Here is a 60,948-nt window from a genome sequence, read left to right on the forward strand (position 1 = left end):
AAGGTTAGCCACCCCTGCCCTAAAGTTGCAAAGGGTTGAGGCAGACAGACCTTCCCTCATTGCCCCTCAGTGACATGGGCTAAGATCTCTTTTATTTCCTATTCTTCATGGGGGGGAGGATACAACATTACAAGTGCTTGGTGTAAGATAAGACATGAAAAAGAAACAGGAAATAGTACCCATGCAGAAAACAAAACAGATCCAAAAAAAGAAGAAAAATGGGTGGGAAATTTGTTATTGTAGTTAACCGGACCTTAATCTAATAGGGAGTTTATAAAAATGAATTCCAAATATCGTTACATTTGTCCATGGCAAGTCCACGTCTGTACACGACTTGATCATGTGTAGCAAGTTTGTACATATCTTCAATCCAATCTTTAAAGGGAACTGCATTTTTATTTTTCCAGTTCATCAATAACAGTCTTTTTTGCCGTAGTAAGGTTGCGGAGAATCCATTCATATTGTCCCTTTGTTAGATTCCATGTGTTGGGTATATAATTCAAAAGGGTATTTTCCTCTGCAAATTTAAGATGGTTCCAAACAGTCTTGTTGATTGTCTCTATTGCCTTCTGCCAGATTTTTTAAATCTAGGACATTGTACAAACATATGTTTTAGGGAGCCATTAGCCTTATCACATCTCCAGCAGCTAGATGTCTTACATAGTATTTTCATAAACAAGCGTACTGGAGTCCAGTAAGTTCTAAATATTTTTTTGTTGTTGTATGGGTCTTAATTTGAGGCCCAGAAGCACCCTGGACATGAGCTAAGATCTTATGATCCTACTAGGGGCTGCTACCCCTGCTTGCTTCTCTCACCATCCCCAACTACCCACAAACTCCTTTGCCCCTTCCCCCACCTACCTTTACACCTGTCCAAACTCCCCTCCCCTTACCCCTCACCCAGCTCCTTGCCTATCCCCTCACAGCTCACCCCACGCCTCTCCACATAGTTGCCCCAGGCACCTCCACTCACAGCTCACCCCAGACCCCCACCTTCTTCAGAAGGAGGAACAGGCACTTCAGAAAGCATTTTTCTGAAGCATGTCTCCCTGCCCCCCCCCATTAAACCTCCCTGCAGCCACATTTAATGAAGTGGGGAAGGTGCTTCACAAAGCAGTTTGCCTGGGTCACCTACCACCCTGTTATCATGCTGGAATTGCCATTGCCACCTGCTGGCAGCCACACACACTGCAGCATGACAACAGGCTTAGATTTTTATGTGTATAAGAAGATAAGGCAGGGGTAAGAGAACACTTTGGGGGCTGAGGGCCAACGTTACCACAGTTCCCAGGGCCACATTCCAGTACTGGGTGGTGGGAAGGTCTAAAACTGTGTGTTTCAAACCCACATACCATCACAGACGCATATATTTAATTGTTAGTATCCACACTCAGGTTACTGCCACCATTTCCTTCATAGACTTTTTAGTAGTGTGGGAGGGTGAGACACACCTTTCTCTGGATCAAAGAAACTGATGACTGACAGCCTGACCCTTGCATAGACTTGACATGTGGGATGACAACTGGCTTTCCTGTAGAGTTTCTGTTCATTTTCTTGGAGGGCAAGGTATAAATCCTTCAAATAATAAGAAACCCCTGCCAAAAAAAAAAAATAATCCAAGCCAATAAAGTGAGTTCTCTCTGCCCTCTGCTCAAGACCCAACTCCAAACAAACTGACAGGGAAGAAGATGCCGAGCAATTGAATGTCAAAAGAAATTACTCTGATTGTTCAACAATTTTGCCTTGAAATTGCTAGCTGCTGCAACTGAAGTTGGGCATGGAAAAAATGAAGAGAGAGAGTGTGTTTTTCAGTTGTAGATGGCTACAGTCACCTTAATCTTCTGCTTATGAGTCCAAAACTCATATAGGGACATGTCATCAATCATGTCTGGGTCAAAGCAGACCCGCTTCTAGTAGAGGCATGGAGATAGTTCCATCACACTCACCTTATTTGGTGCAAACCCCTTCATAAGAGCTTAAGAAGATCAGGCCAATGGTCCATCTGCTCCAGCATTCTGTGCTTGCAGGGTCTGACCAGATGCCTGTGGGAAACCCACAAGCAGGAACTGAGCACAAGAAACTCTCCCCTCCTGTGGTTCCCAGAAACTGGTTCTCAGAAGGATTGCTGCGTCCAACTGTGAGGGCAGAGCCATGGACAGCCTTGTCCTCCATTAATTGGTCTAATCCTGTATCAAAGCCATCCAAGTTGGTGGCCATCCATGCCTTGTGTGGGAGCAAGTTCTATAGTTTTAACTACGCTCTATGTGGGAAAGTATTTTATTTGTCCTGACTCTTCCAACATTCAGCCTTGTTGGATGTCCACAAGTTCTAGTCTTATATGAGAGAGAGAGAGGTTGGGAAGATGGCAAGCAAGACATTCTCCATCACCAACATTCAGAGGCTTATTGCCTCAAACAGTAGAGGTAGAGCATAGCCATTATGGCTCATAACTATTGATAGCCTTCTGTCTTGGAGGAGAACTATGAGAGTGGTGGGCTCAGCCCCATTGCTTTAAAAGTAAGGTGGGAGGGGTGTATCAAGTGTTGGGACATCTTCTCTGCTTATATCTAGCCATGGGTCCTAGTCTCTGCCACTGTATCTTGTGAGTCATGTCACCTGTGCTCTGAGCTGATGCTGATGATGTATGTGTATTGTTTCATTTAATAGAAGTTTTGGGATTTCCCGAGCCAAGAGTCTGGGCCTTTTGTCAGAGGGTGGGAGCCAGGACAATGTTCTTCCTAATGTTCAATCAGAATCCCCTTTCCTTTCATTTGAATTCATTGCTTCGGGTCATACCCTCTGGAGCAGCAGAAAACAAGCTTCCTCCATCTTCCATGTGGCAGCCCATCAGATATTTGAAGATGGCTCTCGCATCACCTCTCAGTCTGCTCCTCTCCAGGCTAAACTTCCCCAACTCCCTCAACCACCTGGAGGCATCTGTAAGGTGTTAAATGGGCAAAGGTGAATGCCGAGGCTGGATAGCCCACCAAAAATGCCTGATAGCCTGATGCACTTGGCAGTGGCTGGCATACACTTTTGAACTGTGATCACAGGTTGTCTCATCAGACATTTGTGTTTATTGGTCCTTCTAGCACTGAACTTAGGTGGTGAGTGCCAAGCTGGGCCACTGAGAGGAAGCCACTTGCATAATGAAAACCTGAGGTTTGGAGAAGTGCAAAGGTGAGAGTCAGCTAGAGAAGGAAATCAAAAAACTGAGGCAGAGGGGAGTGATGCTCAGATCAGCAAGATGCTGTTACAAAAGTTGGGCTCCATCCCCACTCTCTGCTGAGCAGCAGCGAGATTCCAGGGGGTTCCAGGAGAATTGAAGGCACAGCAAAGACTGTCATTGCTTTAAGAAATATGATTTATTCACATATTTGCACCTTCAGTCTGCATAGAGGGAGTCTAGATCTTGCAGTATAGTCATTTCAAGAGGGGCTTGCTTGTCCCTTACAGAAGTGCAGTGCTGGAGTCCAAGGCTTCTCTCCCAGCCAGCCTCCAGCCTAAGATGAATCTCTGTCTCTGCTCTTTTCCCCTTCCTCCCAGCACACTTGACTAAAGACCCTCTTTTCCTGTCACCTCACACCCAGTTAGCCTGCCAACCTTCCAAACCACCAGTCTCTGATTACACCTTAGGGCAAAGTGGGAAGACAGCTCTCTTGCATTGCCAATGGCCCTCAATGATCCCACAAGTGACATTCGCCTATTGCATGGGTAGGCAAACTAAGGCCCGGGGGCCAGATCCGGCCCAATCACCTTCTAAATCCAGCCTGTGGACAATCCAGGAATCAGCATGTTTTTACATGAGTAGAATGTGTCCTTTTATTTAAAACGCACCTCTGGGTTATTTGTGGGGCCGGCCTGGTGTTTTTACATGAGTAGAATGTGTGCTTTTATTTAAAATGCATCTCTGGGTTATTTGTGGGGCATAGGAATTTGTTCATTTCCCCACAAAAAAATCTAGTCCGGCCCCTACAAGATCTGAGGGACAGTGGACCGGCCCCCTGCTGAAAAAGTTTGCTTACCCCTGGCCTATTGAGTCCCATTATATGGGAATGGAGTGGGCACAACTTCAGCAAGGCAAATGGGGCTGCACTTTAGACAGAGAAAGCAAACTGGACCTCGTTCTGCAGGGCTGGACCTGAGCTACCTGTTCATACCTATGCTGGCATATCCATGACCTGAGCAACAGAGGAGGCAGAAGCAATGACTCTGAACCAGACTGAGCAGCAGGCTCTTTCTGGGAGGATGAGCTGGGGACATTGTGAATAATTTTGCAATAGGTTAACTTTTTTTCTGTGCAGAGTTTTCCCCACACTTTTGACAGCACTGATTTCATTCCTTGTTGTTGTATTTCACACGCTAGCAAGGTTATGCTTAAAATTCTACAAGGCAGGCTTAAGCAGTATGTGGACCAAGAACTCCCAGAATTGCAAGCTGGATTTCAAAGGGGCAGAGGAACCAGAGATCAAATTGCAAACATGCGCTGGATTATGGAGAAAGCTAGAGAGTTCCAGATTTCATTCCTAGAGAGGTACAAATGTCACTTGTTTTATTTTGAAGCATTTTTCCTTCACAGACTCCTAGAATTGTAGAGTTGGAGGGCACCCCAAGGGTCATCTAGTCCAACCCCCCACCACCACAACGCAGGAATCACAGGACAACCAGCAGTAATTTTTTAGGAAACTCTACTATGCCTATGTGTTGAACATGCTTTTTTTTTAACCTGCAACTTCGTTTAAAACACTGTATCATTTCAATTGATGGATTGCCTTATGGATTCTTGCCTGAACCGCTTGCTGGAGGGGGGCGGCGCCTGTGGCAAAAAAACAGTCTATAAACATTGGAAATGAATGAAACAAATGAGGCGGGGGAGTGGATTCCTTTCTACTGCCTCTTTCTTGCCATACCTTCCTCCCCCCGCCCACCCACCCACATTACTGGAAGGAACTGATGCTTCCAAGGTTTGTCTCTCTGAAGCTGATGGGGACATGCATCCGAGAGGCAGGAGGCAAGCGCTGGGGAGAAAGTAATTAATCTCAGGAGATTCGCCTCGGGGATCAGATTGGATGGATTCATTTTTAACTAATTAAGAAGACAAGCGCGCCCCTCCCCCAGGAGTTGGCTGCGGTTGCACAGAATGGCCAGCATGAGACTGTCGAGCTACTGACAGGGCGCCCCAGGGGAACCTGAGCCTTCATTTTGCCGAATGAAAGGGGCTCAGAGGTCCTCCATCCCTGGATTAGCTTCTGGTTGAAGCTAATGAAGGGGGTGGACTTAGCAAACTGTTTACCAGGCACTCCACAAGAGATGAGCCAGAGGACTATGGGAAATAAGGTTGCTGGGTTTTTGTTTTTGTTTTTTAATGTTCTCATGTGCTCACAGTATACAGGAGGCTGCCTGCTGCAGCATCTTTGCATAATTTCTGCTCCTGCCTTTGGTCCCCTCTCCTACCAAATACCTTTTCGCCAGGAGTGGGCGATTCGGCCCCGATTTTGCATTGGATGAAATGGAAGCATTCACTCACCTGTGATAGAGACGCCTCAAAGGAGTGTGCTCAGTGTGTCTCTGTGTGGTCAGAGCCAGTAAATGCTTCTGACTACCAGTTGCTGGAAGCCACAGGAGGTGGGGGGGCTCTTATTGATGGGTCCTGCTTGTGGGTTTCCTATAATGGGCATCTGCTTGGCCAGTTGTGAGGACAGATGAGCCATTGGCCTGATCCAGCAGGCTCTTCTTGTGTTCTAAGAATCAGGTAATCCGAAAAGAGTCTCCACTCTTCCACAAGTATTTCATCTTTTGGGTCTCAATTTCGCCATCTCCATACAATACAGTGGTACCTCTGGTTGTGAACGGGATCCGTTCCAGAGGCCCATTCGCAACATGAAAAGAACGCAACCTGCAGCGGCGCGTCTGCACACGTGCAGGTTGCGATTCGCCGCTTCTGTGCATGCACATGACGTCATTTTGCGCGTCTGCGCATGCGCAAGCGGCTAAACCCGGAAGTAACCATTTCCAGTACTTCCAGTTCGCCGTAGGACGTAACCTGAAAGAACGTAACATGAAGCGGACGTAACATGAGGTATGACTGTATTCTAGCTGCAGTGGTCACATACTTAAACATTTTAACCAACTTTTTTTTTGGACGTCTATTCCTATTGTTCCCCAAAGAAATGCTTCAGGCTTTGGGAGGATGACTATTTTAAACATCTTTTTTCAATTTATTGTGTATCATTTCCCAAAAGTCTTGATTTTTTTACAAGTCCACCACATATGAAAAAACAACCCTTCGGACTAGCCTCACCTCCGCCCTGAAAAGGATCACCAGAAATAGTGGCAGATGATCAAGGGAAGTCATAGTACTACGCTGTACTACCTTGGTCAGACCCTACCTGGAGTCCTGTGTCTAGTTCAGGGCACCCCAGAAGAAGTCTGACAAAACCCAGCCGTAATGGCACTATCTTCTGAAGGCAGAATGTTAGTCTCTAAAAGTAAACTTTTTTTGGAGGGGGGAAGTGTGATTCAGTGATAAAGAGTTCATATTTTAAGGTGGATTTGCCAAATTTACATTTTCTGAGACAATATTAATTGAAATTGAAATTAATTGAATTGAAATTGAAATACATTATTGTCACTTGTACAACTTGTATACAGTGAGATTACACGAGCAACCCCCACTCAGCTCTCTTAGTCTTAATTCCCCTCATTTACTGACACACACACACCAAACCCGAAAGTCAGTTGCCCTGTTGTTATCTTTTCATTCAGCAGCCTAACAGCCCATGGATAGAAGCTGTTCTTTACCCTGTTGGTGCGACTAATCATGCTTCTATATCTTCTGTCTGAGGGCAGGAGATCAAGAAAGTACTGGCCCAGGGTGTGAATCATCCCTAAGAAGTTTCCTCACTCACCTGAGGCAACGTTCTTCCGCTATTTCATCCAGCGGATTCATGGGACAGCCCATAATATTTTGTGCACCACCCTCTGTAGGCACTTCCTATCTGTTGATGTCAAACCAGCGTACCACACCGTGATGCAGTATGAAAGGACACTTTCTATTGTTGACCGGTAGAAGGAGATCATCAAATGTTGATTGACATCATTCTTTCGCAATATTCTCAGGAGATGGAGTCTGTTGGGCTTCCTTAACCACCTGGGTTGTATTGATTTTCCAAGTAAGGTATTTGCTGAGATAAACTCCTAGGAATTTAAAGGAAGAGACTCTTTCCACACAGCCCTCCCCAATGTACAGCGGGGCTAGTTCTCCTCTCCTCCTCCGAAAGTCCAACACCATCTCCTTTGTCTTGCTGATATTAAGGTGCAAGTTGTTCCCTAGGCACCATGCAGATATCTTTTGGACCTCCCCTCTATACGCTGATTCGTCTCCACCTGTTATTAAACCCATTATGGTGGTGTCATCTGCAAACTTAATAATTGCAGATAATAACTGAAATGCAGTCACATGTCTCTGAATTTTGCGACACCAAGTAATGTATCCAAAAATGCATATCCTGGAGTATACTGCGCATATAAATACTTATATTAGTGAAAATAACATATAAGATTGCATTATATTAGGGAAAATGCTTCTTACGTATATTAGGAGGAAATTTCACTCAAATGTGGATGAATCTGCAGAAGATAAAAACAATAACTGATGTGGAAATGAGGAAATGCAGAGATGCGAACTTAAGACTGGAATAACAAGAAATTGATGGGACGCGGGTGGCGCTGTGGGTAAAACCTTAGCGCCTAGGACTTGCCGATCGCATAGTCGGCGGTTCGAATCCCCGCGGCGGGGTGCGCTCCCGTCATTCGGTCCCAGCGCCTGCCAACCTAGCAGTTCGAAAGCACCTCCGGGTGCAAGTAGATAAATAGGGACCGCTTACCAGCGGGAAGGTAAACGGCGTTCCGTGTGTTGCGCTGGCTCGCCAGATGCAGCTTGTCACGCTGGCCACGTGACCCGGAAGTGTCTGCGGACAGCGCTGACTCCCGGCCTATAGAGTGAGATGAGCGCACAACCCTAGAGTCTGGCAAGACTGGCCCATACGGGCAGGGGTACCTTTACCTTTACCTTTACCTTAACAAGAAATTGATAGAAGCCAAAATTTAGTCGGGAGACATCTGCCTGACCTAACAGACAACTGTGTGCCTACTCTACTTACAAGCTTGAGTACCGCTGACACCCATTGCTCTTCACACACACACACACACCAAGCTTCTGTCCTGTGCCCAGGCTTCATCCTGAAATCGCAGGATCCTGGCAACAATCTCCCTTCTGGTTTGGCAGCCGAGGCAACCACCATCCTCTGGCTACGCTTGGCACATTCTGATTCCATCATCCTAACAACTCAATGGGAGGTTTAGGGATGGGGGGGTGGCACAATGCAAATAGCAGCGAGCTGATGGTATCGTGCATAAATAAAGGGATGTCGCGGCCGCATTCTGGTCTAGGGCCTGTCAGAGGAATCCACTGGAGAGGTATTAACATTGAAATATCGGCACATGTTCTCCTGGAACATTTATTGGGTGACTCCAGGCTCCAATAAAGCTTTTATATAAATTATTCATTACAGGATTCAGACAAAATGCCAGAACCAAAACAAAGAAGCACAACGCCACACCCACCCAGGGACTTCCCCCCCCCCTTTTATTACCTCTGAATTTTGCACTACGCTGTTAAGCTGGTGTGCAGTTAATTAGGGATGGGGAGTGGGAAGGAAGGAAGGAAGGAAGGAAGGAAGGGGCAAGTTAGGAAAGTTGGGAAACATTCTGACAATTCTCCTATTGGCAAGGCTGCATTGGCCAGGAAGAGCTCTTCTGGATAAAGCAATTGTCCCATTAATAGTGGTAGTAGAAGAAGATTGTGCTGATCAAGGGTTTGGTTATTGAATGCTTTATTAAGCATTCAAACATCATAGGCAATAAAAACATACAGTGGTACCTCAGATTATGAACTTAATTCGTTCCGGAGGTCCGTTCTGAACCTGAAGCCGTTCTTAACCTGAGGCGCGCTTTCGCTAATGGGGTCTCCCGCTGCTGCCGCACCGCCGGCACATGATTTTCGTTCTCATTCTGGGGCAAAGTTCTCAACCCGAGGTACTACTTCCAGGTTAGCGGAGTTTATAACCTGAAGTGTCTTTAACCCGAGGTACCATTGTACCTCAAAAAATACATTCAAAACCACACACAGTGCCACCAAGTCACACACACATTCCACCTGCTCTATTCGTGCCACCCCCTCTATACAATTCACAGCGTTACCCCCCCCCCAAGTGTCCCTATTTTCCAGGGCCAGTCCTGGCTTCTGGTTTAATCCCGGAATGTCCCTATTTCCCAAGCCAGTGCCACCAACCTCAGGAAGGAGAGGGTGAGCTGGCGCTTGTCCCAAGGGGCGGAAGAGGTGACTGTAAGGAAACATCCCATTGCCTCTCCATGGCTGCCGCTGCTGGCCTCCTCCCTTGGGCAACTTGTAACGGCTGCTGGAGAGCAAGCAGGGAGGAGGAGAGGCTGCTGTTGAGGCCCAGCCTTGCGCGATGCACCGGCTCTGAGGAGCAGGCAGGAAGAGGAGGCATCTGCTTCCTGATCCCACCTATCCTAAAACTATTTATGCAGCCACCATCCACCAATGGTGCTGTGGAAGACCCACATATCCTTGGCCTCCCTCCATCTACCGCTGCAGGGACCTGTTTTTCCATGAGGAGCTTGGTTTCCAGGCACCAGAAGCCCCTTTCCCTTCACCACTGGACCTCTTCCCTTAGTACTACTAACACTGACACCACCTTATAATCAGAGACAGCTGGTGTCTGGACCTCCATGTTAAGCCTATTGATTTAATTGACACAGAAACAGAAAATGTATGTGTATTGATGAAGGTTGGAAATGGGAAATGGCTAAATGTGCATTGCTAACATTGGGGTTTTTCCATGGTAGTTTTTTCCATAGGACTCTGAGCTCCTTAATGGATTAGTGATTACCTGTTGATGGTTTTCTACTCTGTGCTGAGAGTGAACCTTTGATCATATGATGACGGTGTAGAGTTGCAAATCACCATTTTGAAGGGAGTTGCCTTTGAGTCTTTGTTTCCCAAACTCCATGGATGTAAATGAAGCTCTTCTGAAGGGACAGTAAACAGCCTAAGGCCAATGAAGGCTGTGGGGAGAGACAGACCTCTGCTTCTAAATCTGTTTGAGTTATTTCAGATTTTCTAAGATGCTGAGCCTGTGCTGGGCAGCACAAGACATGGTATGGATATTTTGGGATGTATCTTTGGTGCTTATGTTCTGTTTCTGAAGAGTTCTGCCTAGTAAAAGTTTGAATAATATTTTTATGGGCCTGGGCAATGATTTCTTCCAAAAGGAGTCAGTTCTTCAGCTTCCAGTCTCTTCAAACTGCGCAATATTAATATCTGCAACCAGTGCTTTTTTTCTAGGGGGACGCAGGGGGATGCATAACCCTAAACATTTTGTGAATATAAGTTTGACCTCATTGAGGGGCAGTATTTCAATATGAGTAGAAAAATGAGACTACCCCTAAACATTTGGGAGGGGGAGCACTGTCTGCAACAGTCCACCCTGCCAGAGATGCTTAGGCCCTCTGACACTTAGATCCAATCAATTCGGCTCCCATAGCAACCCCTGAAAAATGTTCACTGTGCTGCTGTTTCTGAAGGGGGCGAGCGAGCAACCCTGGGCTGGAAGAAGTGGTGGCCCATCCCAGCCCTCCAGTTGTAAGAACTGGGCTGTTGCAAGCAGCACCTGCCTGGTTTCATCTGTTAAACATTGGCGGGCACACGAAAGCCGCGCTGCTACAGTATCATGAGTAGATGTTGCAGTGATAATTGGACATCTGTAGGCAAGATTTCCTCAGCTAGCCTAAGGCAGGCAAGCCCGTCGCATTGGAGAACACACTTGAAATGTCAAAAGCCTCCCCCTGGCGTTTTCACACCAAACAGGAGGTGACACCAGGGAGGAAATCTCGGAGACTTGCCAGTTCCTGCTGGTGTTTTCCATTCCCTGCCTCTTTAGATAGCAGGAAGGACCCCGGGCAGCCTGTCAATAACCGTCAGGGTGAGGCCCAAAGTAGCATTTGGAGAACTGCAGGTGGAATGACACCCCCGTAAAGAAAACGTTGCCGCCTTTGGGGCTTTTTAAGTTTAGAGAAAAGGTGAGTAAGAGGCAACATCGTAGACGTTTAGAAAATTACGCATGGCATCGAGAGAGTGGAGAGAGAGAAATTTATCTCCGCCGCTCATCACACTAGAACTCGCATACATCCAATAAATCTGAATGTTTCAGGAGGTCAGACAAAATAAAGTACTTCCCCCTAGGAGACCATGCATAGTTAAACTGTGGAACTCCCTCCCACAAGAGGCCGTGATGGCCACCAACTTGGACGGCTTTAAAAGAGGATTAGAGAAATTCATGAAGGAGAAGGCTATAGACAGCTACTAGCCATGAGGATTATGCTCTGTTTTCACAGTTGGAGGCAGCAGTGCTTCTGAATCCCAGGAAACCGCAGGAGGGGAGAGTGTTGCTCCTGTGCTTGGATCCTTCTTGGAGCTTTCTCAGAAGAGGCATCTGGTTGGCTGGGGTGTGAGGGAGTTCCAAAGTTGAACTATGCGCTGCACAAAAAAGTACTTTTCTCTTTTCTGTCCCACATCTTCCATTGGATGTCCACAAGTACTAGTGTTTTGAGAAACTTTTCTCTGTCCACTTTCTCGATGCCATGGAGAAAGCCACTTCCGAACTAGAGAGGAGATGGGGTTGCGGGCTTCAAGCCCCTCCCCCACGCACGCGGGGGCTGGCTCTCAGCCCCCGCGATACTAGGGGAATCCTCGGCCGTGTCATTCCCCCAGCCAGCCAATCGGCTGGTCAGGGGGGCGTGGCCCGCCCTATTTAGGGCTGGTGCAGCCGAGGACTGCCCTCTTTGCAGTGCCGCGCTCCCGCTGACCGGGTTTTCCCACCCTGCCCAAGGTTCTCCGACCTTGCTATGGGCTTTGGTTGGTCACCATTAAGGGGCCTGATAGGAATTTTTCCATTTGGCAAATTGGCACCAGCTAACTGGTTTTTTCGCCTACCTCGTAGCAATCGTCATGACTTCCCGGGCATTGGCGGTTAGGCATTGGTAGGGGTATTGTTATGCAGATAAAAGGGTGGGGAGGAAGCGCCATCACCTTCCCCCAAATCGAAGGGTAGTCCGGTAAAGGATTCCGGGGGGCGTGACCTCATCCTAAGCCTATAGAGGTGTGGGCATCAGCAGGACTCCCCCTACTGGAGGTTAACCGTTGCCGGTCTTCATCCAAGCGGGCTGAAGCCGGTTAGCTGATAGGACCAATGCCTAAGCCAATACCTCTCAATTCCTGTAATCAATAAAGTTGTGGCCTAATTCGACCCATTAACCTTAAACTCTGGTGTCTTGTGTCTTTATTTTCCGGGGGGGGCAGGAACTCGCCACGCAAATACATAAACTTCTACCACATGGCCTCTGACTCGCCTTCTCTCTAAAATAAAAAGCCCTAAAGGCTGCAAACTTTCTGCATAGGGAAGTCCCTGTCTATCCCCTTGATCTTGCTGCTCTGCTTCAGTCATTGGCTCTGGTTTCTTGCACTTGGAGAGAGAGACTGAGAGACAGAGGAGGAAAAAACTTATCTTCATCCACTTCCTGTGCTTATAAACTTCACCACTCATGCCACCCTTTTATCATCCTTTTCGTCACCTTTAAATAATCTCCTAGCAGACCCCATCGCCTTACTCTCTTCTGCCTACCCCAACCTTGGCTTGGAAAAGATCCATACGCATTTCGTGTCAATTTGATGTTGGGGGGCGGGGGTGGAATTTAATAAATGTGAGCATCAAATATTCATTCCGGTACAGGGGCTTAAGTAGTTTTAAACTTGCCAAAATCAACATCGCCCATCTATCTTTAATGAGACTCCTGTAAAAAAAATGACTTCAGTCATCGTCATGTTGTGTACACCAGACAGATACATTTACACAAAGCCAGAGTACTATATATATATATATATATATATATATATATATATATATATATTCAACTCCCCAAAGAAATCACACTAAATAATGCAACGTGTTTATGAAGAGACTTTCGGTTTATGGAAGTAGTTTACTCTCTAGGTCAGCATTTGTGAATTTTGTAGAAGTTTCAGGCATGGGGCTTTATTCTGTTTGCAAGGAATTTGAAGCACTTGAGTGGCCAAAAAACCCAAAAAACAGATGTCACTCCTTTAAGCGCCATGCAAATACCTCTACTGCAGCTTCAGTTAACGAAGGAGTCAACTTTTCAGGAGACTCTTTTTAAACTTCCACAAATATTCTTAATTATAGAGCTGGATCAGTGGGTCAGAGCATGGTGCTGATAACACCAAGGTTGCATGTTCAGTCTCCATATGGGACAGCTGCATATTCTTGCATTGCAGGGAATTGGAGCAGCTGACCCTCATGGTCGCTTCCAACTCTATGATTCTAGGACTGTGTAATATTGTTATTTTTTTAAATCTCTAGAGGGGTAGCTGCCTTAGTCTGTTGCAGCAAAGACAGCAAAATCTTGCAGCATCTAAAAGACAGAGGGTGATTCCTAGATGTTTAGCAGGGAAACAATTGGAGGAAGATAGAGTTGTGAAATCTCTCACCACCAACCTATTCTACAATGCCCTGCCCTGGCTGATCTTACTCCTTGTAAAGCATGATTTAAACCTAAACTTGAATTCCAAGTTTAGAAGCAACTGCCTTTTTTTTCTTAAAACAACAAGAACAACCATACCAGTCACAGCTGTCAACTTTTCCCTTTTCTTGCGAGGAATCCTATTCGGAATAAGGGAATTTCCCTTAAAAAAAGGGAAATGTTGACAGCTATGATACCAGCTTGTGGTGTGTCCTAGTTCCACAAGGAAACAAAAGAGTGCTGGTCCTTCTCTTATTTTTTCCCCCCTAAGAATGAAGGTGGCAGATTTGACAATGCTGTAAATGTGACACAGTTATGGGCCTGGGAGCACATGAGACCCGGAAGAGATCTCGGCAGAAGACAACCACTGCCTGTGCAATTCCTGGATGGTTTAAAAAGAGGATTAGACAACTTCGTGGTGGAGAGAGCTATTGATGGTTGCTAGTCAGGATGGCTAGGCTCTGTCTCCACCTTTAGAGACAACAATGCTTTTGAATACCAGTTCCTGGAAACCGCAGGAGGCAAGAGGACTCTTGTGCTCAAATACAGCTTGCTGGTTTCACACTGGAGCATCAGGTTCAGCCACTGTGAGAACAAGATGATAGATTAGATGGGCCATTGGCCTGATCCAGCAGGCTCTTCTTGCATTCTTGCTCAGATCTCTATTCCCAGATAGCATAAGGAGCAGCTGTGTCCATCAGCCACAAGATCATGGTGGAGCACAAAGAGTCTCCCACTTTGCTGTAGATGGATATTGGGTTGCATCCTGTTTACAACTCCCTGATGCTCGCACTTTCTATGGACGTCGAGGCAAGATGCCATTTTGGATTTAGCCTCTGGGAACAAAGGGCCGGTCATGGTTGCATTCCTGCATTGCAGGGGATTGGACTAGAGCAAACCTTTTCAGGAGGGGGCCGGTCCACTGTCCCTCAGACCTTGTGGGGGGCCGGACCCACCCTCTCCCAAAAGCAACCCCTCCTGAAAGGACCCCCCCCGAAAGGACCCCCTCTCCCAAAAGGAACCCCCCGCCCCCGTCGCCACTCACACCACAGCCGCCAACGCCGCCTCGTCTTCAGCAGTGTCATCATCGTCCTTTGCCTTGGCCAGGGGTCCACAGATCACAGAGCCCATACCGCTGACCTGGGCAGTGGACACAGCCTCCCCACCACCACCGCTTCCTCCCGCTCAGCTCTTGGCCATATGTGGCCACCTTGGCAGGAAGGAAGGGGAGTTGCCCAGAGGTGTCCGTGGCTTTGGATTGGCTGCAGGAGCTTCCTGCAGCCAATCCGAAGCCACGCCAGTGTCATGAAAGTCAGTCCCTGTGTGGCGAGGCCTCCATGCCGCGCCGGTTTAGCATGGGGACTGATTGAGCGGGCAGCAGGGTCCGCAAGGTTTGCGGGCCGGATTAACGAGCCCAGTGGGCCACATCCGGCCCCCGGGCCTTAGTTTGCCGACCCCTGGACTAGAAGGCCCTTGGTTACCCCTTCCAGCACTTCAGTTCTACGATTCTATGCCGCTAGATAGTTATCTAGGACTACAGATCTCTTTCCTATCAGGGAATGGTCTTCCCTTAATAAACACATGCTTTCTGACTTCATACCAAGTCTCCGTCTGAATGCCTTTCAACCAAAGGCATGCTCCAAGCAAGGATTCGTTTAACTAAAGTTAACTTTCCCTGCCGCATTTAAACTCTACATGCGAACAGGCCGGACCTTGTATAACCTCTGTGTCAGCTTTCTGCGAGCAGATCGGGATGAATGCTTAACAAACAGCTTGCCCGGAGGAGCCCCTAGGAGACCATGCAGGAAGCGCACAGCCGCCTTTGAACAATAGGTAATGTATTGTGGGGTGTTTTCCTGCTCTGCCTTTAACTGCATGAAAGCCACGTTGGCTTTTTGACCAGCAGAGGATGGGCTGCTGCAGAGCAAACGAAGATGGCAGACAGATAAGATGCTTCAGCAATATGTAATAACAGAGGGAAGAGGCAGGCGCCGACAGTTATCCTTCTTCTAAAAATAGCAGTGGTGCAAGTGGATCCCCTTTTTGCACATTGTGCCCCATGCACATGCATCTAAATGCATTGTGCATGCGCAGCAAGGACCCATGTGATGCTTCATCCTTCCATTTGCACCCTGCCAAGGTTTGCTTTGAACTGTGGGTGTGGCGCCAGATGATTATTATTTTCCAGGAGGCCTTAAAATGAAGACCACACAGCCTACAGCAGTCTTGGCATGTGAACATAAAAAACATCAGAAAGAGCCTGCTGGATCAGGCCAAAGGGAGCCCATGCAATCCAGCAACCTGTTCTCACAATGGCCAACTAGATGCCTCAATGGGAAAACTGCAAATAGGATTTGAGCACAAGAGCTCTCTCCTCTGTTCTGTGGCTTCCAGCAACTGGTATTCAGAAGCATTGCTGCTTCTGACCCTAGAGGCAGAGCAGAACCATCATGGCTAGTAGCCATGAATAGCTTTATCCTCCATGAATTTGTCTAACCCTCTTTTAAAGTTAGCTGAGTTGTTGGCCATCACTGCTTCCTGTGGGAGAGAGTTCCAGAGTTTGGCTATGCGCTGCATGAAGAAGGACCTTTTTTGCTTGTGTCGGGCCTTGGCCAAATCCAATGGAAGAGCCTAGTCGATACAAGACTTGCTTCTCCCTCTCTCACCTCGAAAAAGCTTGCGATTTGGGTTACTAACCCTGCTGAATTTCACTTGTCTAACTAGTATAAATCGACCCTTTCAGTCAAGCAGTGTTTGGGCAAAACTCCACCCAAGAACCGCCGGATTCTGCCTGGCTCCACCCACAATGTGACCCATTGGTACCTTGGCTCCTCCTTCTCCCTGGATTCCATCCTGGCTCTACCCCTCACCCAGCTCCTTGTGTCTTGGCTCCAGCTGACCTGGGTCCACCTCTTGGAGGTTTATCTTTCAAAACCCAGTTAGAAAAGCCCTGCTTGATAAGGGCCAGTGGCCGATTTAGTCCACTATCCCATTCTCACAGTGGCACGGAGGATGCTTCAACCGCCTTCTGTCATTGCCACACACTGTATTGCTGTGAGTTTGTTGGAGGCTAGTCTGGATGATGCCAAGTGCCTTCCGATTCTTGGGATCAAGGATCTGTTGGGGTAGAAGGCATGAGAGCAAGCTTGCCAAACCAGTCCCCTTGTCGAGGCAATAGTGCCTGAGTAGTCAAGTACTGTGATTAGCATAACCGGGGGGGGGGGGGTGTCAGCTGAGCTGCAAGAAGGCTGGAAGCTGGAGACACCTTGAACATGCTTGCTTCGTGCTGGATCCAAAGCTGCGATTAGTAGAGAAGCAAGATCTGATGGTGCGCTACTGCTGCGAACCCCGCCAACTTATGCTCAGGTTGTGCAGATGCGTAAATAAAACCATATACAGTGGTGCCTCGCAAGACGAAATTAATTCGTTCCGCAATTCTCTTCGTCTTGCGAGTTTTTCGTCTTGCGATGCACGGTTTCCCATAGGAATGCATTGAAAATCAATTAATGCGTTCCTAGGGAAACCGCCTTCAGACCAGGTCCGGGGACAGTCTGTCCCCCGACCTCTTCTGAAGGCTGGGGGGGGGGGACAAGGGCTTTTTTCCCACTGCCAGCCTTCAGAAGGCTGTTCTGAAGGCTGGCGGTGGGAAGAAAAGCCCTTCTTCCCACCTCCCGCCCTGCAAGCTCCGGGGACAGGAGGTCTTTGCTGCCGACCGCCAGCATTTTAAAAGCCCCTGCTGTCCCGGGGCGATTTTAAAATGCTGGCGGGCGGGAGCGAAGTCTCCGCTGCCCCGGGGAGATTTTAAAATGCTGGGGGTCGGCAGCGAACGCTTCGCTCCCGCCCGCCAGCATTTTAAGATCGCCCGGGGCAGCGGAGAAGTCTCCGCTGTCCCGGGAAGGCAGGCGGGGGGAGCAAAGACTTTTGCCACCGCCTGCCTTCAGAAGAGGTCCAGGACCTCGTTCCGATGCCCGGCGGCAGGGTGCGAGGTTCCCGCCCCACCGCCCGGCATCGGGGCATCGTTCCGATGCCCGGCGGCGGGGGGAGAGGTTCCCGCCCCACAGCCCCGCTTCGGAGCAGCGTTCCGAAGCGGGGCGGCTGGGGCAGGTGTTCCCTGGACCTCTTTTGAAGCAAGCGGCTGCGGAGAGAAGCGATCTCCCCGCAGCCGCTTGCTTCAAAAGGGGTCTGGGACCTCTTTTGAAGGAAGCGGCTGCGGAGAGAAGCGATCTCCCCGCAGCCGCTTGCTTCAAAAGGGGTCCGGGACCTCTTTTGAAGCAAGCGGCTGCGGAGAAAAGCGATCTCCCCGCAGCCGCTTGCTTCAAAAGGGGTCCGGGACCTCTTTTGAAGGAAGCGGCTGCGGAGAAAAGCGATCTCCCCGCAGCCGCTTGCTTCAAAAGGGGTCCGGGACCTCTTTTGAAGGAAGCGGCTGCGGAGAAAAGCGATCTCCCCGCAGCCGCTTGCTTCAAAAGAGGTCCGGGACCTCTTTTGAAGCAAGCGGCTGCGTAGAGAAGCGATCTCCCCGCAGCCGCTTGCTTCAAAAGGGGTCCGGGACCTCTTTTGAAGCAAGCGGCTGCGGAGAAAAGCGATCTCCCCGCAGCCGCTTGCTTCAAAAGGGGTCCGGGACCTCTTTTGAAGCAAGAGGCTGCGGAGAAAAGCGATCTCCCCGCAGCCGCTTGCTTCAAAAGGGGTCCGGGACCTCTTTTGAAGCAAGCGGCTGCGGAGAAAAGCGATCTCCCCGCAGCCGCTTGCTTCAAAAGGGGTCCCGGACCTCTTTTGAAGCAAGCGGCTGCGGAGAAAAGCGATCTCCCCGCAGCCGCTTGCTTCAAAAGGGGTCCGGGACCTCTTTTGAAGCAAGCGGCTGCGGAGAAAAGCGATCTCCCCGCAGCCGCTTGCTTCAAAAGGGGTCCGGGACCTCTTTTGAAGCAAGCGGCTGCGGAGAAAAGCGATCTCCCCGCAGCCGCTTGCTTCAAAAGGGGTCCGGGACCTCTTTTGAAGCAAGCGGCTGCGGAGAAAAGCGATCTCCCCGCAGCCGCTTGCTTCAAAAGGGGTCCGGGACCTCTTTTGAAGCAAGCGGCTGCGGAGAAAAGCGATCTCCCCGCAGCCGCTTGCTTCAAAAGAGGTCCGGGACCTCTTTTGAAGCAAGCGGCTGCGTAGAGAAGCGCAGCCGCTTGCTTCAAAAGAGGTCCGGGGGCAGCGGGAAGCGCTTCCCGCTGCCCCCGGACCTCTTTTGAAGCAAGGGGCGGTGGGGAGAAGCGATCTCCCCGCCGCCCCTTGCTTCAAAAGAGAAGACCCGCTGTCCCCGGGGCAAGCTTCGTTTTGCGAAGCAAGCCCATAGGGAAATTCGTCTTGCGAGGCAACTCGAAAACGAAAAAACCTTTCGTTTTGCGAGTTTTTCGTCTCGCGAGGCGTTCGTCTTGCGGGGTACCACTGTACACTAAAGACACCACAGTCTCCACTGACCTTCATTCCAAGAAAACCAAAACTGCGACCCCTGGAGTCTCTCACCTCACGGAGATTTTAGGGCTGCACGCATTCTTCTTTTCCATTTCAACTGGGGTGCAGGCTTCTTCATCCTGGTACAGCACGCTCCCACAACACACAATTGCTGCCTTTTATACTCCCGTAATTAGAAGATAATGGAAACTATTTTAAAGCCTACTGCATCAAGACGTCTCTTGAGGGCCATGCTAGATGTAACGTCATGACATCATTGATTGAATCTCCCGTGTTTAAAAATAAGATAAGAAACCGAAAGCAGTTGGTGGGAGGTCAACTCAAGATGACGGTGCTGCGGGAACAGGAGTGAAATCTCTCCCCCCCCCCCTCTTAACCCACTCCCACCCACTGTGGAGCTGTTATTTGGCCTACAGCAGAGGTTTTCAACCTTTTTGAGTCCCTGGGTCCCTTGACCAACTACATTCTTTCTGCAGCACCGCTGTGGGGCTCAGGAGCCCAGTTATGTCTCCCCTTGCCTGCAGAGCTGGCAGCCTCTCACCCTTTTTTGAACACCCTCACTTGTGGAATATTCCCTCAGCTTCCTCTCCCTTCTCCTTGGGAGTCCTCCAGGCAGCTGCTGCTGCCATCCCTGGTCTCTCCCCCCTCGCCCCAAAGAGAGGTGCCTCTCAGAGGCACCATTCACCTGCGGAGCTTATAGCCAGGGCTGCTGCAATAAACAGCTTTGCAAGCCTTTGGGAAGCAGAGATGCGAGTCACCATGGGGGGGGGGATAGGGACAGAGGCCAGTGTCGCCCATGGCACCCTGACCACCATTCAAGGCACCCCACTGGTTGAAAACCTCTGGCCTACAGGGATGTACTCAGGAGCAGGAGAAGTTGCCTTATAATGAGTCAACTGTTGGTCCATCTAGTTCACTATTGGATGAACTTGCAGCCATGGCTCTCCAGGATGACAGACTGGGTACGTTCCCAGATCAAATGTACGAATCCCCTATGAAAGGTTGCAGTGTTTGGGAATTCTTAGAGGAGATTAAGAGGTGATGTGATAGAAGCTTATATAGCTATGCATGGTATGAGAAAGAGGATAGAGAAAGTTTCTGTCCCTCTCTCATACAACCAGAATTTGGGGCCATCCAACTGAAGCTGGATGTTGGACAATTCAGGGCAAATAGGAGAAAGTATTCATTCACGCAAGCACAAAGGTAAACCATGGAACTCGCTCCCACAGGAGGCAGTGATGGCTCCCCAACTTAGATGGCTTTAGAAGAGCATTGGACAAATCCATTAAGGAGAAGACTATCTATCCATGGCTACTAGCCATGATGGCCATGCTCAGCCTCCACTGTTGGAGGCAGCAATGCTTCTCTGTGCTAGAAACCACAGGAGAAAAGAGTGCCCTTGCTGGTTTCTCTCTGGGGCATCTGACTGGCCACTGTGAGAAAAGGATGCTGGATAACATGAGCCCTCTTTTGGCCCGACCGAGCAAGCTCTTCTTAGGTTGTCAGCCCTTTTCAGAGCAGACCTATTGAAATTAACAGACATGGCTAATGTAGGTCCATTCATTCCAATGGGTCCACTCTGAGTAAAGCTTTGCAGGCTACAGCCCATTATTATTTAAAATGTTTTTTAAATAAAACCAGAAGGGAGAGCTGATCACAGACATCTGGGTGTCACACCTTCATCAGTCCTAATTCTGGGACCTTTGGGATCTGACAAGCACCTTGTGCAATCCATCCTGCAAGCCACTCATGACTACAATATATCCACAAGCTGACCTAGTTTGGCCAAAACTAGACACAGGCTTTTCCTGAATTGAGAGGGGTCCTGCATAGACAGAAGCAGGTACGGAAATTTGACTCTCTGCCGTTTTTTATCAATTGGAACTACATCATTCCCTGGCGAAGGTTGCCACCAAGTGGCTGAGAGTTTGGAAAACACTGGGGGTTTTTTCAGGTTAGAGATGCACAAACACATTTCTTAAATTACTGTAGTCAAATTGCTGTTTCTGAAACTTCAGAGAGCCAAACTGGAGGCACATTTTCTTGTTCCATTTGAAGAAGTTTTGCTCAGAGTAGAAGGTGGGAAACATCCAGCCCAGAGTTTTCTCAACCCCTTCTCCACAGCCCTGCTCCATGGCCTGTTAAGTATAATTGGTTTAACTCACACTGAAATGAGAATGGCTAAAAGAGTTTTGCTAACATGGTGTGTGTTTTCCCCCCACAGCAGTTTCCTGCGTGTTACAAATTCACCATGTTTGAAGGGTTGTGGCTGGTTCTTTGGTTTCTCTGAAACTCTGTGAAGGTGTAAATGAAGCTCTCCAGGAAAACAGCTCCAGGCAAAATGGATGCTGAAAGAGAGAGACCTTTTCTTATAGGTCTGTTCGGATTATTTCATATTTAACAACAACAATTTTATTATTTGTACACCGCCCATCTGGCTGGGTTGCCCCAGCCATTTTTGGCGGCTTCCAGCATATATAAAAACATAAAAAATATTACCCATTCTATGATGCTGTGCCTGTGCTAGACAGCACAAGAGACTGTATGGATATTTTGGGTGTATCTTTGATGCTTGTGGTTTTTCAAGAAAGTTCTGTGTGTCAAAGTTAAATATTTTTATGGGTCTGGACAATGTTTATTTCCAAGAGGGGTGAGTTTTTATGCATCCAGTCTCTTCAACCTGCACAATATTGATATCTCCAAACTGGCCTATTTGAATGTTTTTGCCTAACTAGAATGTCTGTCTTTCCTTGAACTCTGTCTGCCAGTCAGAGTAAACAAAATTGGGTTTGCTGAGCCAATGGCCTAACTCAGTTTTCTGGGGTTTTTTAAAAGCAGCTTTATGTGTTCATTTGTTTTTCCTTTCTTGTTAGGCTTGGTATTAACTGTGGAGAGTAAAGGTAAAGGTAAAGGGACCCCTGACCATTAGGTCCATTCGTGACCAACTCTGGGGTTGCAGCGCTCATCTCGCTTTATTGGCCGAGGGAGCCGGCGTACAGCTTCTGGGTCATGTGGCCAGCATGACTAAGCCGCTTCTGGCGAACCAGAGCAATGCATGGAAACACCGTTTACCTTCCTGCCGGAGTGGTACCTATTTATCTTCTTGCACTTTGACGTGCTTTCAAACTGCTAGGTTAGCAGGAGCAGGGACTGAGAAATGGGAGCTCACCCCGTAGCGGGGATTTGAACCGCAGACCTTCTGATCAGCAAGTCCTAGGCTCTGTGGTTTAACCCACAGCGCCAACCACGGTGGAGGGTAGCAAGCTGCAAATGAGGCCAGCAAAGGCTATTGTGTGTTTAGCTTTTAATTTCCGCAGATGCAGCTACCTCCCTACAGTACTGTGACATGAGAAAGTTCACCTGCCAATATTCCCTCTTCAGAGCTGAAGACACAGGAGCCTTTTCTCCTTTCTATATGCTCTCCTTAGTTACACAAGATATTTAACCTATGTAACCAGGGAGCAGTTGTTCATGCAGAACAATTGGATCATTTTAATTCCAGAATATGGTCCCCTACAAAAAAAGAGGGAGAGGCAGTATGCCAAGTGGGTGGACAGCAAATAGCAGAATAGCAACAAATATCCATGGCTGAGAAAACATGGAAACGGAAGTGCAAAACAAGTACAGGGAAGAACCAGGCATTTGTGACTTCTTATACTGAGTCAGATCATTGCCCTGTCTAGCTCAGTATTGCCTACACTGGCTGGCAGCAGTTCTCCAGGGTTTCAGTAAGGGTTCTCTCCCAGCCCTAACTGAAGATGCCTTTGGGGATAACCTTCTGCATGCCAAGCAGGTGCTCTGCGATTATTTTTTGTTCTGGAAGGAGAGGGCACCTGCTGCTTCATCCTACCTGTTATCAGAAAAAACTGCTCCTTTTCCCTTATTGGGTATCCAAGAGCCCGTATAGAGTCATTAAGTAGGTTCCCTATCGGAAGGAGAAAATAACAGAGGCCAGCCAGAGAATACTGAGAAGCAAAGCAGCTAGTAAGCTTGATCTTTATTAACTGTTGCAACAGGGTGCTCACTCCCACATGCAGGAGGCAGGAGGGACCCAGAACAATGGCGTGCAAGCCCTTATATAGACTTTTGAAGTTGCCCACCCTGTAGCCAGAGACCACCCCCAAAAAAATCATGCATACATCACAGAAACAGGCGGTCTACAACAAAAATCCTGTCTGCCAGAATACCTGATAATAGTCACTGAATACCGGATAATAGTCAGGCATTACCTGGACAGCCCATTCTTTTGTGATGGTAAATACTTTAGTTCCTGAATCCAGGTCACAGGCTCACCCTATTCATACAGACATATGCCCTTAAGACAGGTAAGCAAAAGACAATGGAGAGGCTTTCCCATTTCCATCCTCCTTGCAGAGAAATATTTGAGGTTACTGTGAGAGTCAAAATGGTTTGGGAGAGTCAAAATGACTCCAGGATTGTTCTCCTGTACTATTTCAGACACGTGGCTTATATACTTATGTATGTGTTTGCCTCGTACATTTATGAACGCTTGTTTTATATGTGGGACCTTAGAATTCTTATAGCACACCTAGCCTAAAACCTAGGATTTCTCACTAGCGGGCTAGAAAGGGGTCTTTGTGAAACGTGAGATTCAGATCGTGTCTCTCTATACTTTTTGTGGCTCTGTGTTTCCTGTATCGTCACCAGACATCACGGTTGCCCTCGAAAAAGATGTCCGTTCTTTCCTCAGTGTGACCTCCTGAAGTCCTGGTTTCGTCGTTAATAGTAGTAAAAGAAAGACGGACGGCGAGGGTAAGGCGGCATCTCTATAAGTTCTGAGTGGGGTGAAACACAGAAGAGACTGGAGACGCTTGATTTTTGTCTCTGAGCAACGCTGCCTTAAACAAAGATGGCGATGATCTCGCTTTCCTGGGGGCGGAGTGACGTAGCGCACAGAATAAAATGGCGGCCGTGACTTCTGAAGGAGCCCGAATATTGATCTTGGTTGGCGGTTTTCCCTGCGGGGAGGCTGCGGAAGTAGCTCTGCGTGCCGCCGGAAGTTGGTGATGGTGCCTGGCGGACCTGACCTGGTTGCGGACAGACCTTCTTCTCCATGCGGGCCGGGAGTGTGAGTCGAAGGTGGAGGTTCTGCTCCACCCTGATTTGCATATGCTAATATATATTGATATATTTAAATAGTTGCAGGTTGGCGGTGGCCGTTAGGGATGCTTCACCATAGAGGGCTGCCCGTTGTGCGTATGCTAATTTATGCAAATAATTGTCACGTGTTTGTGTGAATTGGTCGCCGGGGTTAGTAATAAACAGGTTTTGTTTCATGTGTTCTTATTGCATCGTTTCCCTAAATATCTCAAGGTGATCACATGGGTGACCCCTCTCCCAATGAAGGGTTCTCACAACACCCCTGTGAGGTAGGCTTGACCAAGAGAAAATGGCTCAAGATCAGCCAGAGTGTCAGTGGCTGAAGGGGAATTTGAACCCAGGCCTTATGGCGTCCAAGTCCAATTATTGTGTTGCTGTCTCTTTAAGTCCACTACTCCATTCTAATAAGATTTCATGATTTTCATATGGGCTTAACTTGGATAGATAGATCTGTTATATTTGCTTTGCAGAATCTTAGATTTCTTTGTAAGAGCTTGGTGTAGAGATGATGGTTAGTAAGAAAAAAATTATTTTGTCATTGATATCCCATCATTCCTTCCAAATTGCTCTGAGGGGCATATGGAATTCTCTCTCCTTTCATCCTCTCAACAACCCTACAAGGCTGAGAGGGACTGGCCCAGAATTACCCGGTGAGCATCATTGCTGAGCTGGGTGGGATTTGAGCCTGAGAGTCGAGTAATAGTTTCCTATCTCTGTTCTGGGCTAACTGAAACTCATTTTTCTGTTTATCATCAATTTGATGTGGAGGTTTGAGTCTCTGGCTTTTTTTTTTTTTCTAAACAGGGTCCTTCACGCAAAGCAACTGACAAACGTCCTTCAAAGAAGCTAAAATGTGAAAAGAAAAGCCTGGCCAAACAGGAGATACAAGGAGTCGATTTCTGTGCGGGCACGAGCCACCTTCTCTTCCCAAAAGAGACAGCCGATAAAGCCGCCTCAGGCGTGAAGTTTCCACACCTCAAGATGATGCTGCAAAGCGAAGGGAAGGAGGTTCCTCAGACGGCTGAAGAGATGCTGGAGGCTGAAGATGATGGCCTCTGTGTGAAGCCATCAGCGCCAGGTACAGATGGCAAAGCCCTCTTCCAGCCCCGTGTCCAGAATGTGGAGGAAGAGAATGAGGAAGAAGAGGAGGAAGAGGAAAGCTGTGGAACTCAGTTGTCGGATGACTCTGAGATGGAGCCAGAGGTGCTGAGTCAAGGCTTCAAGTTGGACAACAGCATTTTCTTGAATGAGGACAGCAACCAGCCACTGCCGGTAGACCGATTCTTTGGCAGTGTGGCGTTTATGCAGGTAGGGGAAGGGGGTCAGCAGAAGGAAGCTTGGGGTTATGGCTGCAACCCAAATCCCACTCATTTAGGAGTAAGCCCTCGTATTCTTATTTATTATTATTTTATTAAACGTATGTCCTGCCCATAAGAAACCAGAGAAAGAAAAAGTTTTTAAAAATAAAAACATTTAAAAACAGTCACATAGTCATCACAGCTAATAATTTCAAGGGTGCCCAAAAGATATGTCTTTATAGGACTTCTGGGACAACTAATAAATTTGGACGAGGGAGCTTTTTGGCTCCTTATTATGATCTAGCTTCATGAGCTAAATTTTAAGTTGCCCCCCATCATTCACTTGACTGCTCCCTTTTTTATGGAAATGGGTGCTTTATGTCTGCTTGACACTGAAGGGCTGAGGGAGACATAAAGTGGTGTTCAATGCTAGTCCTACTTGAAGTAGTTCCATTGAATGGTTATCTTGTTGTTTAGTCATGTCCGACTCTTTGTGACCCCATGGACCAGAGCACACCAGGCACTCCTGTCTTCCACTGCCTCCCGCAGTTTGGTCAAATTCATGCTGGTAGCTTCAAGAACACTGTCCAAACATCTCATCCTCTGTCGTCCCCTTCTCCTCGTGCCCTCAACCTTTCCCAACATCAGGGTCTTTTCCAGGGAGTCTTCTCTTCTCATGAGGTGGCCAAAGTATTGGAGCCTTAGCTTCAGGATCTGTCCTTCCACTGAGCACTCAGGGCTGATTTCCTTCAGAATGGATAGATTGGATCTTCTTGCAGTCCATGGGACTCTCAAGAGTCTCCTCCAGCACCATAATTCAAAAGCATCAATTCTTCGGCGATCAGCCTTCTTTATGGTCCAGTTCTCACTTCCATACATCACTACTGGGAAAACCACAGCTTTAACTATACGGACCTTTGTCAGCAAGGTGATGTCTCTGCTTTTTAAGATGCTGTCTAGGTTTGTCACTGCTTTTCTCCCAAGAAGCAGGCGTCTTTTAATTTTGTGACTGCTGTCACCATTTGCAGTGATCATGGAGCCCAAGAAAGTGAAATCTCTCACTGCTTCCATTTCTTCCCCTTCTATTTGCCAGGAGGTGATGGGACCAGTGGCCATGATCTTCGTTTTTTTGATGTTGAGCTTCAGACCATATCTTGCGCTCTCCTCTTTCACCCTCATTAAAAGGTTCTTTAATTCCTCCTCACTTTCTGCCATCAAGGTTGTGTCATATGCATATCTTAGGTTAATTAATTTCAGTGGATCTACTCATGACTATGACGTAGCTGAATACAACCAAGAATAGATAATTATTTTCTTGTGTTTCTATAAATGTTGTTGAAATATTAAGTTTTTGTTTTTATTTGCCTGGTCCTCATAAACCAGCAGAATGAAAGAGATGCCAAACAGTTTCCTTGCAGTTCAGCAGCTTGTAGCTCCATTTCTAACTTTTATTTTTCTTAGGAAATTAAAAAGTAAATTCAGTTTGTAATCATTGGCTGAATAAATTGCATTTTTGGTATATCAAACACGATAATTTAATGGCAAACCAATTTATACATTTTAATACATTTCATGTTCCTAAAGTAACAAAGTGACTTTGATCCATTAAGGGTCTAAAAAAATGAAGATATTTTTTCAATCCCCCCCCAAAAAAATTTCCCAGGGAGGGGGAGAATGGAGGGGGAACAGTTCTTTTCCACAGCTTCACAATTTCCAGAAGCTTTACATGTCTAATCAGTTGTCCCGGGTGTTCATGCGTTCTAGGAATAATTAACATGGTACCTTCCTGATGCTGTTGGGCTACAGTTCCCATGATCCCATGCTGGCTGAGGCTGATGGGAGCTGGAGTCACACAGGGCCCCGAGTGGTCTGTCTGAAGCAACCTTGGCCCATGCATTAAGACTGCTCTTGGCTTGTTCCTTTCCTAGGACCTCCCAGCCCATCCTCTCTCCCGGGTGTCTGCCAGCAGGCGAGAGCTGAGAAAGGGACACTTCATAGCCAAGGACGATGACGACGATGAAAAGGAAGAAGTCGCTTGAGCACCGAGCACTGACCCGGTCACCTTCAGTAGCTGCCATTTCTTTTTCCCTGACGCAAATGTGCATCTCACCACCGCTGTTGCATCTTCTAGAGAAGTGCATCTTCTTTTCTGAAAAAGTTAACCCTCCCAGTTCTGATGTTGGAGGCAAAGTCACAGACTGCGTGCGAGGCAAAGGCAGAAAGTCAGCAGAAAGTTTTGACAGCACTTGTTACGAACAACTCCTGACTCCCAGAAGGGGAGAAGAGCAAAGAGTTCCCAGAAGCAGCATGTGTGGGGGAAACAAGTCAGTATCTTGATTCCTGTGAGAATGCAAGCTTGGAAGGTGGGAGTTGTGGGGTCACTTCGCAACTTCCTGCAGGCTCTTAGACCTCAGGGGTCGCTCCAGCAAGCTTGGGAGGAGGGTTTGCAGGATCTCTCGGGCACAGTGAGAGATGCTAGCTCCAGTATGAATGACTATCCCCTCCAGCCTCCTTTTCCAAAGAGGTAACGATCCACTTTGCCTACAGTATTTCTTGCACTGCTGATCACCCAGGTTGCGAGGCAGCGGCCTGGAACGGCAGAAGCTTAGTAGAGAACTAATTAAAAACAATTTATAGAGCCCTTAAGTTGTGGTAGTTCATGTTGCAAAGCGGCTGATGCCAGAGAAGAGAAATCTCTCTGGATTTTGTTGCTCCTAATGAACGGAAGACTGTCGGGTAGTTCCCAAATGACAGTGTTATTTGTGTTGGCAGGATTTTATTTAATTTTTATTGCACATGAGGAAAACACAGCATGGAGGAGCAGTGCAGAAATTGAGGAGCCACAGGGCTAAGCTGGGCAGCGGGGGGGGGCGTTTACCAAATTTTCTACCTCAGGGAAGCTTCTACCCCATTTGATCTGCCATAGAAGCCTAGACTATTGCAGAGGATTTTGAGAAATAATAGAAGAGCCCTGGTGGATAATAGATGTGTCATCTAATCCAGCCTTCCAGATGTTGTGAGCTCTATAAATTCCCAGTAACCACCCAGCAAGGGATCAGGGATGATGGGAATTGTAGTCCAACAGTTAGAGGGCAACAGGCTGGGGAAGGCTGCTCTGTTCAAATGTCTTACAGCAGCAAGTTGGGTGCCTCCAAATGGGCATCTGGAAATGACGGCATTCTCACAGTTTAGCTCCTCTTAGTCGCCTTAGCTAATTACAGCTGATAATCCTCTCCTCCACTAATCTGTCTAGCTCTTTATAGTAAGTTAGGCTAACCTGCATCCCTCCAGATGTTCCTGGACTCAAAGCATACTTGACAATTGGTTGTACAAACAAGCTAAATTGGGAGCTGGAGTCTCAACATTTGGAGGGCTTTAGGGTATCCTCCCCTGATTTAGAGTCAAATTGAAAGGAAACCACCTCTGTTTCCTGCCCCCCCCTCCTTAAAAGTAATTGGGAGGTATTTTATTTACTGTGTTTATAGCCCAGATTCTTCTCCAAAGAGCTTGAGGTGGTGTACATGGTTCTCCCCCTCCTTATTCAATCTCCACAACAGCCTTGTGAGGTAGGTTAGCCTGAGAGGCAGCGACTGGCCCAAGGTCAGCCAGAGGGGCCAAGTGGGGATTTTGACCCCCGTCGCTCTAAGCATTATCCCACACAGCTTAGAGAACCAGTTGTCTGTGTGACATCACACTGCTCATTGCATTAATCCCTGTTCTGCTTTCTATTTCCATGGCTAGCAACCAACATTTTGCATGTGATACACTTCTTGTGTCCTGGTGTCCTGGACTTGTTGGACGCAAAGGAATGGTGGGAGGAACCAGCTGGGGAATCCCCAAGGGAAGAAGGCTCAGAGCCAGGGGATTGGTGGGACAACAATGAGGAAGAAGACTGGGAGGAAGCTGAAGAGGTAATAGGGCTTGGCGTGAAGGGGAAGTTGGTGTGGGGGGAGCATACAGTTGTCCTAAATGTGTAGGACTTGTTTCTGAACAGACGTGCTTAGGACTCTACTAGACAGGAGAGCTAGATATGCTACAGAAATAAAATCAGGGCTTTACAGGCTCTGGGCTTGAAATGAAGGACTCCAGCATATGTGATTGGTTTCTTATTTTTCATGTTCCATTCTGCAGTACTGCAGGATAAGCCAGGCTGAAAATGGCACAGAAAACATAAGGCAGTGAAGCCATTTTCTGTTTCTACTACTTGATTTAGGGCTTCCCCGCGCTTTGCATGGTGGAACTTCCGCCACACCGAGTACTCATATAGGTAAACAGTGAGCCTTCCATTTAAACATTGCAAAATCCCCATAGGATGTGAAGAAGAATCCATTGTTTGACTTGGGTGACGGCATGGGCCCTGGCCAATAGGCACCCACATCAGGGAAATCAATGGAGTCGCCAGCATTTGAGAGTTCAAAAATGTGTGCCCTTCCTCCTGATGGAGACTGGCACGTGGAACTGAGGTCAAGGGCCAAGAAGGCATTGGGACTCCGCAAAATAAACGCTCGTCTGCCAGACCACCCACCCAAGTGCTCAGGAAAAAGTTACATCAACCCACAACTTAGAAGTCAGTCCCTTGGCAAATGGGGGGGGGGGGGTCACTTCCGGATCTTGTGGACCCCTTTCCGTTTTCGGTAGATCTTGCTCTTGTCACAGCTGAGGTTGTGGTAGGCTTTCTTGTGGCAGGCAATGTGCACCAGTTTCAGATTATGGACGGTAAACAGCAGCTGGTAGAAGTACTCCCAGTTCACTTCCCTACCGTCTCGACCCTTTACAGCTTCTGCTAACGTCGGGAGGACCGTCCGCTTCTTCTCGATTCTGAAACAGAAAGCAAGCCCTGTGGATGTTAATATCTAGAGCCTTTTTCAGAATTTGGAAATAAATGTTTCCTGGGGACCCAAGGCAGTGCAAGTTCTGTGCCAACCCAGGGGAAATAGCAGAATTCTGAGTCCTGAATCTCAGGGCTCAGGGCTGTTGCTTTTCAAGTTCATTTTAAAGTAACACCCATTGCCCCACCCAGCATTGTAATGTGGCCCCCAGAAGGCTGCCTGCTTAGCAACACAGCCCCTAAGCTAGAATAGGTTGTCCAACCCCAAATTCGGAAGAAATCAGGCTGCCTTTTGCCTTTCCAAAACGGCAGGAAATGCCCGTTCAGATATTGCACTTGTACCTACACGTGGTCGAGGTTCCAGGTGCTAAAGAGGACTCTGCTCTCTTTGTTCCCATACGGATTGATGGAGTGTTGGCTAGGGCAGTTTTCTGCATCAAAAGGGCCCTGCGGAAAGACGGCAGCATGAAAGAATAATACAGTAATGTTATTATTTATACCCTGCCCATCTGGCTGGGTTTCCCCAGCCACTCTGGGCAGCTTACAGCATATCCAAAAACATAATAAAAACATCAAACCAAATAAAAACCGAAGCTAAGAGTTCATGGGGAAGAGGGAATACATAAATTTACATAAAAATAAACAAGTTTAAATAAATCTCTGCAAGGGGACAGGGTGTCATGGAATGAGGATCACAGCTCCCTCCTGTGCCCTTGTGAAGCAGGTTAGGCTGAGAGGCAGCAACTCTCAGCAAGCTTTGAGGCCGAGTGGAGGAATCTGAACCCTGGTCTCCTGAGTCCTAAATCCTAAGGCAGTGGTTTTCAATCACTGTGCTTTGGCACCCTGGGGTGCCTTGAATGATGCTCAGGGGTACCACAGGTAACACTGGCTTCTGAACCCCTTCCCTCCCTCCTGGTGCCCTCTCGCATCTCTGCCTCCCAAAGGCTTGCACAGCTGCTTGTTGCAGCCCTGGCTACAAGCTCCACAGGTGAATGGTGCCTCTGGGGCCTTGGAGCAAGCAAGCAAGCAGGTGAGGGAGCCCACCCAGCCAATCCGCCAGCCCTTGCTGTTGGGAATGGACAGACAAGTCCCAGGCCCCTGTGGGGCACTGTGAGGAGGTACTTCTCTTTGAGGGGACAGTTAAGAGACCAGGCACAGTGGTGGCAGCTGCCCAGAGGACTCCCAAGAAGAGGGGAGAGGAAAGGAGGCCGAGGGAACGCTCCACAAGGGAGGGTGTTTGAAAAAGGGTGAGAGGCTGCCAGCTCTGCAGGCAAGATGTGACATAACTGGGCTTCTGAGCCCCACAGGGTTGCTGCAGAATGTCGGTGGTGAAGGGAGACGTGGACTCAAAGAAGTTTTAAACCTCTGGTCTAAGAAATGCAATTGAGAACTAAGCCAGGTGGGACACTGCAAGGGCCTATCCAGCTCTGCCCAGCCCTACAAAGGGAAGCTCGGAGGCCAGGTTTCAGAGGCTGAAGAGAGAATCCTGCCAAGGGTAGCGCCTGCTCTGTCTCCATCTCTGTCCCACTCACACTGCTGCCGTCGGAGGTTCACCTCTTGCCCGCCATGGATTCCCTTCCCACTCTTCTGAACATGCGGGTGAATCTGCTGACCTCATCAGAAGTCTAGGCAGCTGGCCCAGAGGTCAGAACCCCTGGATGTTGGTGGCCAGTGTTTTTCTTGGTTGCCTGGGGGAAGGGAGAAGTCCGACCTACTAGTATACGGCCCCCCAAAGGTAACTTAGGAGGGAATGTGGCCCTCTGCCTGGAAAATGTTCCCCATCCCTGCCCTGTGTCTGTTAGAACTCTCTTTTTTTTTAAGACAACCGGATATGGACACACAGTTTTGCAACACCAGAAACTAGTTTGAAACTTACTTGACAAGAGAACCAGCCTTCTGGCGTGCAAAGGCAGACCTTCTTGTCTTCTCTTCTGTCAAAATAACAGCCATTGTACCTCTCTGACTTTAATTTCAACAGCATCTCTTCCGCAATCTCTTTGAATTTAGCTTGGACGGCCGGGTGGAGTGCGGAAGCATAGTTGCCGACCTTTATTTAAAATGAAACAAACAAAGCTGTGGCTTATTCGTGTATTTGAGGATTCCTACCCTATGGTTTGGCTCAATGGGTCTTCAAGGTGGCTCACAAATTCATTGGGTGGTATTCAACTAAGTTTTACTCAGAGGTGACCCATTGAAATGAATGGGTCCAGTTTAGTCATGTTCATTCACTACACTGAGGCTGCTCTGAGTACAACTAAGCTGAGTGGAATCCACTGACTAAAAGAAAAATGCAGATGAAAGTGTAAGACAGGTAGCTAACCCCTCTGCCCCCAAAATCATTAAAAAATGTTTTTTTTTTGTGCCACATAAGACCCCCTCAGACTTGTGATTTTAAACATTTGTGTGTGTAATCGGACAGTCCTGTGTCCAGTAGGGTCCCCTACTGTGTAACTCCCCAGCAACTTGCCATTTATAATCATTATAATACTGTTTAAATATGACCTTTGAAACTTTTACTAGCTTCTTCCATATGGCCCTCACAGTGATAACTGATGCATCTAAAAGGTGAACTATGGGCTGCATCAAACATGCATTACCTCTTTCATGTAACCTCGGATCCTGCTCTCACAGCTGTAGCGCATGTAACTGGACTTCGTCTTAAAGCGAGATTCAACCCCTAGGAGAGAGGGGGGAAACCCCATTAACCTTCTACCCGCATCTATAAAACAGGCCCTTCTTCTGAAAGCAGTTCTGAAGCCTTTTTAATACCCAAGGTGTGGGGCGAAGAACCCCTATTTGATCTTACTCCTGTACAGGCAGTGTGGTGTAGTGGTTAGAGTCCCAGATTATGTATTGCAGGCCTGAGTATTTCAGGCCTTTGGCTCAAGATCATGTCACTATCTCTGCATGAGCTGAGATTGGGAGGTGTGCAGGAATCAATGCTTTGTGTTGGGCTTTCTCTTCCAAGGGGTTTTGGACACACCCAAAACAGACTCCCTTGCAAGGTAGTAGACTCTCCTTCCTTGGAGATTTTTAAAGAGAGGTTGGGTGGCCATCTGTCAGGGATTCTTTAGTTGTGATTCTTACGTCGCAGGGGGTTGAACTAGATGAGCCTTGGGGTGCCGCCCAACTCTGTGATTATATGAAACGTGTAATGTTTAGCAAAGAATAAGAAGAAAAATACAACCTTCCTTAAGGGGCGTGTCGGCACCGAGGCAGAGCTCACCTTCGAACCATCTCCCGTCTTCCTCTCTGCTTTCCCCTGAAATATTTTCACTGAGAGTTTGAATGAGGTCAGCCAGCAGCTTCCGTCTCTTGGGGGCTTCCTCGTCAGAGAGCAGCCCCTGCGCTGCGCGAATAACATCGTCCGTTCGGCTGGAAAAGGCATCAAGAAACCGCTGGATCTCGCTCACATCTGCAAGGTTGTTAGAGTGGGGGAGGGTGTGTGCAAAATTATTCAGGGTTGCTTGTTCCTGCTTTAATCAAGATAATATTTTACATTATTATTAATGGTTGTGAAAATAATCAGTAATTAGCATTAATTTTTAATCAGTATTAACAGTAATAATGAAACGCTTAACATTTTCAAAAAGCTCTCAAGCATTCAAAGCATTTGCAATATCTGACTAATCTGAATGCATCAAACCTGGATTTATCTGAGTCAACATGGTTATATTTGTGTTGCAACCAATTACAGTAATTCATGAAAGGAAGGGAAGAAAGAGAAAATGTCTACTTCATAGAAAATGTGCATGCTCACCAACAACGGAAATTTCCCAGTTAATAATATTATTTCATAATTTATTAATTTCATACAACGCTATGTGATATTTGTTGGCTGGGTTATGTGCATACACTCAAAATGCATGAGGACGGTGGATGTTTTCAGGCGGCAGAATAGAAGAAAACTCCCTGTCCTACTCACAGCCATGCCAGCTCTCTCCTGGGGGTAGCAAGATGAGTTCCGAATGATCTGGAATATGCTGAAAATAACCTTCCGTCACCTCTGTGCCATCCTCATATAAGCACAGCCGGCAGTCGGTGTAAGGGACCTGTTGGGAAGGTGACACAAGGCACATGGAGTCAGGGCAGCCGTCACAAGACACAGGAAGATTCCCCCGCCAGCCCTCTCCCCAGACCAACTTTTAATCTTTTCTTATATTTATATCCCGCCTTTCGTCCGCCATAGAACCCAAGGTGGTGTGTATGTGGTCTCCCATCCAGTCCTCAGTCCCCAACCTGCTTAGCTTCCGCAAGGAGGTGGCCTCATCCTAGCCAGAGCACTGGGGTTTTGTTCAGATGCCACCCTAAACCATCGTTTGCTTGCTCTAAACCAGTGTTTCCCAAACTTGGGTCCCCAGCTTTTGTGGACTACAATTCCCATCATCCCTGACCACTGGTCCTGCTAGCTAGGGATGATGGGAGTTGTAGTCCAAAAACTGTGGAGGCCCAAGTTTGGGAAAAACTACCCCGCTTCACTGGATTAAAGAAGGGAGTTGGACTATATGACCCTCGGATTCCCTTCCAACTCCAGTTCTGTGATTCTATTAAGCAACTTGAGCACCTGCAGTTCCTCAGCGGCTCCAGCAGGGGCCGCTGCTTGCACATGATTTCCGCGGCGGTCCTAAAGCCCGCTGCATACCCAACCACCTCAACTGCACCTGCAGGAAGGCGCAGGCCTTGGAGAGCAACTCCTTCAGGCTTCTTGCCGCCACTCCGAATTTTCGATCGCTGCCGAGGCTACGGATTTTGAACGCTTTGGGTGCCATCGCGCTGCAGGCGGGACTCGAACCCACAGGTCCTGCCTTCCGGGTCTCGGCCCCGAAAGGAGCGGGGCTCTGATTAGTCGACAGAAGTGCTTGTCAAGCGTTAGGACCCGCCTCTGTCCTCCCTTAAAGGAATAGGAGATTATTTTTATTGGTCAACATCGATCCGCGACCGATAAGAAAAGATTTAAGGAAATGATTAATTGTCTACTTTGAGGACAATGCTACCTTAGCACCAAATACAGTACTTCCTTATCTAAGCTGACAAATCTGTTTTATTCGTTTTCTTTAAGCCGCATGCGCAAAAGGGTCTTTCCCGCCTCAATAAAAACGGCCGGGCTTGGTCATTCCCAATGCGCATGCTCACTCCTTTGCCGCAAGCTTTCGCCATGTTAGCTGAAGGAGTGGTGCAGCCCTTCAACGCATGCGTGGAAAGGTATTTTGGGCATGATCAAAAGCTCCGCCCCCAGCTGGTCATAGAGATAGAAAATATTAGAGTCGTACTGCCAAGTATACTTTCTCGGAGCTTTTAAATGCAATGCGCGGGCTGGGTTATGGAGGCTCCTTATGAATTAAGGTAAAGGTAAAGGTACCCCTGCCCGTACGGGCCAGTCTTGCCAGACTCTAGGGTTGTGCGCCCATCTCACTCTATAGGCCGGGGGCCAGCGCTGTCCGGAGACACTTCCGGGTCACGTGGCCAGCGTGACAAGCTGCATCTGGCGAGCCAGTGCAGCACACGGAAACGCCGTTTACCTTCCCGCCAGTAAGCGGTCCCTATTTATCTACTTGCACCCGGGGTTCTTTCGAACTGCTAGGTTGGCAGGCGCTGGGACCGAACGACGGGAGCGCACCCCGCCGCGGGGATTCGAACCGCCGACCTTTCGATCGGCAAGCCCTAGGCGCTGAGGCTCTTACCCACAGCGCCACCCGCGTCCCTTATGAATTACTTCATCCCAAAGTCAGAAAATATTTATTGTAGGTCCCCCATCACCACTACATTTTTTTTTGTTCACACAACAACCCCGTGAGTTAGATCAGCCTGAGAAGTAATGCATTGACTGTCCAGTGTATATCATTCTTCCCTAGAGGGCAGAGGAGGAGGGGGAGGCTGGTGTAAAGATCAAGTGTCAACATCAGATGGGATTTGGCCCCTGTGATGACAAGTGCTGGAGAAGAGGGGCCACTGGCTTGATCCAGCAGGCTCTCTCTTTTTTTGTTTCTATGTTGACAACGAACATCCATACCAAAGCACTAGAGCATGCTTTGCACTTAAAATGTCTCAAAGAATATCATTGCTGCTGCTTGAGAAACATGTATAAAATTGAGCAGGTTTAAGAGCAGACAGCTAATAACTCAGGTCCCTATTAATTTGATATCGATAGCTGGTTGCTATTTAAATTTGCTGCCACTGAAAATGTTACTTTCCTTACGTAGTATCGGGCTTGATTTCTCCCCATTCCTTCCCCTCCAGCAAAAGGTGGGGGCGGGGAATAATCAGGCGGACTTCTGCTAGATTAGTATACAGTATTTTTTTTAGCCTGAGTCCTTGCTCTGAAGCAAGGATTGTCTCCAAAACTGAAGCCTTTCGTGTATGTGTGAATGTGTGCGTGTGTTGATCGTTAGACTGTGTACACCCTTAGAAATTCGATTAAAAAATAAATAAATAGCGGGATATAAATGGTTCTAAATAAATAAAATGAGTACATTACCATAACTGATTTGTTTATTATTATTTCTGTGTTCCCGCAGCACCTTCCTCTACCTAACAGCGCAGGGGCGGAAAGGGTGCGAAGCAGTAGAGAGGCGAATGGGCAGAGCGTCGCCGCGCTAAAGAGAGCGAGACCGCGCTTGCTGGCGAGCCCAATGGCCGCGTGCCATTGTTTTTCACCGGAACTTCCGTTTGGCGCGTCAGCTTCCTCGGATACCCTTGATCTCTTTTTAGTCTCCGCCCCGCCGCTCGGCTCGCGCCTGCGCAGTAGCGTCCAAGTGGTTGCTAGGAGAGCAGTGGCCCTAGTGATGGAGCCGGAATAAAGTAGGTAGGAAGAATGGAAGAGAGAGAGAAAGAAAGAGACAAAGCGAAGAGGGGTGGGGAGGGAAGGCCGCGCCTCTTGTTCCCCTTAGGGGCCCCTCCCTTTGGGGGAGGGGGAGGAAGGTGTCGGCCCCTCCCTCATCCTTAGGTGGGGGTGGGAGGCGACCATAATAGAGGGTTGGGGGTGAAGTGTGCGTGGGCATTTATATATTTATTTCATTGCATTTATATCCCACATTTTTTCCCTCCAAGGAGCTCAAGGTTTCCCCCCTCCTCATTTAGTCCCCACAACAACCCTGCGAGGTAGGCTAGGCTGAGAGGCAGTGGCTAAGTGCCCAGGTCAACATCCAGGGAGCTTCATGCACAGCCAATGAATGAGTGGGGATTTGAACCCGGGCTTATGGGTCTCCTTTCCCCCCTGCTATCTCCACAGCAGCCTTGTGAGGTGGGTTAGGCTGAGAGGCAGCAACTGCCTCCTCCTCACCAAGGTTACCATGGGAGCTTCATGGCCAAGTGTGGAGATTTGAATCCTGGTCTCTCCCAGGTCCTAGTCCGACACTCTAGCCACTACGCCACACTGCCTCATGGTTTATGCCTTCCTGGCATGTTTCAACATTATTTGCCTCTCAGAAATGCAAAATGCAGCTCACAGGTTAAGAACTTATGATACTCGTATACAGTGGTACCTCAGGTTAAGTACTTAATTCGTTCTGGAGGTCTGTTCTTAACCTGAATGTTCTTAACCTGAAGCACCACTTTAGCTAATGGGGCCTCCCGCTGCCGCCACGCTGCCAGAGCCTGATTTCTGTTCTCATCTGAAGCAAAGTTCTTAACCTGAAGTACTATTTCTGGGTTAGCGGAGTCTGTAACCTGAAGCGTATGTAACCCGAGGTACCACTGTACTGGGTGGGCAAGTCATATAAGAGCCTGTGGCTCCCCAGATGCTGTTGGACTCCAGCAGTCAACATGACCAAAGTGATGGAACAATATCTGGGGGAGGTCACAGATGTTTATCATCCGTGCTCCATGGCAAGTTATTTCCAATCAATCTGGAAATCCAGAAGCCACGTTTTGTACCCTGAGGAACTTTTTATTTTAAAACATATTCAGGTTTTACATTGTTAGCCCATGGAACTGTCTACCCACAAGATCTGGCTTTGAGTGTCAGTTGACTATGCTGTATTCTTTATTAGTTTATCTAAACATTCATAAGAATGTAAGATGAACCTTGCCGAGTCAGAGCAAAGGCTCATCTAATTCAGCATCCCACTGCCCAAATTGGCTAGCCTGATGCTTCCTGATAGCCTGCAAGCTTGTATTGTGCTTCTGAGATTCTGAGAGGCAACTGGTTGACCAAAGTGCTTGACCATGTGGACCTTTGGTCTCATCTGGCAGTGGTGCTCTTGCATTCTTAACTTGCAGAATATAATCTCAAACTTCAATTTTTAAAAATCCATAATTTTGCATGTCTTACCCTAAAAGAATGTAGAATTGTTATTAAGAAAATAAGAAGAGCCTGCTGGATCAGGCCAATGACACATCTGGTCCAGCATCCTGATCTCACAGATGCCTGTAAGAAACCTGCAAGCAGGACCGAGCACAAGAGCACTCTCCTGTGGTTTCTAGCACCTAGGGTTCAGAGGCATGGTGCCTCTGACAGTGACAGCAAAGCATAGCCCTAATAGCTGGTAGCCATTCATAATATTTCGTAGACTTATCCTCTGTAAGTTTTATCTTATATTTTAAATCCACCCACATGTCAGTGGCTACCTCTGCCTCCTGTGGAAGCAAGCTCCGTAGTTTGTAACTACGCGATGTGTGAAGAACTTTTCTTTGATCTGACCTGAATTTTCCAGCATTCAGCTACATTGGATGCTCCTGAGTTCTAGTGCTATGGGAGAAGGAGGGCGGGGGAATCTCTAACCACTTTCTCCATGCCATGCAAAAATACTTATAATTATAAAGCATCTTCCTTTTTTCCCCAGTTAGTTCAAGAGGGCAGGATGCCGCACAAGATTGGGTTTATTGTTGTAAGTTCATCAGGGCATGAGGATGGCTTCAGTGCGAAAGAACTGATGGTCCACGCCCCAACCATCAATGGCTGGAGGTCACCAAGGTACTGTAAGTGACAGAAATTTTAGGAAGCACTCTGCCAGGTTTAGCGTTGCCAGGCTTGTGGGTTGCATGCAGTTTCCCTGGCACCTCTGGATGGGGCCTTGCTAGAATCCTGAGGCCCTCGCCTTTGATTTTAAGAGCGTAGTTTCTGTCCATCACAGTTGAACTGCATGGGGGGAAGGGAATGATTACTTAGGAGCCGGGAACATAAGAACTTTGGCTTGGGGTGCTGAAGCGCTTGGGATGTTTCTTTCATTCCAGGCTCTGCCAGTATCCCCAAGAAATCGTCCTTCAGATGGTGGAGCGATGTAGGATTCGAAAACTGCAGTTGCTGGCTCACCAGTACATGATTTCTAGCAAGATTGAATTCTACATCAGCGAGAACCTGCCTGAATATTTTGCACCATACAAATCAGAGAGGTTCCGAAGGCTTGGGTAAGTCTCCCCTCTCTGCAAAATGAGCCAGGCCTCAGTTCCTCATTTGCTTGGGGCAAGCAAGTTGTTTCTTAAGGTAGAGGAGTTGGTGAGCTTCTACTGGGCAGAAGCAGCAGGGACACTGCATGGATTCTTACAGGGTTTTCTAATAAGCCATATCCATTCAGGGGATCAGTGTTTCTTGCACAGCCCAAGTAAGCCCATGGAAGCACACACAAGCTCACACAAGTTAGTTCCATTTTCTTCACTCTTGGTTTAGGGTTCTGATCACAAGGCAGGTGTCGGGGGGACCATCTGGATTCAGGATAAGAAGCCTTTCTAGAAGGGCTGTACCATATGGAGCAAGTTTGTTTTCTGCTGCTGTTAATTTCAGGCACATCTTTTTTCAGAGAATAAAGTCTTAGACTCACCGTGTTTTGATTTTGGGGCGCACAATGCACATGTCAGTACCAGGATGTCTGTCCTTGATGCTTTAAATGTGATCGCGTATAATATGTCTTTTTTTTTCTCCACTGTGATCGCGTATAATATTGTCTTTTTTTTTCCTCCACCCACCCCTTGCAGTTATGTGTCTCTCTCAAATAATGAGAAAACTGGCTACAAGGCGCGAGAACTGAAATCCGTCTACGTAGATGCTGTTGGCCAATACCTAAAGTTGACGTTCCACAAAAACTATGTCAATAGGTACAACCTGTACAGTCAGGTAAAATGAACCAAAAGGCTAAGGGGGTACTTCATGTTTTACTCGTCTTTCTGAAAAATGAATCTCCACCCAAGGAAGGCACAGCTTTTGAAGTAGCTGTGAGGTTTCTATTTCTCTGTTTGGGGGCCAATTGCTGTTTTGTTTGCAGATCCCAGCTTTTCTGCACAGCTCTCATGGCTAATGCTTGCCCTCATGCAAGGCCTCCACCCAACCTCTTTTCAGCAAGACATGCTTGACCCATTGAGTGTTGTCTGACTAAAAGTGCACTGCCTTGCACACTTACCTGGAAGTAAACCCTACTGAATACAGTGGGGTTTATTTTTGAGTAAACATCCGCAGGATTGCATGGGAAACCCCACCTGCCTGTTGCCCACTCCAAAATCTGTGATGAGGTCTTCAGTGTGGAGGATCACATGGGGTCACAACACCTGAGATGGCGACTTTTGCAGAACTAGTTTTTAAAATACTGGCAGCCAGTCTTTCAAAGGACTCAGGACTTCTCTTCAGATTTTAGGAGTTCAGTGTCGTCATTATGAAAAAGCATGATGGTGCTATTTCGCTATTCAAATCCATGGCAATACAGTGGATGCTCGGGCTGCGAACGTGATCCGTGCGGGAAGCACGTTCACAACCCGCAGCATTCGCAACCCGCAGCGGTGCGTCTGTGCACGCGCTGGTCACGATTTGGCAAGCACCAAAACCTGGAAGTAACCCGTTCCAGTACTTCCAGGTTCGGTGCGGTGCACAACCCGAAGCGTCTGTAACCCGACTGTAAGACTGTAAATAAAACACACAATAGCACTCAGCCTCCCTTTTGTCTAGATTATCTCTCACCAGCAGGCTGTGTGCTTTTATTGTGTACAGTTCTATTGTTGAGGGCCTTGGATGTAAGCTTTGCAAAAGGATGAGAAAGGAACTGTAATAACATCAAGTCAATACACTGAGGAATGCATTGGGGGAGAAAGAAATGACTTTTAGCTGACGGGGAACAAAAACTGAAAATGCTTTGGGAATTCTAATAGTACGAGGAAGAATGAAAGAAGGCATTTCTACATCTCCAGCACCCTTGCGTCTCAGAATCAAGGATGCTGGAAATGCAGTGTGTTCGATCCAGAGGTTCTGAGGTTGTGGCCAATGATTATTATCCAGCAACATCTGTCAGGTCACAGATTCCCCAGCCATGTCCTAAAGGAATCTTAAGACCCAGGGGTTGGATACTCAGTGGTGGAGCATCTGCTTTCCATGCAGAAGGTCCCAGTTTCAATTCACCAATATTTCCAGGTAGGGCTAGCAAAGACCCCCTACTGCCAGCCTGTGTAGGTAGTGCTGAGCCATTTAAACCAGATTGCTATCTTCTGGGGGCGGGGCTCTTTGCCCTAGTGCAAAACCAGACAAAAATGTGCAAAAAAGGTAAAAATAGCAGGAATAGGCCCAAATTGCATTGATTATTTATGTCACAGCACTGAGCTTTCCCTGCCGCAGAATTTCACTTCTTTTAAAAGGCATAGAAAGAAGTCTGCCCATTTTTCCTTTTCCTTTCTTTTCTAGGTTGCTCTTGTAGCAATAAATATCATTGGAGAGCCTGCAGATGCCAGCAATGACACTAATCATGTAAGTATATGAAGCAATGAGCTGAGGGAAACCCTGGACCACCTTTACCTTTGGTTAGGGGGGTGGTTCAGTCATAATGCCAAGCCGGTCCTGGTTTCCGGTCCTGGTTTTTAGAGGGCGGGTGCAAGCTGCAGTCTGCTGGTTCAGACAAAGAGCAAAACCGTGGTACATCTCAGATCAGGCTTGGTTGCTGGGAATCGCAACCTGATAGGTTCCTCCTCTCGTTATTCATGTAACGAAAGCAAATGAGAGAGAGCCTATGGACAGGGATTCAAGGCAGCTTACAGCTGAAGTAGAAACAGCTAAAAACATAGGGAAAAAGCAATAATTTTAAAAAAGTAAAGATTAATAGAATATATGTATACAGGATCTAATTATATCATACATAGTGTTAGAAGGGTACCACTTGCCATTCCTGGATGTAGGCTTGATTGTGATTTGTGGGATGCCCCCTGACTTTTATCTTTCCGAAGTCTTCTAGAGAGAAGCTGATCGACCATTACCTTGGGAACAACCCAGATGACTCGGCCTTGGATGGAACATACACCGGGTAAGGATGAGGAAGAGCCACAGCTCAGTAGTACAGCAGAAGGTCCCAAGTTCAAGTTGAAAGCTTTTCTATTCTGCCAGCCTCTTCAGGCAGAAAAGAGTTCATCCTTCCACAACGGTTTATTGATGCTTGTTTTTAAAAAACTTCTTTTTGCTTTTAAGTTGTTCTTAGCTTTTTAAAATGCTTTTATTGTTTGGTTTTAATCTTTTTAATGTTTTAAACCACTTTGATTTTTTTTATGATTTAAAGGTAAAGGGTAAAGGGACCCCTGACCATTAGGTCCAGTCGTTACTGACTCTGGGGTTGCGGCGCTCATCTCGCTTTATTGGACGAGGGAGCCAGCATTTGTCCGCAGACAGTTTCCGGGTCATGTGGCCAGCATGACTAAGCCACTTCTGGCGAACCAGAGCAGCACACGGAAACGCCGTTTACCTTCCCGCTGGAGCAGTACCTACCGTATTTTTCGCCCTATAGGACGCACCTTTTCCCCTCCAAAAATTAAGGGGAAATCTGGGTGCGTCCTATGGGGCGAATGCAGGCTTTCGCTGAAGCTTGGAGAGCGAGAGGGGTCGGTGTGCACCGAACTCTCTCGCTCTCCAGGCTTCAGGAAGACATCCGCAGCCTAGGCAGCCCTGCGGGAGGTCCCGCAGGGCTGTCTAGGCTGCGGATAGCAGCCTGCTTCCCGGAGCGTCAGGCGCCCTGAAAGCAGAGCGCCCGGCGTTTCGGGAACACCTCCGCAGCCTAGGCAGCCCTGCGGGAGGTCCCGCAGGGATGTCTAGGCTGCGGATAGCAGCCTGCTTCCTGGAGCGCCGGGCGCCCTGAAAGCAGAGCGCCCAGCGCTTCGGGAACACATCCGCAGCCTAGGCAGCCCTGCAGGGAGGTTCCGCAGGGCTGTCTAGGCTGCGGATAGCAGCCTGCCGCCCGGCGGACGGGGCGCCCTGAAGCAGAGCACCCCGCCCGCTGGACAGACATCCGCAGCGTGGGGAGCCCTGCAGGAGTTCCCCGCAGGGCTCCCCACGCTGCGGATAGCAGCCTGCCGCCCGGCGCGCGGGGCGCCCTGAAGCAGGGCGCCCCTCGCGCAGTGCAGACATCGGCCAGCCCCACAAGCTCGGGGCACAGCAGGGAGGCGCAGCGCCGCCATCCCGCTGTTCCTTGACCTGGTTCAGTTTCCCCGACCTTCTTTTGGGGGGAAAATAAAGGGAAAAAAATTTCCCTTTATTTCCCCCCCAAAAAACTAGGTGCGTCCTATGGGACGGAGCGTCCTATGGGACGAAAAATACGGTATTTATCTACTTGCACTTTGTGCTTTCGAACTGCTAAGTTGGCAGGAGCTGGGACCGAGCAACGGGAGCTCACCCCATCGCAGGGATTCGAACTGCCGACCTTCTGATCGGCAAGTCCTAGGTGCTGTGGTTTAACCCACAGCGCCACCTGCATCCCCTTTTATGATTTAACAGTACATAAATACATTTTAAAATATATAAATAATAACCCATCAACTCCAGGTCGGGCTGGAAGAAACTTATTGCCTGAATCCTGGGAGAGCCTCTGTCAGTCAGTGAAGGACCAGTGGTCTGGCTCGGAAACATAGGAAGCTGCCTTACACTGTGTCCTAGCTGTCAGCCAGAATTTCATTTCCCCCATCCCCTTGCAAATAAAAAAATAAAATAAAATCCTGTGTCTTAAACAGCTCCCCTAAGTCCCTGTTATCCCTCTCCTTCCCAGGAAGCCAGATTTGATTTCACCACTGGATGACCTGGCTTTTGACATGTACCAAGATCCTGAGGTGGCGCAGATAATCCGCAAGCTGGATGAGAAAAAGCACGAAGCAGTGCGCCAGGAGCATTACGACCATGCCAAGAAACTCAAGCAAGCTATTGCAGACCTGCAGAAGGTAGGGCCAGAGCACGGTAGGGAAGGGCCACACACAGCCAACTGATTTCATTATTTGCAGCAGAGGTTTTTGCGGAGTGTCAGCAGTTACTCGTAATCACACACATTTCCCTGCTCGCTGAGGATTGCGTACCCTGTGCCTGATGAAGAGCACAAGTGGCCCTGCAGAAGTTGTTGCACAACTCCCGTCCTCAACCCTGGCCATTGGCCATGCTGACCAGGGCTGATGGCAGTTGGAGCCCAACAACCTCTGGAGGAACCAAAGGTTCCTCACCTCTGCCAAAAATAAATCAGTTGGTTCCACTGGGCTCTTTGCCCTCCTTGTTTAGACGCAGCACCCATAAACTAATAAAAGCAACAGCCAAACAAGAGCCCTTTTCCCCTCAGGCCCTCCACATTCATTTCTTCCTCTTTAAAAAAGCATTTTTTCCTTCACCTGTAGAGTTTATGCAGGAGGGATGAAGAGGCAATTATGCCCCAGAACCTTCCTGTGCTAGGAGTTTCAGCCTCCTTGGAAGGTGGGCCAAGAAACAGAGTTGCATTAAGTCAGAGTAGACCTGTTGGAATGAATGGATATGACCAACTTAGGTCCATTAGTTTCAAGGGGCCTTCATTCATCCTTCTCATAGAAGACCCTTTGAAACTAATGGACCTAAGTTGGTCATATCCATTCATTCCAGCAGGTCTACTCTGACTTAATGCAGGATGCAACCTGGAGTTTGAGAACATTCCTCCGGAAGGATTTTCAAGATGGGGACCTTTCCTTCTTTTCTCTCTAAAGATCTGAAATACCAAATCTAGGAGAGAAGGATATTATTTCTGTTTAGGGAGCTGACTCTTTTTTCAAGCCTGGAGGGACCAAGAAGATGTATCTGAAGGAAACTACAAAAGAGCCCGCCAGCTCTCTCTTAACACCAGCATGACAGTAAGAGAAGAAGGTTCTGCAACTTCCTTGTCTCTTCTTGGCTTTGGGATAAGCTGTGTCCACTGCAGAGAATTCGCAAGCCCATTGTTCCATTCCAGGCTCCAGCAGTGACCTCTGAGCTCCCCCTTCTTCCAGGTTGGCGAGCGGCTGGGCCGCTACGAAGTGGAGAAGCGCTGCGCCGTCGAGCGGGAGGACTATGACCTCGCCAAGCAGAAGAAGCAGCAGATGGAGGAGTACCGCCTCAAAGTGTACCAGCAGCTAGAGCTGCACAATCTCCTCGACCCAGATCTGTTGGTGAGCAACGTCCCTGGCAGGACGAGACAGGGACGAGATTGACCTTGCCCAGCTCTTCCTGCCATGCAGTTCAGAAGTATTGAGGGAGGTTTGGGATTAGGGTATAGAGGAGCCATCACTGAAGTCAGCTCCCATTGCAGCAAAGCTTTACTGTATGTTAAGATGTGATATAACAGGGATGGCCCCAGATACTGTTGGACTCCCAGCTCCCATGACCAGTGGCCAGGAATGATGGGGTGAGTTGTCATCCCAGGACAACTGGAAGTGTCTCCCAAAATTGCTGCATGGCAAAATCTCTCTTGATGCACTTTTCTTCTGCCTCTCGTTCTCTCAGATCCGGCGGCCTCCCGACTTGCCTCTGGAACCTGTGGCTTATCCCACCACTTCTCCCCAGCAGAAAAGGCCTCTGCTTTCACCCCGGTGGGACAAAACCGAAGCAGAGAGTCCTGAGCCGCCTCCTCCTGAAAAGCCACCAGAAGCTCCTTCTCCAGAGCCCCTTGCAGCTCAGGCCATCTCTCCTCCCGCTGCCCAGGCCCCCATCTCCACTGAGGCTTTTCCAAAGATCAACGTAAGCCTAGTTTTCCATGTGTCCTGCAGATTAACGTCCTTCTGCACACAGCTGACACTGGATATTTCTGTGGCCTCTTTTTTGCCTTCCTGCTTTGTTCTGAGGGCAGAGAGCAATTGTGCCTGCTTTCAGTTCAGCTGGGCTCATTGGTTGCAGTTTCTGTAAACCATCTAAGGCTGGGGATCCCTTTGGGCTGCTGAATGCTTCCCAATTGAGGAGCAGCGATGCCTTCAGAGTCAGAAAAATAACACAGGAATTGTAGGAAGTACGTAGCTTGGGCAGAAAAGTTTATCATCCTAGAGAAGGCAAAGGCAGCCATGCCTGGTCCTTTGTTTTCAGAGGATAGGTCTAAGTGACTTCTCGTCTTGAGGTCTGAGAGAACAGGGTGAGGAGGAAGTTGCCAAACAGGAAGCAACCTAAGATGTATGAGTTCAAATAACAAAGCAATAGAGAAGTCAGCATAGAGATGAAGGTACAGGGAAAGTCTGGGAAGCTGGAGGTCCCTCACTCTATCTGTCTTAACCCCGTTTCCTGAATTGGACCCAATTTTCCAACATTTTTTTGCAAGGGGGATGTTGCAGCAGATCACCATTTTTGTACTAGTTCTCCCATGGCTAGTGAAGCAAGTGAAGGGCTACAGCTGAGTGATGGAGCATCTGCTCTGCATGCAGAAAGCCCCAGGCTCAGTCCTCAATGGCATCAAGTAGGGCTTGGAATGTCCCCTGCCTGAAAGACTGGAGAGCTGCTGCCAGTCAGTGTATACAGTACGGAGCTAGTACTTTTTAAAAAACAGCGTTGTCTTTTTTTCTCTATCTCTCTTGCTAGGTTGAATTCTTACCTTACGATGAGAGGCCCCTCCCGACTATTCGTAAGCAGCAGGAGGAAGGCTTTCCCTACTTGGACCCTGAGATAAACGAGGAGGACCCTGGGGACACCCCGAGAAGTGGCGTCGTTGGGGAGCCAGAGCCACTGACCGAGAAAGCATTGAGGGAGGCCAGCTCAGCCATTGAAGTGTTTGGGGAAGGCCTGGTAAAGACCTCGTAAACGTAGCTTAGTAATGGCAGGGCAAACGCATTACTTTCATGTATAAAGAGTACCCTTGCACATTGCAGGATGGAGCCCTGGATAAGTGGTGCAGATGGTACAAAGAAAAGTGAATTGAAAATTGTTCCTATTTGAGCCAAAATCAGCTACCCAGGCCTCTTGGTCTGGCCTCTGGGGCTCTTTCCAGCCCCATACAGGCAACCTGGGAGGTGGCACTGAGAGTCAACCCTGCTCCTAGCTGCATAAACTCATCCTGGGTTTTGTTCCTCAGCCACGCCAGCGTGTGGTATTTATTTATTTATATGCTGCCTTTCGGCCGAGAAAGACATCCCAAGGGAGCTCACAAGCAATATAAATGCAAATGCAAACCTACCAGTCAAAATATAGTGCAATACCATAAAAATCAAACTAAATCGTAACATTTCAGAAGCGTTGACATGTGTTCATTTTCCTGCCATAAAGGCAGCAGAGTAAAAAAAGTGGAGCAAAAAAAGTGGAGAGCAAGAATAAGAACTTAAACAGCAGCGCCTCCTTTAAAGGGTTCTAGGCAGGGGAGTGGAGCAAGGCAGGTGGAATCACTTGCCCCTGGTGGCAGCAGCCATCTCTCCCCTGTAGCAGTACTGGCCAGGCTCTTCCTGATGAAAGAATGACAGGTGTCGGCTTTTGTGCAGATCTGGGCTGTTCCAGCTCCTGAACATTCCCCTTTTGCCAGGTTGCAGGGGCCTATTCCAAGACATGGTCCTACCGCGAAGACTCGTTGCTCGCCATATACAAAAAGATGACGGAAGTATCCACAAACACGCCAAAGGATGACCTGAAGAACCTCCTTCGGGGCGCCATCTTCCTCATAGTGAGAGCCATAAAAGACATAGTCTCCTCGGTGAGCAATATCGGGGGGGGGGGGGCGGGTCTAACATCCCTGTGAATGCCCTCCTCTATATCTTCTAAATGAGAATGTGGGAGAACAAAGCGGCAGGGTCCAGTGACTCCCAGTTTCAGATGGTTGTAAAGGTTTCCACACGCAGCAGCCCCATGCAATCGAAATTTCTCTCCCTCTTGACCACAGTTCCTGTTTTAACCACTTTGGTGGTTTCCTTCTGGTAGGTTTTTCAAGCTTCCTTAAAGCTCCTAAAGATGATCATCACGCAGTACATCCCCAAGCATAAACTTGGGAAGCAAGAGACCACTTACTGCGTGGAAAGGACCTTCCCCAACCTTCTCTCCAGGACGGGGGACTCCTCTGCCCGCCTTCGTGTAGCGGCTGCCAACTTCATCCAGGTCAGTCTAGTCAATACACAAAGACTTGCAGCTGCATGCAAGTGTTTGCCCGAACACACGACATTCAAGGTTCATGCATTGATCACTTCAGCTGCATTACTGCAATGCACTCTCTGGGGGGCTTCACTTGCACATGATCTGGAAGCTGCAAGTTAGTGCAGAATTCTGTGGCATGATTGCTGACAGGTATGGAACAACTGTGTGTATCTATGTCACTACAAAATACTCCTCTTCTTTGTGTAGTTCTGAAATAAAACCTGTAAGGCTCAAACCACTGCTGAATCTTGCAGGGCTTGGGAGGGCAGTTCTGTTTTGCTGAGTCGTGCCTTTATGGGCCACACATTAACCGCTGACCCGAGTGTGCCATGTCTTCTCCATCTCCCCCCAGGAAATGGCCCTCTGTAACGAAGTGAAGCCTCTTCAGATTATACCTGCTCACCTGGTGCAGCCTGTGAAGCCAAATTCCCCTACACATCTTGCAATGAGCCAGGTGGAATTAGTGGAACGCTTGCTGAAAGACCTGGGGACGGATAACACCGGTTTTACCGTTGATAACGTCATGCGGGTAAGGAGCTGAGCTTCCAGTGATTTCTGAATCTGTCTAAGACGGCTTCCTGCATTCCTAATGAAGCCGCTTGCTCTAGGTGCAGCACAAACTCTGCAATTGTGCTTATACATCCATACCCCACTCTCCTTTCTCAGTAAAATCACTTAGAAAAACTTCTTTGGAGGTGGGAGGTGTGTTGTCGATGTTGCAGGCATTAGCCACTAGCACCCTGCACAGCCAGCTTTTTTCTAACACACAGGAAACCTGTAGAACCCATTTCCCCCCGTTTGTTTTTCAGGACATCAAATGTACACTTAAACCACCTCCATAAGACTCAAAAAACGATTGCATGTTTTCTTCACCCTTAGTTTGCAACGGGAGCTCTGGAGCATCGAGTATATGAGGTCCGGGAAACAGCCCTCCGGATCATCCTGGATATGTATCGGCAGCACCGAGCCATCATCCTGGATTACCTTCCTCCTGATGATGCCAACACACGCAAGAACATTCTGTACAAGACGCTTTTCGATGGGTTTGCTAAAATAGACGGCAAACTCACAGAAGCTGAAATAAGGGTAAGAAATGCAACTTTTTTCAGGTCTTGTGGTTTTCGTAGGGGCTGTGCTGACCGAGGCAGGAAAACAATGGCCAGTTGCTGAAAACCACAGGAAGGGAGAGTGCTCTTGTGCCAGGATCCTGTTTGCCAGTTTCCTACAGATTGGCCCCTGTGAGAACAGGATGTTGGAGTAGATGGGCCATTGGCCTGATCCAGCAAGCTGTTACGTTCTTCTGTGTGTCAGGCTCAACCCATCAGGAAGGCAAAGTGACTCTTACTGGATCAGACCAAAATGCCATCTGGTTCAGCATCCACAATGACCAACCAGATGTCTCCAGGTAGCAAGCCATAGAGGAAGCAGGCCTCCCGCTCCCACTGTTTGTTGGTGATGCCAAGTATCCATAGGTGTACTCTTGGAACCAAACAACCTGTTCTCCATGAATTTGTCAAATCCCTCTTGGAAAACAGCCTTGAAGGCAGCAGCTTTCATCTTGTGGCCGTGTCACCATTGGCTTCTGTCTCTGCTCTCTGACTGAGTAAATTCTGCAGGTTGGTAGACAGGTGCATTCAGACATTGTCCCTGTCTTTACTCAATGTTCCTCCTTTTCTTTTTTTGATGCTGTGTAAGCTGGGAACTCGCAGAATCCTAGTTCCAGAAGACAATCAGGCCAGTGTTGTTGGTGACTCGGGCCCCAAACCCAGCAACCTTCAACTGTGTGTGTTTTGACAGGCGCAGAGAAAGACGGCTACCGACGAAGCTGAAAAGCAAAAGAAAGACGAGATCAAAGTGTTGCAAGGTCAGCTGGCAGCTCTGAAGGACATGCAGACGGAAGCTCAGGCTGTAAAGGTATCTGATGGCCACCAAGGGTCTTAAAATGCTCTTCCGTTGCTTTATCCTTATGGATAGAAGGAAGTTATAGAACGTTTCTCTCATTCTCTCTTCCTGCCTTTTGAACTCTTCCACCATTGTAGACTGAATGTGTATGCGTACCACTGTCCCTCCTAGTCAAGCTGCTTTTGTGGTGCCTCAGGTACTACCAGAACTGGTTGGTGGCATACACCATATATAAAAGCACAACAGAACATCAAACATTTAAAAACTGAATATCCTACCACTTCAAGTGCAAAAATATAACAACCTTTCTCCTCCAGGATTGTTGCATCACTGAGATCTTTGGAAGCCTTGAATGAGCAACATCATGGTTCCTTAAACTGAGCCAGACAAGGCCAGCCCAAAACATTCTTATCCAGTGGTTTCCATTCTTTAACTTTGGGGAAGAACTGAAGCCCAATGAATTGCATGCAGAAGGTCATTCCTCAATATGCCCAAGTAGGGCTGGGAAAGACCCCCGTCTGAAACCCTGGAGAGCCACTGTCAGTTGGTATAGACCTGGGGTGGGGAACCTTTTTGACTCCACAGGCCACCATCCTTATCAGGATCAGCCTTGTGGGCAAAAAAATAGGGCCACACACCTGCCAATCACCCAACATCCCAAGAAAGTCAAGTGCAAAGTGCTGTGGAAATGAAGGTTTTTTCTCTGTTTTAGTGAAGGGTTCCATAAAAACCCATTCCTGAATCAAACTCTGCCTCACGACACCAATAGCTTTTTGTGGTCTCGAGCAAAGAGATTTGTTATTTAATATCTTTTGTGGCTGGAAAGGGCAGGGACTGAGCCTGTGGCTTTCTGCATTTAGGAACATATCTTTTACCAGATATGCCAACTGTCAGTCATTGGGCTTCTGCTATGGCTTCAGCCACTTCCTTCTCCTTCCTTTTAATTCATTGTTATTAACCAAATTTCTTCTTCAATTCCTCGGTTGCTGAACAAAGAAAAGGATTTCAGCTGGAGAGAGGGGACTGATCTGTGATGCTCCAGATGTTTCTGGAGTCCAGCTCCCATCATGCCTGGCCATGCTGGCTGAGATTGATGGGAGGTGGAGTCCCAACAACATCAAGGTTCCCTGCTGCATAAGCACTTACCTGGGAGCAGGTTTCCCTGAACTTTAGGCTGGCTTCTGTATAAACAAGTGTAAGAATGTACTGTGATTCTGTTTGCATTTTTGTTTTTAATTTATTCTACTTTTCTTCTTCAGGAGAAAGAGAATGATTTTCAGAAGTCCAAGGCTCAAGGTAGGCACTTTTTTTAAAACCCAATATCCTCTCATAGTACATGCCTTTTATAAATCGTATTTGTAAAACTGCATATTCAATTCATCTTGAGTCTTGGATTGCCGTGGGTCAGAAGAAGTCAGAAAGCTATGAGTTCAGTAAACAGATCTTAATGGGGGCATTAGTTACATGTTAAGAGTATTTTAAGTGATGGAACAGAATTCCAAGTTGTTGTAGTCTGTGTGGTGTATTCTAAGGAAGAGGGTGGGGACATCCAAATTCCTCACTCAGGTAACTCAGGAGCAGGTGAAATTCCTGCCTTCCATACAAGCAACTTTTATTTTATTCTTACTTTATTCTTTTGCACAGATACTGCCTTGTTTGCCCTCTGTAGACAGGAGAAGGCCATTGCTGCAACATTGGAGGCTCATTTCACTTTCTCCTTTTCCAACGTGGCATAGTCTCTCATCTGCCAGCACGTGCCCTTCTGCCTTCAACAATAGTGGGCAAGGCTGATGAAAGTGTTGTATTCTTCCCAGCAATAAAATACATTGCACTCTGCAGTGCTTAGAAGATGTGACACCCCCACCAAGTGCACTGCTGTCAGGGATGCCCTAAGCTAGCCTTTTGCAACCTTGGGTTTCCAGATATCGCTGGACTCCCATCGGCCTCAACCAGCATGGCCCAGATTGTCAGGGATGATGGGAATTGTAGTCCAACAACATCTGGGAACCCTGGGTTGGAAAAGGCTGTCCTAATGCATCCTCCGCTAACCCCTCCCCACAAAGTGTCCTTTTTCACAGGGAAATATATTTCAACACTGGTTCATTTCATTTCTTTTTTCTTTCCCTCCGCCTTCCCTTTATTTCCTTCTTTTTAAGCCGAGTTCTTGAAAAAAGCCCCACAGCCTCCAAAAGCAGACACTCCAGATGACCACACTTCAGTTGCAAATTACCTCGACAAGTAAGTAAGAAAAATATCAGTGAGCAGTTAGTTCCAGAACAGATAAATCGGGCTGAATAAGTCAGAACTGCCCATCTTTTGGCCGGATTTTTTTTTTTAAGTTCTTTGCCCTGCTTCCCTCCTCTGCTGCAGCCTAATGGAACGGCCGCTGCCAAGTGATGAGACTGAAGGAGAAGCCTGGCTTCTCAGCAGAACTAGTGGTGGCCCTGAATCCCTCTTTATATTCTGCACCCCAGATTCAAATCCTGTGTTCATTGTACATTAGGCAAAAGTTGTTTGCATTTGTATAGGCCGACTGCCAATGCATTAGCTTGTCCAGTTTGCATTCTTTGCCATAAATCACCCTGCAGGTGCCTCCTTAACACAGTGGTAGGAAGAGAGATTTGACCACAGAGTGGGATATGCAGGACATAGATGTGCCCTGAGTCCCTCATTCTAAAGCCAACCAGGGTGCAGGAGGCCCTGCAATCCCTCTGCCTTGACCTCTGCCCTCGTTGCTCTTCCCCAACTCCAGCCTCTGCATCTTCTGTGGGGAGAGAGACGAATCCTTCACAGAGGAAGGCCTGGATCTCCACTACTGGAAACATTGCCCAATGCTGACAAGGTGCGAGTTCTGCAAACAGGTGAGCCCCCGCCATGAACACGCATTGTGCATTTTTGAGGGGACCTTGGATGTGTGCCACAGCAGGGACTGTGTTGGTGAGCCCTGCAGTAGCAGCCCAGAGATCTGAGAAAGGTTGGGGAGAGACATGGCTCCCCTTTGGTGCAGCATGTTGTAGTCCTGTCTATCTTTGCTGCTCTAGATGTGGCAGTCATTTTGTGTCATGCCATGCCCCTGTCCTGCAGTTGTTTTGGGACTGGCGCCTGCAGCACATTCTCAAAACTCCAAAATGTGCTTACTGGCCCAGAAAGGTGAGCAACCTCTGATCCTGTAAGTGAGTTCATCCCATAGAATGTGGGTCCACTCCAGCCCATGCTCTCTCTCTCTCTCTCTCTCTCTCTCTCTCTCTCTCTCTCTCTCTCCTGTACAACAGCAGAAGAGGTGGCATCCAGACCAGAGATGTGATTGGGTGGCAGGGTGTGAAAGGGCTGAGCTCCTGCCTATCCACACTTGCACCCTTAATCCCAGGTGCTGACAATTAGGGCTTTGGCATGAGAAACATTTGGCTCTTTAGGGAATTATAGGGACAGAACTACCCAAACAGTTTAGAAACTTATTTATGTATGCTACTACAATGGCAAGAATGTTACTTGCCCCAAAATGGCAGATGTCCCAGCAAAGGAAGAATGGATACAAAAAACTTATGGAATATGCAGAAATGGCGAAACTTACTGGAAAAATAAGAAATCAAGATAACAAACTTCTTATAAAAGAATGGAAATGGTTTATTGAATATTTACAGATAAATTGTAAACAGATAAGAACATTGGCAAGATTATTGTAATAACCTGCAATTTAATAAGAGTATATTTTTAAAGTAGATGAATAAATGAACAAATTAAGTTAATTTGGATACTGTATGCAGAAGATATTAAAAATAAATTTAGGGAACCACAGAAAGAGAGGGAAGGAAGCCAAGTTTTGAAATGTTAAAATGACTGTGAAATTATTGAAATGTATAAATCTGAAAATTATAAGTAAAATTTTAAAAAGAGAGAGAGAGAGAAACATTTGGCTCTTGCCTCAGACTGTGGACGGTCCCCTTCCAGGTGGTTGAGATTGCCAGCCTGACAGAGCACCTGCTGACAGAGTGCGACAAAAAGGACAACTTTGACAAGTGTCCGCGCTGCTGTGAAGCCCTGCCGAAGGACGAGCTGCCCCGGCATGTCAAGGGAAAGGCCTGCAACCGTAAGGAAGAGCGGGGCTCTGGGTGGGCTGGCAGGGAGCAGGCACAGCAGCCTCCGCCAACCAGGCCCCCTCCTTACATTTTGGACTCCCATCAGCCGAAGCCAGCATGAGATTGGGACATGCGGTCTGCAATGACATCTCTCTGCTTTCTCCTCTTTCCAGCTGCCAAGCCTGAAAAAGTGGCCAATCACTGTCCGTTGTGCCATGAGAATTTCACACCAGGAGAGGAGGTGAGAGCCATCGCCCTTAACTTGGCCAGTCACTGCTTAAAGAGAGGGAAAGAAGGGTTATCCTCCAATCTTGGTTGACCAGATGAAGTCCGGCTCACCCAGCTAGAATTGCATAGCACCTTGCCTGTCTTGTTGTATTAGCAGCTTGGCACAGCAGCAAGGCAGTGTGAAACAAGCATAGTGGGCAGCTTCACAGAAGTGCTCTCGATGCAGCTATAGCATCTCTCTGGCATGAATTCATCTTCCTATTTGGCTCCAGCTGCTTGATTTGTGTCCGTTTGATCCTGCCCTTTCCCCATAGGTGGTTCTCTCCCGGCCCCCTTTTATCTTCCCAACCACCCTGCAAGGTGGGCCAGAGGTAGAGGTCACGAGAGCAGCGTAGCTGCCGCAGAAAGCAGAGACCCCGACTCTTTCACACAGTGCACAGTTAGACGGTGGTGTTGGCTGCCGGAAGATGCAGAGATGGACCCTAACTGTCCTGGCTTTAATGGCGGGGTAGACTCATAGAGGAGGCTAAGACAGTCAGTGACCCCTAGTCATTATGACCGTGCCCTTTGACCAATATTAGACACAATGTAGTCCCAATTACCTGGGTGTGGGGAGGCTATTGCATTTACTCCCTGTCTATCCATTTCCCAGAGACATCTGATTGGTGCTAGGCTGGATGCCCCTTTGGTTTCATCCAGCAGGGCTCTTTATTCCAGCACCTTACGTGCTGCATCTCTTCCCTACCCCCAGCCTGCTTGATTTCATTATCTGTGTGAAAGACCTGATCCCTTTTTGACCTTCTCCCCTCCTTCCTTTCCCCATAGGCCTGGAAGGTGCACCTCATGGGCAAAGACGGCTGCCGCATGAACCTGAGACGGGCCCAGTCCTTGAACAAGAGCCTGCCAATGCAGCCAGTTGCCGGTACGGCCTCCATTGTTGGTTTCACACAGATGTTGCTTAGGCAGCAGGGTGGTGTCTGTTTGCCTCTCCAGAGCACGAGGTGGCTTTCTTCCAGCATCCGGACACCTACAGGTGTCCCTTTTGTAAAAAAAAACAGTGGGAAGCTGAGAATCTAAGGATGTGTGTATATTTTGTGTGGGAGACACATCTCCACCCTCACCTGGGGAACCTGTGGTTGTACACTCAGCCCCGCAGGCATGAACGAGAGTGCATTGTGAACGAGGCGTATCCTGCAACGGCGCCTGCTTTCTTCTCTGTCTAAACTCAAACACTCTTCTCCCCCACCCCAAATTTTCAGGCAGGCCTGTCGGAGCACCTCTCAACCGATCCGGGCCGACGGGCATGAAGCTTCGCTCCCCATCGGTTGGCAGCAAGATCCCCACCCCACGAGGAGGCATGAATAAAAGCACTGGCAGAACGTATGCAAAGCGATGACGCGGATCTCTTCTTTCCTTTTGGCTCCACAACCGGCTGCACTTTACGTATCTCTCTCTAAGATTCTGCTTGCAGATAGCGGCGGTACCCTGCCTCACACTCCTCTCCTTCCCCAAGTGGCACAGTTATAAGCCAATCGCGTCTCTGTATGATTGTTTGGCTTCGATAGGTTGGTCCTCTCTTCCCTGGGGATTGTCCACACAGGTGGAGAAGTTGCACATCAAAAACTCCATCTGGTGGGTGCTCACTCCTTGACTGTGATCTCTTGCAGCACAAAAGCAGGGGAAAGAGGAAGCCTTGTCTAAGCCTTCTTACACCCTCTAGTTTCTGGGTCACTTTCTCCTTGCACTACAGGCCCAGGCACAAGGAGGTGGGTTCTTATGTTACATGGGTTGTCTGAATTTGGTGGGATTTGCCATGCCAGTCTTTCTCCTAGTTCTCCTAGCCCTACCTAGTTCTCATAAGCATTTCTCTAGGCAGTGACTTACAGTCTAGGCTCAGCCTGAAGCATTTGCTCATGAGGTGTGTTCTACACATTAGGATCTGTTGCGTCTCCTGCTGCTCTTGCAGATTCCCTACTGGATTCTGTAGGGTTTCTGCAGGAGATGTTCCCCCCATAAGTCTGATGTGTCTGTCTCCCACTCTGCTGCTCTTATTGTCCCCCCCCAAAAAAAAACACCTACCACCTGAGGCACCCTAGGAAGGCCATGCCTGTTCCTTGTTCATAATCAGATACAAAAGAAACGCACATATTTAAGCCCCACAAACTAGGCAGCCGAGCTTCCAACCATAGGCCTTTCTGCCCTCTTCCTGTCTGGTTGAAAGGTACATTCCTCACCCTATTTTCTAGAAAGTTTTGCTGATCCACCATCACCTCCAAATGCGCATGAAAGAACTGCAGTGGCCAATTATTGGCCTAAGAACCAGTTCGTGCCATTTGGGTGGTATGGGGGGTACAGCTTTTGGCTGCCTGTTCCACTTCATCTTTCTGGTAGGGGGTAAGAGTGGGAATTGCATGCTTAAATGCTTGCATACTTTGTTAAAAAAAGAAACCTCTCCAATGTCAGAGGAAAGGGCTCTCACCTGGCCTTCTCCTTGACATACTAGAGTTTCTGCATACATCATGGATGGGCAGCTGATGGCCCTCCAACAGTTGTATCCAACCTAGTTCTACTCAGAGTAGACCCACTGAAAGCAGTGAGTTATGCCAGTAAAGATCAATGGGACGCACTTTGGGTACAACCCCAGAGGTTGTGGGACTCCAGCTCCCATCAGCCCCAGCCCACAACGTTTGGAGGTCCACAGGCTCCCCATCCCTTGAATCCTTGGGATGTTTTCATTTTCAAAGCATTTAATTCCCCTACCTGCAGTCTAAACTACTGAGGTCCAACCAGAGCTGTCCCATTTAACCTATTTGATCATGTTCTGCTTGAAAAGATGGGGCAGACCAGAATCCCCTTCTCTAGAGCTCAAGAGGCAGTTCTAGTAACCCAGCACATGTGTGGGCACATAACATTATGTTAAGAAGCAATAGGGGGGAGGGGAGAACCCGGAATCTTAGCTATGTGCAAAGCACTCTGGAAATGAGAACTGACAGGTGGTTGCAGTTCTTGCAGATCTAAATAATATATCAGCCTTGTGTTCCCAAACGGGGATTTTCCAACCTCTCTAGGAGGTTGCCCTCCCTCAGAGAGCATAGCATAACACTTTGGATGATAAAACGATGCATCCATTAATGGGAAAGGAGTTCCCATGTAATGGAAAAGTTTGAAAACCACTGGATCAGGTTAATGAAAATCCATAACAACCTCAGGAATGTTAATCAAGTCATGAAAGGGTTTACTTGCCATCCCATCCTTCACATTAAAGGATCATCTGAAAGGACAGCATTATAAAACTTGTTCAGCATCTTCTTCTAAGATGTGTAATGGCTGATGTGGGATCTGCAGGCTTTTGAATTGTGCAAACTCTTCAGCAAGCAGAAAGAAAAGGTAGCCAGATACAGAGGGCATAACTACTGCTGTGACCCCTTATGAACGTTAACCTTTTCTTATTTTTTACGGCCTCGCAACTGTGTAGACTAGAGGGATTATGGAGGTGAAAGAAGGAGTCTAAGAGATCACAAGCTTAGATGGCTTTTTAAAAAATAGATAAATTCATGGAGGATTGAATGAGATAGGTGGAAGCTCTGTGCAGAGCCCGCCCAGCCATTAGGCAGGATGAGGCAGCTGCCTTAGGCAGCAGAAGCCCCCAAAGCGGTGTCCTACCACCTCTGCCAGCAGCAGAGGAGCACTGCCCATTTCAGGCAAAATCACATCTATTTGGGGTAATCTCACCCTGAATCAGTGTGATCTTGTCTGAAATCAGTGCCAGTGGCAGTGCTGCTTCTCTGCCAGTGACAGATGTAGTAGGACACATACTGGTGGCACAGCAAGCTGCAGCAGCGGGGTCAGGCAGAATTTCCCATTTTGCCTTAAGCGGTGATACAGGATGCACTGTCCCTGGCTCTGTGTATGTGCAGTTGTAGCATACCTCTTTATTAAAAAATAATTTTAAAAGAGCTAGAGACTGGGCAGTGGTGAAAGCGACCCTTCTCCTCTTCCAGCCCTGCTTATGGGCTCCCAGAAAGCATCTGGTGGGTTCTAAGCTAGATGGACCCCTTGGGCTGATTCAGCAAGGCTTTTCTTAGCAGGCTTTCATTTCTTTCTTTCTGCAGAAGACTCACTTTAGCCTTCCTTTTCTGGTCCTCGCAGGTAGGAGCAGCAAACCTAGCACAGCGGAGGAAAGGCTTTTGATTTGGGTGGGACACTGTTCCAATTTTAGATGGTTGTGCTGTGCTACAAGAAGCATAAGTGGGCATTAAGCACTTGCACGCTTACTGGCACAAATCAAACATGCCTGTGGGCACACACACACAGCATTCCCTTTATCTACTCACAAGCACGTCAAATAAGAGTAAGGCACAGGTTGGTGTATTTATCACTCCACACCCACCCACTGAGTGAGTTGCGTAGAAAAGCTCTCTCCTGTCCACTAAAGTGGGGTCTGGGGGCCACTGTAACAGCTGTGGAACGTGCCCTGCACGTTCCACCTCCTTATCCGAGCCCCTCTCAACCCTGTTCCATCCCCCCAGAAGCTATAAGTCAGGCCTTGTACTGGAACCTCTTGAAGGCCGCAGCCCTGGCCCATCGCAGGCCACAGATACGATGCTGTGGGTCATGATGCACATGAGCTGCTGCTGAAAGGGGCAGATGGAAACACAGAAGGGGAGGGGAGGTGGATATTTCCCCAAACAAAGGCCTGGATTGTCCTTTGGCTTGTTTAGGGCAGAACAAGAAGTTACATTGGCAAACGCAAGTTCCCAACCCTTTTGTCTGCTGAAGAACAGGAATCCTGGGGCAGGAGAGAAGCAGCCGGGGAGCCCACTTGCGCATGCACCCAGAACCCCTGTTCACTGCTTTGACCCAAACCAGACCTGTTTTGGATATAACAGGTAAAAAAGCCAGTGGAGGGGTGGGGTTGGGAGAACAGCCAGTGGAATACAGATTAAATACCCCTGCTTTTTTACCCCCGAGTGTCATCCCTTTTCCTGCATTCACATGCCTTCCTGTACACCTTCCTGTGTAATCACAGGATCTTGGTGACCTTGGCTAGAAATAACTGAGTTACCTCTAAGGAGGGAAACGTGTTTGCAGGAGCAAACTTCCAACGCAGGATATCTTTAGGTGCACAAGACGTGCGCTTGCCCTTCAGATTCCCCAATGTGGGGCCAAGGTTTGTTGCAACTCCCCACCAGTCAGAGGCTCACCTAAGGGAGCAGACGCCAACACGTCTTCAGTTGGGGTTTTCAAGACTTAAGTTGGATAGCTTGCCATGTTGCAACTTAGCCATGTTGTATGGTTTTGTAGGAAATGAGCAAATTGCTGGATAGCAGGCCTGATTCCAGAGTTTTGCACTCCTTTTGTTACATCAACTTGCACACAGGTTTGTACTGCTCTGATAATAAAGGTCTATATTTCAACAAGGAGTGGCAGTGATTCTTTTTCTCTTTTTGAAATATATCTTTATTTCTGTGTTTATTGTGTTCTATATGTAGTCCACCGTTCCAAAGATTTGGTACTGGTTATGCTCTGCCCTGTCCTTGCCACCATAGCTCAATTCTATAATAAAAATATTAAAAATTGGACTGTTTAAAGAAAAGGCACACAAGCTCAGATTTGGGTGAATCTCCAGAGGAAGGGAATTCCACAGAGAAGAGCAGCTACGAATTCTGCTTAGCCTCGTGGGTCTGATTTGTGCATAGAAGTTAAGCTTGGGGCAGCATTTTCAGCTGATGTTGAAGTCCGTAGCATAGTGCAGATCAGGTAGTGCAGAGGTGGTCTGTGGACCTTTGATGATATCAGGTGGTCCACAACAAAGTTGCAAACATTTGAGAACATTGGTGTTTGGCTCAGCATTTGATTTATTTTACTGGACAACAAAGATCAAGGCTTTGTTGATCAGGGCCAAAATTTCAAGCTAATAAGGACTACTGACATGGCACTGATTTTTGACAATGATGCCAGCACTTAAGGAAAAAAAACATTTGTTTTTAAGCCAGATGAAAAATCTGTGGCTTTTTAAATAGTATCACTTGTATATTACATAGTTTTTATTGGTCACATTTTGTCAGCTGCATTTGTGTTTTTCATTGGATGCAATCTCTTCCTGTTTCATTATTA

General features: G+C 47.9%; 3 protein-coding genes across 7 annotated transcripts; 2 read left to right on the forward strand and 1 right to left on the reverse strand.

Annotated features, from left to right (window-relative positions):
- Positions 1-24,046: 24,046 nt before the first annotated feature.
- Positions 24,047-28,196, forward strand: C7H1orf174 (chromosome 7 C1orf174 homolog). 2 transcript variants are annotated; one of them, XM_028740438.2, is made up of 3 exons: positions 24,047-24,220; positions 25,057-25,560; positions 27,479-28,196. In XM_028740438.2, exons 1-3 carry the CDS (start codon positions 24,206-24,208, stop codon positions 27,587-27,589), a joined length of 630 nt encoding a protein of 209 aa, XP_028596271.2. In that variant the 5' UTR covers positions 24,047-24,205; the 3' UTR covers positions 27,590-28,196. The 2 variants fall into 2 exon arrangements, with proteins under 2 accessions (XP_028596271.2, XP_028596270.2); XM_028740437.2 differs by lacking the exon at positions 24,047-24,220 and adding an exon at positions 24,224-24,344.
- A 1,445-nt stretch (positions 28,197-29,641) lies between these two features.
- DFFB (DNA fragmentation factor subunit beta) lies at positions 29,642-36,939 on the reverse strand. 2 transcript variants are annotated; one of them, XM_077931466.1, is made up of 7 exons: positions 36,854-36,939; positions 34,304-34,430; positions 33,605-33,793; positions 32,976-33,055; positions 32,255-32,425; positions 30,725-30,825; positions 29,642-30,368 (listed from the first exon to the last, which is right to left on the reverse strand). In XM_077931466.1, exons 1-7 carry the CDS (start codon positions 36,854-36,856, stop codon positions 30,149-30,151), a joined length of 891 nt encoding a protein of 296 aa, XP_077787592.1. In that variant the 5' UTR covers positions 36,857-36,939; the 3' UTR covers positions 29,642-30,148. The 2 variants fall into 2 exon arrangements, with proteins under 2 accessions (XP_077787592.1, XP_028596269.1); XM_028740436.2 differs by lacking the exon at positions 36,854-36,939 and adding an exon at positions 35,040-35,371.
- Positions 36,940-37,070: 131 nt separating this feature from the next.
- CEP104 (centrosomal protein 104) lies at positions 37,071-60,251 on the forward strand. Of its 3 annotated transcripts, none has more exons than XM_028740434.2 (22): positions 37,071-37,176; positions 39,159-39,289; positions 39,550-39,723; positions 40,288-40,426; positions 41,975-42,037; positions 42,511-42,587; positions 44,313-44,481; positions 45,541-45,699; positions 46,034-46,267; positions 47,093-47,296; positions 48,024-48,191; positions 48,416-48,589; positions 48,978-49,154; positions 49,505-49,711; positions 50,423-50,539; positions 51,787-51,823; positions 52,684-52,765; positions 53,280-53,388; positions 54,476-54,614; positions 54,777-54,844; positions 55,657-55,753; positions 56,091-60,251. In XM_028740434.2, the coding sequence occupies exons 2-22, from the start codon at positions 39,177-39,179 to the stop codon at positions 56,225-56,227; spliced, it is 2,844 nt and encodes a 947-aa protein (XP_028596267.2). In that variant the 5' UTR covers positions 37,071-37,176; positions 39,159-39,176; the 3' UTR covers positions 56,228-60,251. The 3 variants fall into 3 exon arrangements, 2 of the variants coding, with proteins under 2 accessions (XP_028596267.2, XP_028596265.2); XM_028740432.2 differs by having other exon boundaries at positions 37,092-37,180; XR_003707894.2 differs by lacking the exon at positions 54,476-54,614 and having other exon boundaries at positions 37,092-37,180; positions 56,091-56,214.
- Positions 60,252-60,948: the final 697 nt, after the last annotated feature.

This window comes from Podarcis muralis, chromosome 7 (genome assembly GCF_964188315.1).
Source record: "Podarcis muralis chromosome 7, rPodMur119.hap1.1, whole genome shotgun sequence".
Taxonomy (NCBI): domain Eukaryota; kingdom Metazoa; phylum Chordata; class Lepidosauria; order Squamata; family Lacertidae; genus Podarcis; species Podarcis muralis.

What these genes read in the sequence shown, in the direction of transcription:
- C7H1orf174 (XM_028740437.2), top strand. Translation starts at nt 24,318, where the DNA reads ATGCTTCACCATAGAGGGCTGCCCGTT. An exon ending in ACCATAGAGGGCTGCCCGTT is followed by an intron (nt 24,345 to 25,056) that starts GTGCGTATGCTA and finishes TTTTCTAAACAG; the next exon opens with GGTCCTTCACGCAAAGCAAC. An exon ending in GCAGTGTGGCGTTTATGCAG is followed by an intron (nt 25,561 to 27,478) that starts GTAGGGGAAGGG and finishes TTCCTTTCCTAG; the next exon opens with GACCTCCCAGCCCATCCTCT.
- DFFB (XM_028740436.2), bottom strand. Translation starts at nt 35,147, where the DNA reads ATGGCACCCAAAGCGTTCAAAATCCGTAGCCTCGGCAGCGATCGAAAA. An exon ending in AGGAGAGAGCTGGCATGGCT is followed by an intron (nt 33,794 to 34,303) that starts GTGAGTAGGACA and finishes ACAACCTTGCAG; the next exon opens with ATGTGAGCGAGATCCAGCGG. An exon ending in AAGGCTGGTTCTCTTGTCAA is followed by an intron (nt 30,826 to 32,254) that starts GTAAGTTTCAAA and finishes GTCTTTCCGCAG; the next exon opens with GGCCCTTTTGATGCAGAAAA.
- CEP104 (XM_028740434.2), top strand. Translation starts at nt 39,177, where the DNA reads ATGCCGCACAAGATTGGGTTTATTGTTGTAAGTTCATCAGGGCATGAG. An exon ending in TTGGATGGAACATACACCGG is followed by an intron (nt 42,588 to 44,312) that starts GTAAGGATGAGG and finishes TCTCCTTCCCAG; the next exon opens with GAAGCCAGATTTGATTTCAC. An exon ending in GCCAATGCAGCCAGTTGCCG is followed by an intron (nt 55,754 to 56,090) that starts GTACGGCCTCCA and finishes CCAAATTTTCAG; the next exon opens with GCAGGCCTGTCGGAGCACCT.